The sequence below is a fragment of the Nelusetta ayraudi genome, unplaced genomic scaffold (genome assembly GCF_046127955.1).
Source record: "Nelusetta ayraudi isolate G7.1 ecotype Tasmania unplaced genomic scaffold, CSIRO-AGI_Nayr_v1 ptg000135l, whole genome shotgun sequence".
In the NCBI taxonomy this organism is placed as follows: domain Eukaryota; kingdom Metazoa; phylum Chordata; class Actinopteri; order Tetraodontiformes; family Monacanthidae; genus Nelusetta; species Nelusetta ayraudi.
Window position 1 is genome coordinate 8,511,238 of NW_027466185.1, and position 58,944 is coordinate 8,570,181.

Genomic DNA, 58,944 nt, shown 5'->3' on the forward strand with positions numbered 1-58,944 from the left:
TAGCGCACTGAGCTATCAGGAAGTCGGCTAGCCCTCTTCTGTCACACCTTATTAGGATTACAGGGGAGAAACACTCGAGGTTCAACCTACCAATAAACCAAATCTGCCAATCAGAGGCAGAATCTGTGATTCTGTGTCAAACAACTCTTCACATTTCATTGAGTTTGTTTCTGATGGACATGATGTGTTGCTAGAAACAAACTCTCGGAGAGCGCATCCGTATTCTTCAAGTTTAACTTTAAAGTATTGTTGTCTATGCCGTTTTGTCCAATTGAATCACATCTGCTACCTGTAATCTGTGTACTGAACATCAAACCTTTTTTCCCTCTGTCCTCGTGCATCGTTCTGAGTGGCGCTCCAGGGTCACTCAAAAGGATAGACTTGAGTGTGGCCAATGGTATTGGAAGTAACATTTATGATCACACTTGAAATTTCTTCTTCTTCTTCTTCTTCTTCTTTTTTTTTTTTTAAATTATGAAGCACACATATTTACATTTACATATAAATGTTCCTGAAATTCAGTAATGAAAGGAAATAAGAATGTGAAACGTTATAAGTGACTGGACGGGAGATGCCTTCCATAAAGGGCACTTTATTAGATTAATCAAACACAGCCTGTGGCCATTAGGCCGTTTGTCCTCATAGGGCCTCAGCCAAAAACACATTGCATCGTGGAGGAGAGAAAAAGCTACATGCTGAGGTGAGGCTTAATCTAAAAGTCCCAATTAAACATCTCTGGTGATCTCAGCGTGCACCCACTATGTATGAGGACAAAGGGAGGATTAGGTCAGTACTGAACCAATGAGGATGAGATGTGGAGTTTGGAACTCCCTGGTTTCTTTCTGAGAAGACAGGTGAAACGTACCCTGGTAGTTTCTATGTCAGACAGACAGCTGACCCAGATGTGATGTTTGGTTTTTAAATGGCTGAACAACAGAACATCTCTCCCTCATGCACCTGAGAGGAGGTTTAGTTTTGGACAAATATGCTCAGTGCTGTGTATTTTTGCTCTTTATGAGACTTGATTTTTTTTTCTTTCATATGAACTCCACCACATGGAAGACCATCTCTCGCTGCTAGTTTCGTACGTTGCCTGTGCTGGCAATTTGTATTCAGATCAGAGATTTTTGTTTCAATCTGCGTAGAGCCATTTTTCGCTGTTGTGCCTCATTCAACAAGCAATGCCCTTGGCTTGCGTTGTCTGAGTCACTGTCTCTTTTTTCCCCCTATGAAATTGTAATTTTAACTAACAAATTAAATTCACCCTGCCAAATGATGAGTCATCTCCATTTTTAGGTTGTAATTTAGGGAGGTGTGCTTATTGTATTACCAGCATTCTTTCAGGCTGGGTATTATCTCACACGGCCACAATCTCACCGTGACCCAGATCTGGTTCCCTAACAGTAGTGTGAACAGCACAGATGGAATCTCATCTTTTTGAATCTTTTGGGCAAATTTGGGCAACAACATGTTTCCCAGAACATGTTTCTCTACTTTTACTTTGGTCCAGGTTGGTTTTGTTTAACCAGCCGTTTGTCATCTTGAAATTTTAAATGAAATCTGTTTATAGAAATAGTTTATAGAGATAGAGAAAATAGAATCAAAAAGACTCCTTAAAAAACAGGTGCTCTTTGGTAGGAGTGTATGCTTAGAAGCAGACAGATATTAAGTTAAATCCTTGGTGATGTGCAGGATGGGAAACTGAAAAAAATCCAAGACGACCCTGTTTTGTGTAAAAAAAAAATAAATTAAAATGCCTTTATTTTGGCATGGCTACAACTGGTTGCACAGATAAAAAGACTAGACTAGGCATTTCGGCTAAATGGCCTTCATCAGGGTAAAAGTCAAAAGTCTGTTTATTAATGTTCTTGGTTCACCACTAGACGTCTTTATAACCTTGGGTCAACAATGACAAATCTAAAAGGACTTTTTTTTTCAAGATTAAAGAGCTGATAAAATTTTTAATTCTCCTGATTTCTTTTGCCAGTAGCTGTCGAAGTGATGTTGCTGATCGCAGGCCTCCATCGATACAGAGCTTAATGATCACTGTCTCTCTTGCCCTTGAGATGCTGGATGTCTACCAGCTCCTGGATACTAAATCTGACCTATGACCATTTCTATTAGCCCCTGGCTACTGCCTATGACCTCTGACCCTCCATTTAAAAACCAAATAAATGAATTCAAACAGGTATTACGTTCATACAGCAACCGACTCTGCTGCTCTTGCGTACATGCATTGTCCGAGTTTTCAATAACCTCCCTTTCCTGGATAAACAAGAAATGTCCCCCCTCTACAGCTACAGGTCAGATTAGCGGATGCTAAGGCAGAGGGGGCGGGACCGTTTGAGATCATCTCTCGCTGGAAACCAATGACAGCTCACCCTGCAGAAACCTCATCACCTGTCCTGTCTCCTTGTCCGTCCCTGCGGTTTATCCCTCTCAGTGAATGGTTTCCTGCTTCCTCACCAGGAACAGGCAGTGCTGCCACTGCTGAGGCTGCGACTGCTTTTCAGACACAAAAACTCCTGACGTTCGACTCCCGGCCCACTTTTTTTTTCCGCCGCCACCACGTTCACTCTGTCAGATGTGACGCACGTTTCGCCTTACCTGCTCTAAATCCCTAACGAGATTGCCCGTCCCCGGATATCCCATTAGACCCTGATTAACCGGGCTCAGCTCATTAGCTCTGTCAAACCAATTCACCCCGTCACCCCCCCATTGCAGCATCCATCTCCGGGCCCTGGTCGCTGGCAGAGAAAATTATTCTAACAAACCAAAATATTCAAACAAACGAACAAAATGAGCAAGCAAGCAAAGATCAACGTGCAAACTGGACAGAAATTGTGCATTGGAGAAGTTGTAGCAGTTTCAACAATCTTCTTTATTGAAGCTTGCTAACGGTGCATTTTAACTGAGTTTGACTACATTTATTTGCTTTGGCTGCACCCGAAACTCCAAGTTTTGCGCAACAGCCGCGGTTTCTCCTCAGACGCCCCAATCTGCTTTTTTTCCCTTTCATATTCTCACATTTCATCTCCACCTGTTCCCTTTCTCCTCCCCGCCGCGATCTTTGAGCTGCTCACCTGCGCTTGTCTTCTGACCTCATAACCTGATTTCTCCTCCCCCACCCAATAGGTTTACGTGTACCTCCTCGCTCTCTGCGCTCCCTCTGCCCAGTTCTCTCCCTCTCCTTCCTTCTCTATTTCCATCTTTGAGCTTTATCCCTTCATCCCTTATCTCCTTCATCCCCTCCAATCCTCATCTGTTCTTCACCGTGGACGACGGGAGGGAGAGAGAGAAAGAGAGGGAGTGAGTGGTGTGAGTTTTTCACAGAGTAAGCTGCTAGCAGTTTGCCGTGGAAGAGCACCAGAGGAGTCAGCTTCGCAGGCAGGTGGTGCACCCTGGGATTGTGTGGGATCTAAAAAGCCGCCCCAGTCTGTGGTTTCTGAAAACCAGGAGCTGCAGAAGAGGAGAAAAACCACCCAGCGTGTGGGGAAAAAAGGTGAGTTTATCACTTTTGTGCTTCTCCTCAGCTCCTTCTTTCCTCTGTTGGAAATTTGATGTGTTTAGGAAACAGGAAATAGACCTCAACAAACCTTTGAAAACTTAATGCATATTTTTTCTTCAACGTGCAACTAAGTGAATGCAAAACTTCTTCAGTTGATTGAGATTGTTTGCTTTTGCGATGCTACATTGCTTCAATTTGCTTGAACTTCCAAAACTTTTACAGCCTCTACATGTCTTTGAAACTCTTTTTTGGATCCATGAAATAATTGTTCATTGGACTGATGCAGAAGCAACTCCTTTGTAATGACTCCCTAAACCCTTTGAAGGTGATCTTTGGAGTCTCCTGCCAAAGAGGATTGATGCCTCAGGTCAGGCAACACGCAGCTTGTAGGCCTCTCAGCCGCCAGGTCTGCTGGCTCACACCTCAGCAAAGCGTTGCAAGTGTGGTTCCCTTGACTCTGCAATTCACATTTGAGGCCTTTTTACGACAAAAGTCCCCAACAGTTGACGCTTCAGTTCGTTACTCATAAGAGGGTGTGAAGGTGGGGCCGCTGCCGCAGCTGACGTTTGACCGTAGCTCCATCCACATCACCCCGTCCTTCCGTCTTCCGCCTCTCCTGAGGTAAAGAGCAGTCAGTAATCGGATGACAGGAGATTTGACTGGTAAAGCTTCCCTTAAGATCTCCTGGCCCGAGATTTAAAACCAGGCAGCAACACACACACACACACACACACATACGCGCACACACACAGACACTACCACTGCCCTGGTCCTACCCTGCTCCACCTCCCTCCTCCTTCCTTCCTCAGGTGGAAGGTGCCGCCTTAGCAGCTCAAAGGCCACGACCCAGGCCCTCACCTCTGCCGCCCTTTTCATTCATTACACTTATTTATGATTATGCAATCAAGTGAGGAAAACGTTTACATAATGGCAAGGAGACAAGTTACTAATATGAAAAAATCTTTCACTCATCACACTTGCAAACTAATGTACAATTGAGTATTTGTTTTTGATCAGGAAGGTAAAAGGTGCTCCTGCAGTCACTGCTGCAACTGAAAGGTGATGAGACTGTGACAAAACCTATTTCATATACTAAAAACCTTCCTAATTGGCTCAGACACTGTTGGCCATTGGTCATGCATTTAACCAGTTCAAATATCTGGACATCCTATTACACCCTCTTACAGAGCGTTAGACTCCAGCAGCTTCTGGGTCATTAAGACCAAGCAAAGGTCCCATAGTGTTTGGTCAAATGCCTTCAAGATTCACATCATGAAAATAAGACTTGAAAACTGCTTGTCTCTGCGTTTCATTTTTAATCTGCCATGGATGACGGGGGAAGACGTCAGATGAGAACAGAACGCATAACATGCATTTGACCGAAACAAAAAAAAATATATATATGTTCATGAGTTCCCTCATCTGAGTACTAGTGGACTATTTGAATATCGAAGTCCATACATGAAATATAGAAATATTTATGAAGGTTTTTGTTTCTCTTCGTCAGGCAATCTCAGCCAATATCAGATCTTCCTCATCCGGGCCTTTTCCACAGTCAGTCTGCAATCAGTCAGCCCCTCATTCCTTTTTTCTCACACACTTTGTACATTGCACCTGCACCGGCGTGAGAGCCGACGCTGCCACAACTTTCTCATAGGCAGGGATTAAACTTCAGGATATGGCCTAATCTTTGCCGCAGACTCGATGGTGTAACAGCAAGGTATCAGGGTCAGTGGATCCTTGTGCATCTCTTTGATGTGCAACAGGGTCAAGCTGCACCTGCAGAATACCTAATCCTGAATGGCCACCGACCGCATCATGAAAAAGACCAGCAACCAGACTCTGCGCTTTCCTTGCTAATAACTTTTTTGCTTTCGTCGTCTTGTGTTACAGTGAGTCTTTTTGTTTCCGCCAAGTAACATCCCCAAGAACCGCCATGGCATCTGAGAAGGCTGAGATGGATGCACTGAAAAAGGAGTGCGATGGCCTCCGCACACAGATTGAGGTGAGCTCCAGGCCTGTGCAGATGACAGCATTTGCATTTTCAGGAATGGCTTCATGCATCGCAGATATGTTGGTGGCTTAAAAGAAAACTTTAGTTCAGTGTTTAAGAAAAAAAAAAAGAAAAAACTCAATCAGATGCTGATAATGAACCTGTCTTGCTTACGTAACAATCCATAACAATAATATTAAAATTTTGGGTCAACTTACTGGTTCCTTTTTTCACCCCACCCCCATTGTTTCCTGAAACATGCAATTCCCTATGCGACCACTAGGCGGCCCGCAAGGGGGTCAACGACAGCTCCATGTCTTCAGCGGCAGGGGGCGTGGCCGCGGTGGGCCGCGTTCAGCTGAAGCTCAGGAAGACGCTCAAAGGTCACCTGGCTAAAATCTATGCCATGCACTGGAATATTGACTCCAGGTGAGCGGCGCAGAGGAGCCCCAATGTCACACACACACACACACACACACACACACACACACACTTTAACGCAGAAGATTCAAATGGCCAAAGAAAATTGTGTGAACATCTGCAGTTTGAGGAGTTAGGTTGGTGGGGGAGGGTAGAGTGGACAGAGGTCCTGGCTGACAGAATTCCTCTTCTGCTCCATTTAACTGTGGTGCTTACTGAGTATGCAGGTTTCATTTTTCATTACAGGAATGCTTTGAGGGAAAAAAGAATATCATTGAAAATGAAAGCCATCACATCATTTCAAAGTTGATGGAATAAAGCAATAGTTAATTTGTGTGACATTCTCAATGAGGGGTGAGGCGTTCCCACGCGAAACATAAACAAAAATCAATCAATTTCTTGGATTTTTGATGACTTTTAGTTTAGTTTGTACTACTGTACGTACTTTTCTGTGTTTGGAGGCATCCGCAGCTGTGTCATACTTAAAGATTGAACTCCCTGAGACTGAATTAATGATAATATCTCTGATCACAGTGCAACATTTCCCATGCATTTTCTTTTTTGTGCAATTTATTTGTCATAGGGACTCTACTAGAGTATATGTGTACATATAAAATGTACAACCTCTACACAATGTACGACTACAGTATTGTAGCTGTTTCTCTCAGCTGAAAAACATTTGATTGCAGTTTCAGATTATTGGGATAAGATCTTTTTTCCGCTCTCACAGGCAAATGGTCAGCGCATCACAGGATGGCAAGCTGCTGGTCTGGGACACCTTCTCAGGGAACAAGGTCAGCTCACATTCTGGCGGTGAAGTGACTTTATCACTTTTCTTTGTAATTTTTTTTCCCAATCAAGTCCTTGTAGTTTTTTCAATCCACATTTTCAGTCCTGACAGCGTTTGGCCGCGTAATAAATTCGACCTGTAGGAGCTTTAAATCCTGGAGTAATAAGATTAGTCTGGATTTCACTGGTGACGTAGTGATGGTTTCCTTTCAGGAATCAAATCATGACGCAAAGACAGGCAGATATTTGTTACGGCCTGGAAAAACAGTCAAATCCAGGCAGTAAGCACGGTGAATGTTCTGTCCTGCAGCTGGTTGCTGTGCCACTGAAGTCTGCCTGGGTGATGAGCGTCGCCTTCGCCCCCTCTGGTAACCTGGTGGCCAGCGGTGGTCTGGATAACATTTGCACAGTGTACAACATCAAGGCCGCCAGCCCCAAGACCCTCAGGGAGCTGGATGCACACACAGGTGAGAAGCTAATTTTCCTCGCGCAAAGATTTCAATTTAAAAAAAAAAGTGAAGATTCAAAAAATAATCATTAAGGGATGATAACGAATAAATGGATAACGGTCCCGTGCAGGTTACCTGTCCTGCTGCCGCTTCCTGAGTGACACTGAGATCCTGACAGCCTCTGGTGACACCACTTGGTGAGTCGATCTGGTTGCGCTAAAACAACAATGTGCATGTGTCAGGCTGAAAGAAACTTCCTGATTCATCAATAATTACATGTTTAATTTCACTTGAATATCCTTTAAGGATAATTGTGCCTGAGTTTTCCCAGTGACCTTATTGCCATCATGGTTTTTTAACGGTATTTGACAGGAAGATGGGTATTTTCTGATTAGCCTGGAAGTTAGCGCGGGCAGTTAGCACAACAGCGGCTCTCTTTTGAAAGCCTGGATCTACTTTTTGTTCTTCAACCACAAATTGAAAAACTTGAAACAATTTAAGAAAGACTTTGCATTAAGCACCTGCCAGCTCGCATTTCCACTTGCTGAGTCCCATTGAATCTCAACACTTGACTGCATTCCTCTCTCTCGTCGACTCAGCTGCCTGTGGGACCTGGAGACAGGCAAGCAGAAGATCATCTTCACCAACCACATTGGAGACTGCATGTCCCTGGCTCTGTCCCCCGACATGAACACCTTCATCTCCGGAGCCTGTGACTCTCTGGCCAAGCTGTGGGACGTGAGGGAAGGCGCCTGCAAGCAGACCTTCTCTGGACACACCAGTGACATCAATGCCATTGCTGTGAGAAGCAAATCAATCCCAACACATGACAATTTAGTGCCCAGCTTTTTGATGAGAGTCACGAAAAGAAAATATTCTGTTTCTTCTCCCTCCAACGGTGCAGTTCTTCCCTAGTGGAAACGCCATTATCACAGGCTCTGACGACTGCAGCTGCAAGATGTACGACCTGCGTGCCGACCAGGAGGTGATTAACTACCAGGACACCAGCCTGAACGCTGGCGTCACATCCCTGGCTGTCTCCAACTCGGGCCGCCTCATCTTTGCCGGCTATGATGACTTCAACTGCCACATCTGGGACTCGCTGAAGGGAGAGAAAGTCGGTGAGTGGGGGGCTGATGCGTCGGCTTCTAGAAGGTTGCACAGCAACATCTTATCTGCAGAAATTGAGTGTTGAGTGGTAATTCCCCTCTTCCTGTTACCTCTCCTGTGTCCTCTCATTTATTTTACTCTCTTCACTCACATCTGTCTCCTTCCATTCCATTTTCTCATTCACTGAAATATCCCTTTTCTCTTCTGTCTTTTCACCCTTTCTGACACCTCTAACCTTTAAATTTTCTTCTTCAATTGTTCACATCCCCCTTTTTATCCTATTTCTCTCATATCCATTTGCTTTTCCCATTCCTGTCCTTCTGTACTTTCACACCTTCATTTTTCTCATTTTGTGTGTTTGCTATTTACAATGCATCCTCTCCATACAGTCTTGTCCTTTTCTTCTAAATTCACCTTTTTCTCTCCTTCTTACCCTGTTTCTCATTGTGCGCGTCTTCCCGTTCTTTAACAATCTCCCTTCTTTTTCCCTCTCTTCTTTCCCCTCCTTCCCCAGGTGTGCTGTCTGGCCACGACAACAGGGTGAGCTGCACCGGCGTCCCTGATGATGGCATGGGTGTGTGCACAGGCTCCTGGGACAGCTTCCTCAAACTGTGGAACTAAAGCATCTCATATTGAAGGGGGGAGAACAAATATGAGGAGAGGAGGAGAAGGAGGATAGAAAGAGGAGGAGCCAGAGACAAGGATGGGAGCGTAGAAAACAGAGACGAGGATGCCAGTGAGGTTGGAGAGTGCGATAAGTGGGCTTCCCTCTTTCTCTCCCTCTCTTCTTACTCTTCGTTCACATATGCAAAAAGATTAAAAAAAAAAAAAAAAAAGGTTGCAAGTGAGACACGCTGTGTAAATGGAATCGGGTAAACAGTGCACAGTGCATCCTGCAGTTTGTACACAGGTATCTTATCGATGAAGAGTTAAACACTGGAGGGCAAAAAATGTAAAATAAAATAGCACGTTATTAAAAACAGAACACAGCGGGAAAACCTCTTACTGTCAATTAAACACATATAGATATGTGACTATTTTTAAGAAAAAAAATGTGAAAATAAGACTGTAGGTTTACAGATTTATTTTTATGTACGTCACCAGTAAGAGCCCTGCACTTATTTAGAAATACGGTTGTACATTCATATGTATTTTATAGGGAAAAAAAGGCTTTAGAATAAAGAATTAATGTACAGTGTTTTATTATTTCTTTTCATTTTATTTGTGTGTGGAGGTGGGGGGCTGCACTCTTCCGGTGTACATGTGTGTGTTTAAGCTTCCATCTTGAGTCCACTGCTACCCACCAGCAGCATCTTCCTCACCGCACTGTTGGAAAAGCAACCTGCTCAAACACTCTGTAAAGACATGTAAACTTTATTTTACTCCCTCACGATTCAGCTGCATTTTGTAGGACTTTTACACTTGTGCAGTTCCTCTGTAAAAAAGAATAACCAAAAAGAAATAAAAGACAAAATGTTTGTTGAAAATGTTTCTAATAAACATAGAATTCTGCATTAACATCACGTCAGTGTCTGCATAACATTGTGTGTGTGTGTGTGTGTGTGTGTGTGTGTGTGTGTGTGCTGGAAATCAGACACCTCTGGAAAACACATCAGTCTGAAAGTAAGTAAGAATAAAACTAAACATTTAATTTGTTTCTGCACCTTAACAGAAACAGCCTGGCTGAATGTATCAGCAAAATGTCCTGAAACAGGAGCTATAACATCAATCTGAGCTCAAGAAGCAAAGACCAGGGCCACGGATTATTAAGGTACTGACCTCAATCTCATAATTGAGACTGATTATCCCAGAGCTTTGAAAAAATAAAAATAAAGTCACACATGTGGTAAGTATCGTCTTTATTAGGTTTCTACACTGTGAAAGGCACACAATGTCATTGTCTTGCAAGTAGTATAAAAGCATGAAATAATTGCAAAGTTAATCAATAATGGAAAAAATATGGAGTTTATTTATTTATTTATTTCGAACATGACTTCAAAGAGAAATAAAAAGGATACAAAACCAAAACACACAAAATAAAATAAAAAATATAGATCAAACAGCAAGGTAAGAATAAAGAAGCACCAAATGTCCAACAAACACCAGTGAACAAAACAAGAGAATGATGTTGTTCATGTTCGAAAAGGGGTAGGAAGAAGTAGAAACTTATACCTACCCCTAGACTCAAATGAAAATACAAAATTATGACTAAATTAAGTGTATATAATAGAAAATAGTTAACAGAAAACAGAGTTCAACTCTCGCCGCTATCAATGCCTATACATACATATACCTGTATAATAATAATAATAATAATAATAATAATAATAATAATAATAATAATAATTAGTCAGTTTACAATATTATTATATTTACAGAATATGATATTTTTTATATTTTATCTTGTTTATCTGAGTTTGGACTGTCTTTAATATCCAAACCCAATCTATTCCATAGTTTGACACCCGTGATTGATATACGTAAGCTTATTTTGGTTGTACGGATAGTGCAGACTTTTAAGTTAAATTGACCCCTAAGCCTATAACCCCCATCTCTGTCTGAAAACATTTGTTGAATATTGTTAGGTAATGTTTTATTCCTTGCTTTATACATTACTTGTGCCGTTTTATATTCAACTAAATCGATAAATTTGAGCGTTTTCGATCGAATAAATCGCAAGTGTGCATTGTGAATAATTCTGATTGCTCTTTTTTGTAGAATGCACAGCGAATGTAGCGTGCTTTTATATGTATTTCCCCATATCTCTGAGCAATAGTTTAGGTATGGTAGTAATAGAGAATTATATAAAATAAGCATAGATTTATTATTCAAAAAGTAATTAACCTCTGAAAGAACTGCAATTGATTGAGATAATTTAGCGTCTACATGGTTAATATGGGATTTCCAATTAAGTTTATTGTCTATTATGACCCCCAGAAACTTTATTTCAACTCCTTCTGTACTTTGATATAATCTTTTTTATTGTAATTTCCAAATATCATAAACTTAGTTTTATTCAAATTAATCGATAACGTGTTGTTATCAAACCATTTTTTTATTTTATTTACTAATCTCTATTGTGGGGCGACACGGTGGCGCAGTGGTTAGCGCTGCCACCTCGCAGCAAGAAGGTTGTGGGTTCAATTCCGGGCCTGGGACCTTTCTGTGTGGAGTTTGCATGTTCTTCCTGTGTCTGCGTGGGTTCTCGCCGGGTTCTCCAGCTTCCTCCCACAGTCCAAAAACATGCATGTGAGGTCAATTGAATACTCTAAATTGTCCGTAGATGTGCATGTGAGTGTGAATGGTTGTTTGTCATTGTTTGTCTCTATGTGGCCCTGCGATGAACGGGCGACTTGTCCAGGGTGTACCCTGCCTTCGCCCTATGACAGCTGGGAGAGGCTCCAGCAGACCCCCGAGACCCTGAGCTCGGGAATAAGCAGGTATGGAAAATGAATGATGATGATGATGATGAATAATCTCTTTGTTATTATCGAAAAGAGTTGTTCTAGATTTTCTCCAGTGGCCCTAAAACTGATTCCTTGTGAGACACCACACACCATATTCAGATAATCAGACCTCTGACCGTACATCATAGTGAACTGCTGCCTTTTGACTAAATAACTCCTTACCCAATTCAGAGCTATCCCTCGTATTCCGTACTGTTCTAATTTGGTTATTAGTATGTTATGATTAATTGTATCAAATGCTTTCTTGAGGTCTATAAACCATACAAACATATAAAACTATTCAATGTGTGAGTGAAATTATTCAGAGTTGTAATAAAAACGCAGCTCTGACACTTTTGGACAAATAATAATTGATAATTGAGGGTTCCCCACCTCACCCCGGTTCATTATTTTGACCAGCAGGTGGTACCAAAGTGCCACGTACGCGCTTCGCATTTGACTAATCCAAAACGGCAGAAGAAGACGAGGCCTCCGCATTATTCCGTTGCCGTTTCCCTCTGATAATTCCGACACCACCTGACATCCAGCCTGTTCCCTCCAGCATCTGAATCCAAACTGCGGACCCCAGCAGCAGCAGCAGCAAGCTCTCCTCTCCGGGTACCAGCCACAAGTAGCTCCGCCATGGCGCTTCGTAGGTTCTTCGTAGGAGGAAACTGGAAGATGAACGGCAACAAGGAGAGTTTGGAGGAGCTCATCACCAACCTGAACACCGCCCAACTCAGCGAGCAGACCGGTGATCGCACGCACACACACACATACTCTCTCTCTCATACACACACAAACCTGTTCTGCCAGGGATGAGGGCGTGTTGGCAAAGCCAACAACATGATCGATAAAGAGTCGGAGATCGTGCTGATCAGATGACGCGATGACATTGAAGGTCATGTGATTGGATGAGTTGCGTAATAGCGCCTGACGTTTCGGTCTAAATGCCAAAAATAACGGAGTGATTTGGCTTTGATACAAGTAAGCAGCCTTATTCTGAAATGTACTTTTTATAGTCTCAATCACTTTCACACATTTTCACATTTCTGCCTTTTTTGTTGTTTTGTCGTTTGTTTATTTGTTTGTTTGTTTGTTTTGGGTGCGTTCAAGAGCTCGCCGTAGTGCTTAGATTGCTGATGGCCGACAGATGCAGCTATCTGTAGGCCGATACCATAAATACCGACATCCTGCCTCTTTGGTTGGACTCTATGTATCCTAAATTAAACGTTTATTTTACATAATAAACCATGCAAGACGTAAAATGTCTCATTTGCTAAGTAACGCTCATTTTGGCGGTATAAGATGAAATTCAGCCGTGTCAATTAGTTGCTAAATGCTATTAGCTTTTATTGTAAAATAATAATAATTAAAAAAAAAAAAGCCTGTCAGATGGTGAACACTCATTTGCATGAGATGTTTTTGACCACCCCTCAGAATATGCATTGTATTTGTGTCTATGCAGCTTACTCATAACGTCAGTAGCTTCTATTGCTGACATTTCTCATTTCATGTATTGTAACATGCTTCTTATGCATTGTACAACATGCCAAATGCAGAGTGAAGAATAAAATGTTTTTGATAGAAAGTATGAATGTGAATGAATGCGTTGCTGCCCTGTTTCCAGAGGTGGTGTGCGCTCCCCCCTCCATCTACTTGGACTTTGCCCGCTCCAGTCTCGATCCAAAGATCGGCGTCGCAGCTCAGAACTGCTTCAAGGTTGCCAAGGGAGCGTTTACAGGAGAAATCAGGTGCGGTCCACACAGTAGACCGACACTGATGGGATAACAGCAGGTGATGGGTGGTCAGGTGACCTTGACACGCCTGTGATTCCTCATCTCTCCCCCTCTAGTCCTGCTATGATAAAGGACTGCGGACTCGACTGGGTGATCTTGGGTCACTCTGAGCGCCGCCATGTCTTTGGGGAAAGCGACGAGCTGATAGGACAGAAGGTGGTAGCGTTTTCTGACTATATTTTCTTTCTAGTCGATCTGTGTGTTTTTTGCGTGTGCATGTAAAAGATATTGTTTTAGAACAAAACAAGCAGCTGTTTGCACTCCTTTGGTAGGTGCCATGTATTTTTATTTAGTTATTTTTTTTGTTATGCAGAAACAAATTCATATGGTATCCTGAGTAACCTTATTCCAAATCACACCCTAATCATGTTGCTGTTTTTTATCATTCCGTCAGATTATAAAAAAAAATAGAAATGCAACCTCAGATTGGAAATACTGAGAAAATGATTAAACTAGACTTGCAGGCTGCAATTTCTTGCAAGCACTGTTAGCTTGTCGGACCCGACTCCGGATAATGCGGCAGAAGGTGGATGGATGGATGGATGGATGGTGTAGAAAAACAAGAGTGGAATATATATATGTTATCAAAAAGGTTTTAAGAGTTCTTATAAATAAATAAGTTATTTTTCTTCATCTCCTTTTTGATCATGTGTATTTCAGCCTCCCAGTCTGATTGCACTCGATAATAAACTATTGTCATTGGCTTCTGATTGTGACTAAATATAACACACTTGGCTTTGGCACATGAATGCCCAATCCAAAGGCCTCGTTGTTGTGATACTCGCACATTAAGTGTGTCTTATGAAGCCTCTTGTGAACTCTTGGTTTTCCGGTCTGGTGTCTCAGGTGGCTCACTGTCTGGAGAGCGACCTGGGCGTCATCGCCTGCATCGGGGAGAAGCTGGAGGAACGGGAGGCCGGCACCACAGAGGAAGTGGTTTATAATCAGACGCAGGTTATTGCAGGTGATCAGAGGGGGGTCTTTTGATCTTGATTACTTTTAGTTGTCTTGTCAGATTCCTGTTTCTGCCCAAGGTTTGGAGCTGTGGGCTATTAATGCTACCTGGATGTAATTTCTGTGAAATCATCACTTTATGTAGCCCATTTATCTACTTTAAGAAGGCTGCAGACTTATTTAAAATGTAAATAGGTCAGTGGTCCCTGATGGAGGGTGAATTTCTCTCGAAGCAGCTGTTGAGTTTCTATTAATGCGCAACGGTTTTTCCTCTTAAAACAAGTTCAGTGGTGATGTGCAGTTTCTCGAAATCTTGTTCACCTTTGCTGTTCTGTACGTCATCTTTCTTGAATGTTTAAAATAGTTTAGAAACTTTCAGTTTTTTTGAGAAATCCTTGTCGTGGTGCCTTAGATAACGTGAAGGATTGGAGTAAAGTGGTGCTGGCGTACGAACCGGTGTGGGCGATCGGCACCGGGAAGACGGCCTCACCTGAGCAGGTACCACTGGCTCCATCCACCGGGCCTCTTCCTGAACACTGAATGAATCAATGTTAGTTATGCAGTTCTATATCACACTTGCAGAGGTTTATTGAGACTCATTCCAGTATGTTGATTTACCAGTGTCGGAGATTCCCACGATAGTCAGAAATGAGATTAAGATACAAGATAGCCTCAGTCTCCCTGGTCCAGGAGCATTTTATGCCTTTTATGCAGGTACTGTGATGTTGAATGTGCGTGTCTGTGATCGTGTCCAGGCTCAGGAGGTCCATGAAAAACTGAGGGCGTGGCTCCGAGCGAACATTTCTGACGATGTGGCTGATTCTGTGCGCATTATCTATGGAGGTCAGTGCTGCTCTTGTTTGTCAAGTGTTTTTTTGACCTATTTCACAACTGAAAAATTTGATTTGAGATCTAAATTATACACGCATTTTAAAATGTCATTTGCATCGCGAGTATTTTATTGTTGCATTTCTGTGTATGATTCCTTTCTGGTCCATCTGCTAGTGTAGTCAGTGACCGATACTGCAGGTGACCAAAACTTCGACTTTACATTTCAGAATATTTCTTACTCTCTTAGAATAAACATATTTTCATTTATTTCATCACTTTGGAAGAGATTAATTGTCTTCCATTCCACAATTTGTTGTAGCCGGAGCTGCGGAACGCTGATCTCGCTGTTGCATATTTCGGTTCCGAAAATTAAGCATAATCCAACATGTGTTTCTCTCCCTCCGTATGGCAGGTTCAGTAACAGCTGCCAACTGCAGAGAACTGGCATCTCAGAGCGACGTGGACGGGTTCCTGGTGGGCGGAGCTTCTCTCAAACCAGAATTTGTCGACATCATCAATGCACGCGATTAGCAAAAAACAAGAAGCGGCTCTGTCAGAGACGCTGGGTCTCACTCTACCCTGTCGTCCATCACTGTGTCTGCACACTGGGTCTCTTGATCCAGTTCTTATTCACTAAGAGATGTTGTATGTAAGACAGATCAGTAAAACTGGTCTTTAGTTTCTTAATTTCAGAACTAAAATGAATATAAAGTATCTTTTTCATATATATTTACTTATTATGAAAGAGAAAATGTATTTCCCACAGAAACCAGTCACTCTGTTTTTTGTCTTTGCACTAGTATTGGTGTATTAATGATTCCCTTCACATTAAAAGCTACAGCCAGACTGTTCGTGAATGCACGCTCACACTTGGGCATCAGGGTCTTTCTCCTTTAAGAGGTTGTTGCCGATAAACACAAGAGCTTTATGTCTGTCTTGCTGCACTCTGCTGCTGTGTGTTTAACACATTCCTCAACAACACGAAACTGAGCAAGTGGGAAAAAAATAAATACGTTGAAAGTGTTTATCTGAAATGTGTCTTATCTGTCAAATTAGCCAGTTGTTGTTATCTACGATATGTTTCCTGCATGTGTGTGTGTGCTTCACATGGTGATTAAGACGGTGGTGATTGCCAGGAATAATAATTGCTGCTGTTCTTCTGCATTACAACCAAGAAGTGTTGCCTGTTACATTATGCTGCAATGAAGCATTTTGGAAACATAAAAGACAAGGCTGAGATGGATTTGGATCACAGATCAGGGCAGATTCTCTGCGTTTTAGGAGAAAAATCATAGTTTAGTATTTATTGGTCACATGACCTCTAATGTTTTTACAGAAACATTGTGTTTTTAAAGCAATAAGCACTCCTAAATGCAACCCTTTCGAGATAAACCCAGTCTCTGCAGCCCTGGAGAGCCAGGTCAGACTGGTAATTTAGAAAAATGGCTATTACAAACATCAACTCTGTCTGTGCTTTCACATTTCATAAACAAAATAGCCTTCAGCGAGATGTTGGTGTCAAAAATAAATCAATCAGTCGCCCACACATTTCCAATGTGTGACCCACACATAAGTGAAAATCAATGAAGCAAAGTTGCAGCAGAGACAAACAAAGACAAAAAGAAACCTTTGAACTCTGATTTAAATTGTAAATTAACATATTTTATTTCACATTATTTTCAGTGACAAGCATTCTGTCCTGTTTTGGTTTTTTTGTATTCTCGTTCATCTTCTCAACACAGCTGTCACAGACATTCAGGAGGGACAGAGGGACTCTAGCAGGGTGGTTGTTTGTTTTTTTTTCTTCCTCTCCTTATTTTTATTAGAACTTCAAGCATAGAGAACAAATAATCATAATCACATCCAGGAGGAAAAGATTAAAACCAATAAAGAGACACGACAGGAAGAAAAATAAGACGAGAAGAGGACAGAAGTGGGCAGAGTGCAGGTACTTCAGTGTCCAGGTGAGTGTGTGAGTGTTTATGTAACTTTTTTTCCTGAAATAATTTCAGGTTGTTTCGTCCTCTTTTGGTGCACAGTTTTTTAATTATTATCATTATTATTATTAATAATATTATTGTTATTTAAATCTCTTTCAGTTGCGCGCTTCTGTCTAAGTGACTATCATATTACTATTTATCTCTTTGTTTTAACAAAGAACTATAATCCTCATTTTTGCAGGTCTGTCCCTTAACTGTACACAAACTATTCCTTTAAAACTACAGTAACAGTGCATGTCTGGCTTATAAATTCTGTATTTTTTTCCCCTGCATGTGCATTAGCGCGTGTTGCATTTGTGTTTGTGTGTGTGCATACAGCATCGACTCACCATTACATCAGTGCATAAATCATTTTGTTCATCGCTTTTTTTCCCTGTTCCTTTGCTCATTATGTTTTTTTCTTATTTCAGAAATCTGTGTGATATTGTCATTTTTACATGGCTCTATTGAAGTTTGTTGCATCTGTCAGTTTGTATGTGTTTGTGTGTGCGCGCGCGTGCGTGTCTATGTGCGGTCATTCATCCGTCAGGTTCACAACAGGGCGCTGGGATTCCTGAAGTTATGGCCTGCGAAGCGAGCCAGGTCGCCCAACTCCTCCTCAATCCTGCAGTTGAGGAAACAGATGAAGCGTTGAAAGGTCATACATTCATTCAGTCATTCATTCTTTTTTTTTTTTTTTTTACTTTTTTCATGAAGACAACACATTTTGGAGACCGTTTCCCATAGCAATTCACCAGTACTGTGTAATCATTTGGGTTGATTGCCTTGATAAGTCAGCTAAACCTTAGAATTATTTTGAAACTCAAATTTCCAGTGTTTCCAGTGTGTGGAAACAAAACAACAACAATATGTTGCCGTATTAACGATGAGTGTGTGGTCCAGTAAAATAATTCTGTCCCGGACCAACACATAGATGCTCAGTCAACCAAAAGTAACGGTAATATATATTTAAAAAAATAAATAAATAAATAAATCTGAATGGCCCTCTTTGGTGACTGGTAAAATGAACTAAACTATAACCTCCGTTACAAGTTAATTGGTTTTCAATAAGCGGAATATCCCCTAAAATGCTTCTGAAAATGTCTTACTTGTGTTTCGCACGTTATGAAGGGAAACGTTCACGTCAAATCAACATATCTCTGCTTGACCCACTGCGGCATAACCCACTTCCAACCCCTGCGATGTGCGTGTGCACACGCTTCGCCGCACTTATTAGCGTCCCTGGCTGGTTAATGCCCCTGTAAATCTCTGCACCGTCCACCTCTCCTGCGTCTCCTCGCCGCCGCAATGGGATTACAGCTCTGAGCCGATCCCTCCTGCCCTCCCTCTCTCGTCCTTCCTCCTCGTCCTCCTCCCCCTCCTCACCGTAGTACACGCATGCTCCTCCCTCTCCCGGTTCCTCGGCACCCACCCTCCCCCCTCCTGTTGCTGCTGACTGGCTCGAAAGCGTGGGGTGACACCGGCGCTGCCGTCACCTGCCACGTCAATTAGCCCCTGTGGTGCTGAGCGCCGAGGGAGAGCAGAGCAGCCATCCGCCGGAGGAGCTCTGTCGCAAGGCTGCATGGTTTTGAGCCCAAACGAGGCGCAAGCTGAGGATACTGAACTGAGCGGCGAAGTAAACGGGTGGTAATTTAGTTTTAAATGAATACAAAATTCATGCTGCCAAATTTCAGTCAACTGCACAAGTGAGTCAGCTAGTTGCACACACACATCCACAAAGTTTTTATTTTTATTTTTAATGCAGAATTCCAAGCAGTCAATCATAGACAAATGGCTTGCTTCTGAAGAGGACATGTACCTACACGCGCTAATATATTCCATTTAACGAGACATATTTCCGAATAGGCAAAAACAGCCAAAATAAAGTTGTGTAAATGATTCTGTCTGCTGCTTACTGACCTCATCAGCTGGTTGTACTTGGCCAGTCTCTCAGATCTGCAGGGGGCGCCAGTCTTGATCTACAATACAGTTGGAATTAAAAACCATTGAGTGAGCATATATATATATATATATTTTTTTTTTAAAAAAACATTTTTTACAAGTGCGCATGTGTACCTGTCCAGTGCAGAGTCCCACCACCAGGTCGGCGATGAAGGTGTCCTCAGTCTCTCCTGAACGATGGCTGACCATCACGCCCCAGCCATTAGCCTGAGCCAGTTTGCACCTGACAGACAAAACAAATGCATAGGTGTTTTTTTGTTTTTTTGAGACAATCACCACTTTTAAAGCCGTCTCTGTTGCACATCCTCGGCCCTGGCGTCTCAAGGTAGGTGCTGCTGGCGGTTATATCGTCTTAGCTTTGAAGAGCTTTTGTAACTTTGTTGTGATTTTAACTCATTCGTGTAAAACAAATACTGACAAGAATGCCAATGACATTTTCCTTGACTTTTCAAGGGACAATAAAGCGCCCGTCTCCCGCTTGACAAAAATTCTAATTTCCCATAAATTCTAACAGTCTAATGATGCAGGCGGCCTTTTCATATGACAGGTGCAATAAACGTATTTATTACCCATTTTTATCTCCCCTACCTCTCTCTATAATCCAGCTCCACCGCTGTGATTGATGGCTCCTTGAGCCTGAGTGACGTTTGAAGCCTGGGAAGAATGACGCACGCTGCTGTTCTCCTCCAGCGCATCGAGGAGCCAGAGATCTGCGCCGAGATTCTAGCCGGCTGCATCAATTTGTTTGATCACACGCATCCTCTTTCTCTCTCTCTCTCTCTCTCCCTCTCTGCGTGTCGCCGCTCGCCCGCGGAGCAAGGTCAACATGGCTGACGGGTGGTGAGTGATGTGGCCGCGTTCGCTGTCTGTGCTTCCACCCCCGCGTGGGCCACCGACAGCACGACAGCTGGGTCTCTCTTAATTTCCCTGCAGGCCTCTTTGTCATCGGAGCCACGACGGACGACCTTTGGCCAGTTTGAGTTCACTGCACTGAGCCGACTGCATGCTTGACTGGTATGTAATATTGGAATTGTTCACAGGTTGATGAATTTCCTGGTTTCTGCTTTAATCACCAACAAGATTTCTCTTGGGTATCTTTTTTTGAAAGGTAATTGGTGGACCACTCAGGTTTTACAACTGCTAGTTTAGCCAAGTGTAACTTATAATTGGAAGACTGACTGTAGCTGATTTTCCATTAACCCTAGAATTGTGCAAAACCTAAATATCGCAATAAAAACTGTACTAATGCTAATGGAAACACCTAAACTTCGAAAAACCTCTCAAATATGGCTAAAAGGTTTTGACGCCCTCATGAGGTGGTTTTTCAGACGTATCCATATAGGGGTATATCGCAAGAGTGTCACGGAAAGACTTTTTTCGCATCACCGGATGTGATGTATGGGGTCATGTGACCAGTTCACTTCAAGTGAAAATGGCGCATTATGTTTGGATGGAGAAGGAGACGGAATATTTTTTTCAAGCAACCAAAGAGAAACATTTAACAACCATTCTTGACAGCAAACAAATGTAAACAAACAAAAGCAAACGTAATTCTCTTAAAATCTTGTCCCTTGAGATTTTATGAGAATTACGGCTTATGCGCTTCAACACCAATGGAAACACCAACCAATCGCAATTGTACTCCGTCAAAATTTTAGAAATATCGCTTTTATCTTGGGAAAAACTGAAATTGTAAACACAGCTACTGATGCATCTCCAATTGTGGCACGCAGCAATGTGCTGCAGTGTCTTTTGACTCCTGGTTAAACAGAGTTGGGACAAAAGCGAAGACATTGAAGGAAATGAAGGAAAACATTTTCCATTGGAGCTCAGCAAGACGGATCAACCAGGTTGCAGAATTGAAACTTTCGCCATTGAGAAGCAGTGGAAGGCTACCTCTACCCTTCCCGTAGCTTTGTTCCTTTAAATTCTGATTCTTTGAACTGACACTATAGATGGAATGACGGGGCCTCACCCTTGTATGGCTTCAGTGACGGAACCGATCTGGTTGACTTTGAGCAGCAGGCAGTTGCAGGCTCGCTCCTCGGCCGCTTTCTCTATCCTCTTTGGGTTGGTCACGGTCAGGTCGTCCCCCACGACCTGAATCCCCACCCGGGCCGTCAAACGGGACCAAGCCTCCCAGTCGTCCTGGTCAAACGGATCCTCGATGGACACCACTGGCGAGTAAAAGACGGGCGAAGATTTAGTCACCGAGCTTTCACCTCTTTGAATGCGTCAGTAACAACACTGTCCGCAGTTTACCTGGGTAGTTGTTGACAAAGTCCTGGTAGATGTCGGCCAACTCCTCTGCTGAGATGTGTCTTGACGAGTCCGGTGGGGATTTGAAGTCCAGGTCGTACTTCCCCTCACGGTAGAACTCCGAAGCAGCCACATCCATCCCCACCACCACCTTCTCTGTGAAGCCGGCCTTGTCAATGGCCGTCTGCAGGAGCTCCAGAGCTGGGCAGAAGAATTTTGTTTTTCTTTATGTAAGAAGACACAAGAGGATTCGCTGACTCAAGGACCTATAAACATTTCCATGATAAGTCCCTTATTATACCAAACTTAGGGTGCGTTCAGACTGCCAGCCAGAATCAGATTTTTAGCCCATCCAGATTGAAACCAGATGGCTCTTTTGTAGTCTGAACAGTCACAAATCACATTAAAATCAGATTTTTGCAAACGGATTGAAACCACCTTCGGGAGGTATTTTCAAATGGTATTTGGACAGATGCGTCTCAGTGTGAACAGCTCCAAACACAGCGATGGGTTTTGACTGTCTGGCGTCACTCTGCATGACGCAAGAGCCAATGCGCCAGACCAGAGAGCGCCGTTCCAGGTGCGGAGCTGTAACCTAATGGAGCAGACAGAACAAGTAGAAAACAGCAGTCCCTGGACAGAGGAGGAAACTCATTGGCGCCTCAGTCTGTGGGGAGAGAGCTCCATTCAAGCCGAGCTCCAGGACATGCATCACAACAAGTGCCGCTGTTGCAATTATATGACATCACACGCTACACGATACTATGGACGACGCCTCCACTTGGACGTCGTTGCTACAGCAACCTGTCAGATGGGTCAATGATGTGGCCCAGTCTGAACACACAGCCAGCCATCCCATTTGGACACTTGCTAAAAACAGTGTGGGCAGTCAGCCCTAAAAATCTGATTTGAGAAGGAACCTGATTTTAATCAGATTCGCCCGCAGTCTGAACGCAGCCAAAGTTTCCCAATGGTTCTCAAGTAATGTGCCTTGGACCCGTCAATGAACTGAACAGAAGTGAGAAGGGCATCCATTACATCCGTGCTCTCACAGTTCTGGATCAGCTCTTTGTGACATCACACTTCTGGCTTGAGGAGTTTTCGTCGCTTTTAAGTTCTACTGGAGGTTTCTCGTTTGGATTTGATACCAAAATACTCTCCCTCACCCTCACTGTTCTCCAGGATGTTGGGAGCGAATCCGCCCTCGTCCCCGACGTTGGTGGCATCCTGGCCGTACTTCTCCTGGATCACGCCCTTCAGGGTGTGGTAAAGCTCCGCCCCTATCCTCAATGCCTCCCTGCAATCCAAAAATATAAGTATATAAGTATAATAATATAAGATGTCTGTCATCTCTCCGGATAAGGCGCTGGAAGGTGAATATTTACTTGAAGGACTCGGCTCCGACAGGTAAAACCATAAACTCCTGCATGGCCAGCTTGTTCCCAGCGTGGGAACCCCCGTTTATCACGTTGAAGGCCTGAGGATGCAAAATGAAAAAATCATTTGGGCATGTTTTCATGGTGTGATGTGGCGATGGTCGATGTGGTGCAGTTCGGGGGGGGTCTTACAGGAACAGGAAGCACCAGCTCTGTGTTTCCAGCCAGGTCAGCTATGTGGCGGTACAGAGGGATGTCTTTCTCTGCCGCACCAGCCTTGCAGATGGCGAGAGACACTCCCAGGATGGCGTTGGCTCCGAACTGAGCTGTTTGACGGGAAGTCAGGTTTTTGGGTGAAAATGTCAGTTTGTTATTAGAGTTTCACATTAAAATGTGGCCAAATTAGGCATCTAATTATTTTGTGAAGGGAACCTTAACGAGTTTAGATAACTCGTTAAGGCATTAACGAGTTATCGTTACTGGTTTTTATCATAACTCGTAGAGGCATTAGATAAAAACCAGCATTTATATCTTTGAATGTTTTTTGTACTCATTTGTATACATAACCCACCAGTACCATACACTGGTAATTGTATATTTTTACTCCACATTAATAGGACTTATATTAAGATATGATAACATGCAGGTCATACAGTACATGTATACAGACGGGTTTCAAAAACCTGATGTTTTTTCATGCTCCTCTGGCAAACAACTCTAACTCAAATAAGTTTATTGATCCACAACAAATAAAATGGTGATTTTAAGTGAATAATTCTTATTTGAGCCTGCTGTTGAGACGCTCTGATTCAGATTAAGTCCTAAAGTTCCTTTGATGGTTTGTCACACCAAATTAATACATTTCTTGCTCAGACACAGATTACAAAGAGTCTTTTCAAAAAGTCTGCAGCTTGATGTTTGGTCTGGTGTGTTCATTAATGTCTCCAAACAAAATTATTTTCTCTGCTGATACAGGAATGTGCATGACTTTAAAGATGTTTTGTTCTTTGTGTTAAATCAACAGCAACACTGCTTTTAATCTGCATTAATTAATTGGGCATTCTGCATTAGTCACTGGCAATTCATGTACTCTAGCTCTGCAGTAACATCTTTCAAAGTGTTTGTGACTCTGCAGTCTGATGTTCAGCTATCTCCATCTCTCTGACTTACATTTGTTTTCTGTGCCGTCCATCTCGATCATCATGTTGTCCAGCTGCTCCTGTTCCACCACGCTGATTCCCTGTCGAACACACAAGAACAGCAAGACAAACTTTAATACAACACACACACTGTGCAGAAATGTGTATATTTACACGTTTGAAAAAACCTTTTAAACAGCAATTTTCAACTTTTTATTTGCACTTGTATGCATTTTATGTAAGTATCAAGAGATTAACGGTTGCAAATCCACGGTTTCTCAAACCGTTGTAATATTTGGCATACACACTTTTTTGTTTGAATGAGAGGCGGGACAGATGAACATAACAGAACAGTCCTTCAAACAGGGACTCTTCATTTCAGTGACTTACAGAGGCTATGAGGGCAGGACCCAGAGTGTCATTGATGTGCCCAACTGCCTTCAAAACGCCTGATGGAGAGAATAAACAGGGATTTTGTTAAAGTTAGTTAACTTAACAACTGGGAAAGATGAGCAAACAAAACATTCATGCAATACATTTTGAGACTTAAAAACAAAAAGCTTTATCTTTATCTTCTGACACTGCTTCTTTACATTGGTCACTGTTCCATCTGCTGACAAGAAGTGGAGGGCACCGTGGCCATGCACTTGCAGTCAACCACTAGGGGGCAGCCATTATATTTCAATCTCGCTTTTTTTTTTTCATAAAATGATAAACATATTTGCATTTGTCACTTTGTGGCATAGGTTCAGGAGAAACTAAACGTTAATGTAATTGCCCAATCAACTCAGCGAGCAGGTTATAAATGGAAATGGGACAGGAACAAACCACCAGGGGCGAACGAGGAGTTCAGTTTTAGAGGTCTCCTGCTCCTTGTGGACTAAGATCTTGTCATTTGGCTCCAGCAAATTGGAAAGTGCTACTTTATGGAATGCACATAGTAAATACACTCACCTTTGCCCTTGTAGCGACTCTTGTCACCATCTCGGAGTTCCAGAGCTTCATAGATCCCCGTGGAGGCTCCACTGGGCACCGCAGCCCTGAACAAACCTGAAGGTCAGACACACACAAACACAGTGAGAATTTTGCAGTAACACTGTGTCATGTGTGCTTGAATTCTTATCAGGAGGGGTTACAAATATCATTCATTCATTCATCTTCTATACCCGCTTATTCCTATTCAGGGTCACGGGGGTCTGCTGGAGCCTATCCCAGCTGTCTTAGAGCGAAGGCAGGGTGACACCCTGGACAAGTCGCCAGTTCATCGCAGGGCCACATAGAAAAAGACAACCATTCACACTCACATGCACACCTACGGACAATTTAGAGTGTTCAATTGACCTCACATTCATGTTTTTGGAGTGTGGGAGGAAGCCGGAGAACCCGGAGAGAACCCACGCAGACACAGGGAGAACATGCAAACTCCACACAGAGGGTTACAAATATATATATATAATTGTATATACATTGTAGTGTAAACAATATTGTATGAACATTTTCCATCTTAAACTTTTTTGCATGCAGCAGCTTTGCTTAATGTTTTATCCATATTTGATGAGTTATATTTAGCAAACTTTTGATAAACTAGAGCAGGTAAAAGGAGTGAAGGACTGAGAAGTTTACTGACAGGCAAGAGTTATTTTTTAGAAAACAAGATTCTAAAGTGAGTTTGTATTTAAATGCTAGTGATAATAGAGATTGAAAGCCATGAGTCACAGCATTTTCATTGTGTTTTTTAGTTTTATTTACGATTATAAATAATGCATTTTTCTGTAACATTCATTTTTTTTAAATCTATTTTTACAATGTAATTTGATATGCTGCTGTCTTTGTGAGTGGATTAAAGATGAAGAATGGAGTTTAACGTCAAAGAGAATTTTAACAATCCAAGAAGCAGCTTTTCAATGCATTTATGTACATTCAAGCCCTGGCAAGAGCAAACAGTCTTGTGACGTCATCTTATTTTACTTTATTCTCAGATGAGTAAACTAGTCTCTGGTCACCTTTCTCTGTGCTGAGGTCCACCTCCACAGTGGGGTTTCCTCGGGAGTCTAAGATCTCCCTGGCTACAATGCTGACGATCGACATCCTGTGGGACACACCAAGAAATGAGGTTATGACTGCCCGCCTACACGGTTCCATGCCGTGAATGATTTAGAGGGTGAGAAAACTTTCACTGATATTGGGAATGAGTCGGGGTGGAGGGAACGCGGGGATGAAATCTATTTTTAAAGTGAAAACGCAGAGAACATCCTGTCAGGGGAGACAAGAACCCTCACATTAGTGCACACTCACTGTGAAAATCAAAGCCCGGCACTGAAGACACACACACACACACACACACACACACACACACACACACGCACAAACTGCAGTAACTTTGCCATTTCTGCAGACTGCAGTAAAATCCTACTTCACCATCCTGCCTGGAAGCTCCGGCTAGCTTTCCCCCCCTCGTTCTGTTAGTTCTACCTCACAGGGACCATTTTTCCTTTTCTGCCAATGAGTTTGTATCTGTTTTTAAAATATAAAACCTATTTGAGAAAAAAAGAAGTCTGTATTCTGTGCACTAGAAATTCACTTTAAAATGAAATGAGATTTGACACAACAAGCCAACTAAACATACTAGGCAGCTGGAAAGGGGGCATTGTGAGCAGTACATTTACCCTTTCTGTTAGCAGTCCAATTTTTTTCTCCTGATGTTGTTTACTGCCGCTGCCTCCTCTCTCCCTAGAGACACAGCTTGAGGGGGGGGGTGGAAGAGAGCTCCTACAGCACTAACCAGAAGGAAAAAAATGCTTCTCACGTGCCATCCGACGCTTTGAAAAACATCTCGACCACAACAGAGTGCATCCGTGTGGGTTAGAGCACAGTGGCTGTCTCTGTTAAAAGAGCAGCTCATCGGCTGTGGCTAATTTCGGAGCCTTTAAACAAACTTTGAGAGTATGTGGTCCAGTCAAATGGTTAAAGGGAATAACCGTTAATTTGTGACAAAGAGGGATCACGAGGTACCCCCTCATCGTAATTCCGCACAAATGAGACGGTTTCCAGAGACTTCGCTTGGCAGTCGACAAGTGCTGCTCGGTGAGGGAGGGAAAAAAGGAACCAGGAATTCACACAAAATGAAACAAAGTTGTGCTTCAAAGAACCGATCAGCACTTGAAAACTCTCCTAAGACTGAAGAGCCTCTTCAGCGTAATGATGAGCCAGAGTTGCAGCACAATGTGGCTATATGACACACTCAGAATATCTCTGGTGTCGTCACCTCTCCTCACATCAACATGACTACCCCCCATTGACCTAACAATGCTAGCACAACAACTTTCCTCATGAAATCTGGTGACATTGTCCCAGTCACACGCGCCTCCCAGCCGGCTGTGCGGAATGTTTAAATCCAGCTCATACGCTGCACTGACAACTAATTGGATTGCTGCTTCGGACTTCTGGATCAGCGCGGCGTTATTAGGATAGGAAGACACGGAGCTTCGGTCCTCGTTGTCGTTTTCGCTATCATCCATCTCCATGGGTGTTTCCCCTCATTGATATTCCAGGCACGCACAACTGCAACGATGTGTCAAAAACAGATGAGCCTTTTATCCCGTCCCCCGTCTCTGTGCCGTGCGAATGCTCAGTGAGGAGAGGAGTCTAGCTTGTTCTGTTACCTTTTGCAAACCAGGAGAGTAAAATTATTTCTTGTTATTACCTCCATACTTTGCATTCCTAAAGATGTGTTGCAGAATTATATTTTGTGCCATTTCAAGTCAAGAAGGAAAATTCAGTTTTTCCTTTTCTATTAGCCTGATGAAAATCAGTTATCCTTCCCTACTGGCAGTGTTCAAAAAGAAATGCTGAAGGGAAAATGTACATTTAATTAGTTTTATATAAGCACAAGACCTTCCAGTCATGGTGTTTAAAAAATGTTTAAATAACCACAGATCCTCTAGCTCACCTTTAAATAGAAGTTTATCTTCACTTTCACAGCAAGACATTTGGGCTGTAGTAGCACAAATGACCAAAATAAGCAAAATTACAAGCAGGAAACAAATGTTTCTTTTCGCAGTCGTCACAGTATCTTACCAGTTGTCATGCTACTGTCAGCATGATAGCAGACCTTAGTAGTCGACTTCATCTTAAAACTCGGCTTTAAAGACCTCGCACAGCCAAGGCTGATGAAAGTTTTCCACATTCACTTCATTCATCTTGAATGAAATTGGTGCAAGAAATGTATTTAAAATACTGTTCTGATAAAGTTTGCCTTCCGGTTCAAAACCTATGGTCAAGATTTCCAATAGCCACCTCGTGTCTTTGGGCCCAGAATTGTTACTGAGGCAGTGAACCTTGCTTTTAATTGGTCATTTTAAGTATCAGCCGAAACTAAAACTTTTGCCAGTTACTGTACAAATGTATCCAAATGGGATGGGCCAAAACGACAATAAACTGCGGCAAAAACATCATCCATCAACATGCGGAGAGAACCATGCACTGTCGTCGTTTACAAAAGAGAGATATGCCTACAGCTGGTGCCGCTCCCATCACTACACTGAACGCCAGTTAACCGCGACATCGACAAGGTGTTTCCTCAATATTTGCTGAACACGTTGATCACAGTACCACAAACACATCTTCCAATCTGTCGCCCCGTCAGTGATGTTATCCCCCCCATCTCCACCCATCTCTCTGCTCGCTCTCTGGCTGTTTGGCCGTGATGCTGCGTGTTACGTAACCTCGACAGGAGCAGCAGCAGGGGCGGCAGCAGCAGCAGCAGCAGCAGCAGCGAGGGAGGACACCAGTGAACGCACCACACCTACCAGAGACTGCAGTGCTCAGCAGAAAACACACCAACGCTGACACGAAAACAAACGAGCGGGCCCGGCCACACAGAGAGCCGCTGCAGGAATGCGAAGCCAGTTTCGTATCTGGTCTGGCCTTTTTTTTTTTTCTTTTTTTTTTTTACGCGCCGGCATCGGCTTACTCATCATGAGTGGTGCTCCCCAGAGCGCGAAAAATCTATGGTGATGTCACACTTTTACACTGCAAGTAGGGCGCGCTTGTGCCGAGAGAGGTGTAGGGGTGTGGTCGGTCGGTCGGTCGGTCGGTCGCACGGACGGAATTTGCATCCCAGCTGCTTCCTCTTTGACATCTGGGGGCTCAGGCAGAGACGTGTTGGAGAATTCAGCTCAGAGAGCTGCAGTGTTTGGGAGAGACGGCATCACACATCTGTGCGCATCTAATGGCAGGGAAACCCTTGATTTGCTCGACTTGCAGCCAGTGAAGTCGAAGGCACAAAGTCAACGCAGACCAGGGGGCGCAAAAGAGCAGCTGGTTCCTCCATTGCTCGAAAAAGCAGCCGTTCAGAATGTTTTATTAAATTCAACCTTTCCCATCTTTTTGATGGTCAACAGTCCTGGAACTACACTACCCATAAGCCTTAGCCAGTGTTCCTGGGAGAACAATCCAGCACCGCATCTAATTCAGGAGGCTTCATCGTGGCATCATGGCTGCTGACTCGATCCAAAATGGACGCACGGTGCAAAAGTCAAAGTTTTAGTCCGTTTGTGCCGAGAGAAGCAGCTTCCAATTAATGTTGTCTGTGAGCAGCACAGTGGCAAAGAGCTGAAACCATCGCCATTCAAACAGTTAAAGCTGTTTTATAGATCAGGATTTGCACCGAGCAATGGCTTTTTGCTTGCTATACTGCTGTAAGTGAAAAAGACTGGTCTGCCGTTGCCCAGTTCATCAGCTGGAAGAATTCCATGCGTGCTCACCGTTTAATATAAATACTGAGAAATGGAAGGGAAACAGGAAAACGGTAGACAAGAGAAAGCAGAAGAGTGATGGAGGAATAATGCAGACGTTGGATTAAAATACCCAGATATGTAAGAGAGAGAGAGAGAGAGGGAGAGAGAGATGTTGTAAAAACTGTGAGGAAGGAGAAAGAGAGATTGTGGTGTGTGTGTGTGTGTGTGTGTGTGTGTGTGTGTGTGTGTGTGTGTGTGTGTGTGTGTGTGTGTTTCAAGAGCACGATGAGCAAGAGAGGGAGAGAGGGGGGAGAAGAGGAAATGGAAAGAGAGATAAATAATTAAATGACCCTGTTTGGCTGAAGAAGAAAGAAAGATGGAAGGAGGTGGAGGAGGCTGAACAGAAGGCACGTATCTCTCTTTCCCTCTCTCTCTCTCTTTATCTCTCCCTCTCTCTCTCTCTCTCATACACACACACACACAGATACTCACAGTAAGTGGAGCAACTGCACACACACACCAGGCACACAAATATCTTATAGTCGCTTTATCACAATTACCCCAATAGCCTTCCAATTACACACACATTTTACATCCACCCACATGTCATATGTGGCGTCAGTGGCACACACACACACGTCTTTGCGTGAAATGCCAGCGCATCAACTCGTTGAATTTTCCTGCAGCTGAAACACATAACACACAAACATATAAACATACACACACACACACACGCCAAGACCATGACAGGTTAGAGCCATGCAGATACACACAATATTGTTCCTGCCAAAACATTCCCATATTTTTTTCTTCCTTCCCCTGAGCCCAACCCCTTCTCTCTCTCTCTCACACACACATACACACATACACACACACACACACACACACACACACACACACACACGCACACATCTAACAGAAACATAGCAACACTCATCGACAGAGTAACACCTAAAACGGACGCGTGCACACACACACATACACACACACACGCACACACAAACAGATGGATCTAAGGAATGTATATGGCCCTTTCTCCTCATATTCTCATACATACACGCGGGGACATGCAAAAGCCATTTTCAAAGGATGCTGAGGAGAAGCATCTCGAAAACACACACACACACACACACACACACACACACACACACACACACACAGAAATTTCCATTTCTCTCATGCACACACGCGCACACAGACACACAGACACACGCACACACACACACGGTTCCAGCATCAATCCACATCTTTCCTCTTAGAAAATTGGGTAGCATGCAACAAAATATCAACTGTAAAAAGAAAAAAAAAGATGGATATTCAAAATAAATGGGAAGAGAGGATTTCCTGCCTTTACCTGCCGCCTGTGTGTGTGTGTGCGTGCGCGCGCGCTCTGCCTTTCACGGCGACCGAGAAACACTGAGGAGGCTGCGAGAGGGAGGGAGGCAGGAATAGAGAGGAAAACAGGAGGGAAGGAGGGGGTGCGATGTGTGTGACTGAGGGGGGAGGGGAGATGACTCAGAAGGAGACGGAGAGAGAGAAAGAGAGAGAGAGAGAGGAGGGTTAATTAAAAAAGGAGGCGATGGACAGAGGGGTGGGATGAAGGGATAAGGATGGGGTGCAGAGGCTCGTCCGCCGACGGAGGTGGTAAAAATAGATGAAGTGAGCGTCGCCTCTCTCTCGCTATCTGCTGCTGCTGCTGCTGCTGCTGTGGCAGCAAATGGGGTGCAGTCGATGTATCTGCAGTTACATAATTCATCCCTCTCCAGCGCACCCAGACATGATGATGATACCCTGCGTGTGTATGCGAGACAGAGCATTTCACCGCTCGAGAGCTGGAAACAATGGTGCTGAAGACAACCCTTAGAAGGCACAAGAGTGTTTTATACTTGGCAACAATGGTCACTGCATTCTCATTTCTTTGCCCGCCAGTTCCATAATTATTGTGATACTCGACATGGCATCTCAACCCAGAGGTGAATCACAATGTTTGTAGTCTTCCTGTTTCACCCAAAGCTCAAACATTTAAAGTTCACTCAACAACAACAACACAGCGGCTTTCTTGGCTTAAACATGAACCTCTGTTTGCCATGAAATTGATTATCTCACTGGACAAACCTAAAGGTCCTAACGGATACCATTATCACATTTGGTTTGATCCAATTTATATATAATCTTTTGAAATAAAAATATATAAGCACTTTATGCTTGTATTTCATTTTTTATAATAACTTGGTGCTAAACAATTTTTAGTTGCAAGGCTCAAATTTGCTGGCTGCTCCTTTGAGTGCAGGGCAATGTGGGATAAATATTGACCGCCATTGAGTCCCATCATTGTCACATAGTACATGATCTAAGGCTAATCAATTAATGCTAAAATGAAAATGTTGCGATGATCACAAAGTAATGCTAAAGACAGCATTTAAGACACAATGTGCATTATTCAACATGATTAAACAGCAAGTAGGTTTAAAACTAGTGGGTGAAAAATGTTTGAGCGTTAGTGAATGACTCTGGTGCTTTTCTCTTTACACCCTATGTCGCTGATGATGCTAAGCTGCGTCCTTGCCGCTCTAAAAACAGACCGGTGAGGTGGTTAATGCTGACTGGAGGGTGACATTGATACACGTCGACAATGTGGCAGGGTGAACGCAGGGTGCGCGTGTCCGTGTGGGTACTTCAGTGTGCCACAAAATACCTCTGGATGGATTGGTCCAGGATTGTCGTGGTGTGCCAGTTTCCCACGTAAACCTTTGTGCACGTCCCGGTTGTCTATGCCTGTACGTCGGCCTGTGTGTACATGCATGCGAGCACGAGAGATAATCTATAATTAAATTCTTGAGTTTAATGGGATTATATGTGGGAGACAAGCGTCCCAACGTCCTTGACATCCATCCACCCAGTTAGTCACAGGTCAGGGCTGGATAGAGACACACATCAAGACACAGGGAGGGAGAGGAGTGAGGAGGGGGTGAGAAAGAAGAGGCAACATTATAGAGACGAAGAGGGAAAAGTAACTGTGAGGATGGATCAAAGGGATATGTGAAGTGCTTGTGAGGTAGGGAAAAAAGGGCGGAAATAGTCACGAGGAGTGTCTTGCATTATAATCATCTATTTATTTTTTTTTTATCGGCCGAAGGTCGACTGGCTGGCCTTTCCCTCCCTCTGCCAACGGCACACTACAGCCAGCCAAAACAAACATAAGAGCTGTGTCCCAGAAATACCTCCAATTGTGAGCAGCAAACATGTTGAAGAATGGTTTAAGCCAGTGGTTCGGCCAGTCCGATGTTAAATTAATCGCGTTTCATTCATTATCTGAGTGAACAATCGCCTTGAGAAAACTCTCAAGGCACTTCTCTCGGGCTGAAATATGTGCCACCAGAAACTGAATTTGAATCATTTATATTTGAATTTGAATAGGTAAATGCGAATAATTGAATTAAAAATTTGAATTTGAACCACATCATTTGAAATTGTATTGTTAAATTTGAATCATTGCATTGAAAAACTGTATTTGAATAGTAAAATTTGAAATTGAAATTCAATAAAAAATTGATTGTCACTGAAAATTCAACTGTCTATACATCTTCACATTCAGTTCTCACAATTCAAGTTCAGTTCTCAAAATTCAAATTCGCTTCTCAAAATTCAGTTTCAGTTTACTGTGACAGACATCCGGGTGCTTGAGGATGAAGGGGAAGAGCAATTGAGCTCAGATACACAGGACTCCTCTTCGGCCAATCAGCACTTACTTTTGTACACTTACGTTGATGGACTGGCGTTCCGGTTCAACTCGCTACGCTATGTTAACTGGCTACCTTTGTTTACTCGCATCTGTGGTCCAAGTGATCACGTTCCATGTTTTTGTTTTGTTTTTTGAACGTTTCTTTGTCTGTCTGTTCAGAACGGTGTTAACGAACAGAGTTGGAGGGAGTTGCAATGACTGTTTTTCATGTATGTGGCGATATTAGTAGGTGACAGATATGTGACTGAAAGGTACATATGGGCATGGCTCCCCTGCTGCCAAGCGGTGCGAAGCAGCCTCACCATATAGCAATGGGAAGACGTGCTTAAAAGTGAACTTCGGCAAGGGATTTGGGGTCTAAGAGTTACGTCTCTGTTCAGAAGGTAAAATGGACGATGTTAAGTTGTGAAATACCCCATAAAACAACATAACACAGGGTAGCAAGTTCATCGAGACGACTGCTGCCTGCAGTGACTAGTGACGTAGTCCTGGACTCTTCTTAATAATTGCTGCTGCGTTGCAGTTTGAACGTGGCAGTCGGTGGAATAGTGGCTAAAATGCTTGGTTTCTTAGTTTTCTTCATTGCGACGCGGGTTCAAGCCCACCTGTGTTTTTTTTTTGTTTTTTTTATATAAATACATAAATTATTGTTATCGTCCGTTTGTTCTTTGCTCTTCTTACGCGTGTGAAGTTTATTATTACTGTCGTTTGTTGATCGGCTTGCCATTAAATGGAACACACATATTGTTATTTATTATTATCATTTTTATTATCAGAACAAACGTAGGTACCAGGTACTGACGCTATCGGAATGAGCCTACCCAAGGTTCCAAGCACGGCTACGTTACGTGACATTTATGGTGATATATGCCTCGAAAACGGTGCGTGAAATACGCGACTTCGAAGAAATCATTTACACACAGGTAGTGGTGAGGGCAACAACCGAAATCACTTCCTGGTTCTAACATCTGCTGTAGCTAGGACAACGACAGATGCGAGTAAACAAAGGTAGCCAGTTAACATAGTAGCGAGTAGAACGTTCAAAAAACATTGAATGTGTTCACTTGGACCACAAGGAGAAATCGTTAATAATCGTTCATAGTAACGAATTGAACCAGAACGCCGGTCCATCAATGTAAGTGTACAAAAGTAAGTGCTGACTGGCCGAAGAGACGTAACTCTTAGGCAGCGCACCAACACCAAATCCCCGTAAAACACGTTGCGTGACTTGCCGAAGTTCCCTTTTAAGCACGTCTTCCCATTGCTATATGGTGAGGCTGCTTTGCACCGCTTGGCAGCAGGGGAGCCATGCCCATATGCACCTTTCAGTCACATATCTGTCACCTACTAATATCGCCACATACATGAAAAACAGTCATTGCAACTCCCTCCAACTCTGTTCGTTAACACCGTTCCGAACAGACAGACAAAGAAACGTTCAAAAAACAAAACAAAAACATGGAACGTGATCACTTGGACCACAGATGCGAGTAAACAAAGGTAGCCAGTTAACATAGTAGCGAGTTGAACCGGAACGGTACATCAACGTAAGTGTACAAAAGTAAGTGCTGATTGGCCGAAGAGGAGTCCTGTGTATCTGAGCTCAATTGCTCTTCCCCTTCATCCTCAAGCACCCGGATGTCTGTCACAGTAAACTGAAACTGAATTTTGAGAAGCGAATTTGAATTTTGAGAACTGAACTTGAATTGTGAGAACTGAATGTGAAGATGTCTAGACAGTTGAATTTTCAGTGACAATCAATTTTTTATTGAATTTCAATTTCAAATTTTACTATTCAAATACAGTTGTTCAATGCAATGATTCAAATTTAACAATACAATTTCAAATGATGTGGTTCAAATTCAAATTTTTAATTCAATTATTCGCATTTACCTATTCAAATTCAAATATAAATGATTCAAATTCAGTTTCTGGTGGCACATATTTCAGCCCATAAACTACTTCCACCTTACTTTCCATAGGGAAATGTCTAAATATTCGATCCTTTCAGCATGTGTTACAAACTAAAATGTTTTGACATTTTTGTTGATACCTTATAGTGTTAAACTTTACATCAGTGTCAAAGTGCACATCATTCACGTTACAGCCTAACTTAGTTTTTCCACATTCCACATTATACTGCAGTCCACTGCAGTGCATTCTGCTAATCATCATTTCATTGTAATGACAATAACATTTGGTCCTATAATTTGCATATCATAAAAAGTATAGAAGTATACAAAGTATACATTTACAGTATAGTGAACATCATGCATATGCCTATTAGACTTTTTGTGTATATTATTTAATTTTATTTTATTCTTGAAATCATATTATGTATCTCATATGTATTATTAGACTAATGTTTCATGCTATTCTTCTCTCTTCAGATGCGTTCTTGAGGTTTCTCAGTCCCAGCCCCTCACATCTTGGCCAATTTACAGCATCAAAAGCTCTTCCTGTTGCCTCCACCTCAACAGCTCAACATGTTCATGTTTTGTTTTTTTTTTTGTATTTATTTCTAATTCATTCAAAACATTTTTGATTGGACTATTGCTTTCTGTTAATAAAACAATGTTCAAGATAAAGTTATTCGGTTTCTTTTGAGTATGCACACCAGCAGTGTAATTCACTGCAATGCAAGGGGGGCGCCACCTAAAATCTTGCCTAGGGCCCCACATTGGTTAGGGCCGGGCCTGCTGTAAGGGAACACACCTGTTGTATGACTTAATTCAGGAAAATAATATTAAGGCTGTAGCCGAGAGTTCCGGGTTCGCTTATAATGTGTGGGTGTAAGGAAGCAACAGGGACAGGAGACGAGATCACAGGTGGAACAGCATCCTGTACGGGACAAAGTGAAGTGCGTCCCGTATCAGTTCATTACGGGACAGGTTTTTTAGTTGCCAAATTTGAGACGATCACGTATTTTACGGGAGGGTTGGCAACCCTATAAATCAAATGAGGTTTTGTCATTTTCCCTAAAAAACGGGACAAATTGTGTCCCGGGAGAGATTTTATTTTTCCCGGGACAGGTGGTGAAAAAAGAGAACAATTCTGGGAAAAACGGGACAGGTGGCAACCCGAACCACAAGCCACATTTCCTGCTTCCGCAGTGGAGGAAGGGGAGTTAACAGGAGTGTCAACACAGGGAGCACCTGAACGCAGCGCGGACTGACAAGGTACTGACTATGGAACCGCTCTTTGCCTGTTCGCAAATCTGCACCGCAAGTTACAGGTGCCACCGCGTTGTCAGTTCAATGCAACTTTTGAACTGCGTTGTACTGGACTTTAGAGTGTCTGTCTCTTTATCAGAGTATTACTTATTCAGAAGTATTAAAAAAAAAAAACAAGACAGAACCGCCAGCCAGCCAGCGTGCAGTAAGCGCACGATGCGCAAACTGCAATTTCACTCCAAATTGGCTATGATAATGTGGCAGCACTTAGTCAGTTTGATTAGGGTTCATGTTTAGATCCAAAATAACCCAGAGTGTTCTGGAGTTTGTTTATGACAGTAATTAAACCATAGCCTCAATAGGTAGCTGTGACCAGAGCACTGAGTGCCTGTGTGTAGTCGTCACAGTGCATACATGAAAGACTGTGAGTTATCAGATAAAGTCAAGAGCATCTGCTCGCAAGGTGCGTAATTGGAGCGTTGATGTTGTTGATCCTGGATGGTCTCCTGTTTCCCCTCTTCCTCCACCGTGTCTGTCCTTCCATTCCCTCCTCAGATGCAGACCATAAAGTGCGTGGTGGTGGGCGACAACAAAGTGGGGAAACCTGAACTGCTCTTCTCCTACACCACCAATAAGTCTTCCTCTGAATACGTCCCCACTGTGAGTTGAACCTTCATAACTTTTTATTTGCTCTCGAACCTCAGCGGCCTCAGCTCTCTGTAATGTAAGTTATTTTTCATCTCCCTCTGTCCCTCTTTTTTTTTTTTTTTTTAAATGTATCTTTATTTGAAACGGACAGTCAAATTGCACAGTACAGCAGAATCAAAGGTAATAGAGATAAAAGTCCTTCCATTTTTTGTTTAAGTCCTGGTATCCTGCACTCCTAGGAAAACGGCACACTTCCTCCTCCTTGAGCATGTACCAGTTAGATGTAATGGATACTCAGTTGTAGAGAACTTTGAACTATTGTCCCTTTTAATATCTTGTTATCCTCCACTACCAACTGTCTCTCTCCTCTGTCAGGTTTTTGACAACTATGCAGTAACGGTGGTGATCAGCGGGGAGCCGTACACTCTGGGACTGTTTGACACCGCAGGTAAAACACAAAAGTGTGCCACTCCACTTGTGGTGTCCTCAGTTTATAGTGTGTGTGTGCCCCACCTACAGGTCAGGAGGACTACGACAGGCTGCGACCACTCAGCTACCCTCAGACCGACGTCTTCCTGGTGTGCTTCTCCGTCGTGTCCCCCTCCTCGTTTGAGAACGTGAGGGAGAAGGTGAGCTCAGCCATTTAGTTGTTGGGGTGGTGCGAGCCTGGAGCTCAAAGTGGCACAGATTCTTAATGCCACTGCTCATCGTGAGTGTCATGAGTTTCTCATTTCAGTAGACGTCAGCCACGGCGATGTCGGCAACACCCTACTGGTGGTGCAAAATAAAGGAAACATCACATCCTAGATGTACTACCCCCAGTTTCTTTACAACTTTGATTTTATTTTTCTGTTTTCTGTGGTGACCCTGTCTGGCTGCAGTGGGTGCCTGAGATTTCTCACCACTGCCCACGGACGCCTTTCCTGCTGGTCGGGACTCAGATGGACCTGAGAGATGACAGCAACACTCTGGAGAAACTGGCCAAGAATAAACAGAGAGCCATGACGTGTGACAGCGGAGAGAAACTGGCTCGGGAGCTCAGGGCCGTCAAATACGTGGAGTGCTCAGCTCTCACACAGGTAGAGAAGCTATTTGAACCAAAGATGAGAGGAGTTCAAGGACAAAATTCTTTTGATGTGCTGAAGTTTTTTTTGTTTTTGTTTTTTTTAAATGTCTGAAGTAATGTTTGGCATGTTGTTTCTCTCACAGCATAACAAAATTTAATTTCTGGCAAAAAAAAACCTTCAATTTCAATTTATTTAGTTAAAAGGAAAAAGGACAGTCCATATTTATACATATGTCAGATTAAAGCCATTTAATTAGTGTTAGTGATCGCAACTCAAGAAAAAGGCACAGCAAAAACTATACAGCAGTACAGTAAACAGCTCTCCTCTCTGGATTCTCGGCACACACTCACTCTCGGCACACCGCACCACACCAGTGCTGTGTCTCAATTCAGGGTCTGCATCCTTAAAGTACGCATTTTGAAAGGAAGTTGCGTCATAGCACTGCGCGAAGGCTTGTCTCAATTCCCAAGGGTCCTTAGGACGCTCAAAATGCATACTCGGAATGCGCCCTCGTTTTAGCCGACTCCAAGGATGCACCGCTACTATCCTTCGCGTACTTATGTATCCCATGATGCTGCAAAGCATCATGAGATCTTGGGAAGGTTCATATAAATTTAAGTATTGAAATTTCACATAAAATATGCAATTTTAACATTGGGTTTTTATTTATTTGAATATCGAACAACATCGTTAGATGGCGAACCAATGGTTAGCTTGATGCTATAAAAACGTCACTTCCGGGGTTGGCCAGCAGGAGGGAACAGCGGTGACGCAACAAGGAAATACGCCGAAGGCTAGACCGGTCCGTGTGGTTACGGGGAGGCGGGGTTTGGTCCGTCCTTCTAGGCTGGGTCCTCGAAGAACGCTTCCTTCAGACGGAGGACACTCGGTTTGAAGGGTGCAGACCCTGAATTGAGACACAGCACAGACTTCCTCATCCTCTCACCTCTGTCCCGCCCCCTCTTCTCTCTCAGCCATTCACATGCCTAGCCCAACTTCTAAGGTGCATTCAGGTACATAACAAACTCTCCGAACATTAACATTTTCTCGAATTGCGTTTTGGCGTGGTTACGGCCGACAGTAACCAGGGTTGAACAATAAAGCAGCCTGTTAAAGAAACTGCCATCTTCCTTTCACCGTCCTGGCTAAACGCTACAATATCCTCGCTGTATAGCACAAAGCTGTAACCAGCGATGGCCTTGCACCTCGTTCTGGATGAATGCGGCAACCTCTTCCAAGCTTGTCTGGTTTTTTCGTCTGAACAGAAGCAAAGTTCGACACTTTTCAATGTCCTAACACTTATTACCACCACACTGTGTTTGTGTGCTAGAAGTGCAAGGATTTCCTTGTTACTAAACCCAATTCTGAAGTAAAGTCTCACAAGTTGTTCCACAGAAGACATGTTGTCAGCTGACGAAGGTGTGAGAGTGCCATTAATTGATTTATCGTTAATCTTGACATTTCGACTTTATTCACGAAATTTCGTCTTTTTTACTGTCGACTTTATTCACGAAATTTCGACATTATTCACGAAATTTCGGCTTTTTTCTCGAAATTTCGTGAAAAAGTCGAAAGGAAAACTTTTAAAGGAAAAATCTCCTTCCTGTAATGTTTTTTTCACATGTCCCTCCCCCACCTATTGAAAAGGCAGTTTCGGTTCCCCGCAGTTTTTACTGTCCAAAAACAATGTTACGCTATATTAAATGGAGACAGGTCAAGCACTAGGACCCAGCGGAAAACGGCCGTTCTAGCTGAGGCCTGTTTCCCTTGAGACCGCCCCCAAGCTCTTCGATTGGCTCTGCCGTTTCTTGTTAATAATGTGTGATTGGCTGTCCCCGCTGTCACTCCATCTGGTTAGAAACAGCGCGTGGACTACTTGCGCTCCGGTGGGAAAAAAAAAAAGAAAAAGAAAAAAGGAAGGCGTTGCTCGTCATCGCTAGAGTCCGATCTGCTACTGTAAGTTGTTGACATGTTGGCCGTTTGTTCTGCCTGTGTCACGTCAGGTAGAAGGATTTTAATATCAGAGGTTTCATTTACTTTTACATATACATTTGAATGTGTGTCTGTGTGTGCGTGTGTTTGTGTGTTAATTGGTAATTAGGCGCAACCAGGTGGCAGGATGTCCAAAAAAAGAAAAATGCACATAAGAGACTTCTTTAGAAGTCAAAATGTAAAGTTACTCAAAGGAACACATTACACTCCGGCCCTCTGGAACTCCTCATCCATCAGAAACTCAGACTCACTCACCTCTTTCAAAAACAAACTCAAAACCCACCTTTTCAAACTGGCCCACAACACCTGACCCCCACACAACTGACATCTCGGACACCTTTCACTTATAATTATTATTATTAGTCTACTAGTAGTAATAGTATTAATTTTATTTATTTTTTAAAATTATTTTATAACTTTATGATAAACGTATGTATTGCAATTTATATGTTTCAATTATGTAATTGTTTGATTCTTGTATACCAGTCTGCGGTAATCTATCCATTTATATGCCCGAGTGTAACTATAGTCAAAGTCATTCAGAATTTCTTCTTATTTTTATTTTTTTTTACTAAAAAAAAAAAAAGGTATATTTTATGTATATGAGGTCAATTGACCATACATACCAAGAAGAAGTGTTGGTGGTAATGGTGGCAATTGGAAAGAGAGATTGAAAGAGTTTGAGATTTAATGAAAAGTTTTTTTGTTTTGTTTTTTTGCACGTGAAATTTCTGTATGCCAACTTTGTATGTAAAAGCCTCTAGGCTGTGGTGGTACACATATTTTGAACTTCGTATTGCTTTGAGTTGGTATCAGCACCAGTTCCCATATTTTTTCAGCAATTTTGATATGGCTATGCGGATGTTTGGGTAGGAACCACACCCTGTTCTATTTAACACCAAATTATGCAGCACTGTGTAACAGAGCAGTCAACTTTTAAATTTGTTGTCTATTGCCATCGAGGTCTAAAATGGTTTGGCCATATACCCGAGAAGACCGAAAGGTATCGCCTCTCTATAAGCTATGTAGCTAAAATAGCCTCATTACCTGGAAAAGAAAATCCATATTTTGTACTTTATCTCCCTCTAGTGGTCAGCTATATTTGGATTTAGAAAAATATTATTTGTCTAATTACTACTATCATAGTAGTAATTAGACAAATAATATTTGTGTTTTTGTTTTTTGTTTAGGAGATAGTTGTACTATCTCCTTAACATAAAAAAAAACAACGTGTCTTCAACATTTGGGGTTACCGGGTTATGGGTCATAGTAATAGTTGTAATAAGAACAGTAACCAGCAAAGCTCAATATTCTGTTTTTTTAAAGAAGAGTCAATGTACATTAAAACGTCAAACTTGTAAGGGCACACACCTGTTGTACGACTTAATTCAGGGAAATAATAAATAGGCTAATTTTTGAAAGTTTTACATGACTGCATTGAACCCAAACACCTTTCTTTCTTTCTTTTTTTTTGTTTTAAACCGTGTCGATAAATGATTATTATTATTATTATTTATTTATTTATTTTAATGATAATTATCAGCGGTCTTTTGGGATTAATTATACAGCGGTTATGAGAAATGCATTTGCGGCTGAAACGCACCACAAGCCACATTTCCTGCTTCCGCAGTGGAGGAAGGGGAGTTAACGGGAGTGTCAACACAGGGAGCACCTGAACGCAGCGCGACATCAGCTGCGCTGCATCGGCTGAGGACTGACAAGGTAGTGGCTGTTTCAGACTCGTCTTATTTGTAGTTTTTTATTTTATTTTATGAATTTAAAACAGACAACCCATCCAGGGCAGGGCAACTTTGGAACCGTTCTTTGCCTATTGAAATAAAATCAAATAAATAGAAATGTTCTTGTTGGCCAGTTGACTGCTAACTGAGCCAACCGGCCGGGCAGCTGTCATAACAGAACTTTCCTCCTAGCCGCCCGGTGTTAGCATGGCTCGCAAATCTGCGCCGCAAGTTACAGGTGACACCGCGTTGTCAGTTCAGTACAACTTTTAAACTGTGTTGTTCTGGACTTTAAAGTGCCCGTTCACTTTATTCGCGTTTTACTCATTCAGAATTGTCATTTTGAGTGTGGGTTGGGATTTGGCTGAGGTCACGTTTGAAAGGAGGGGAACTCATCTGGGGTTGAACTCGGTGGCTTTTTAATTCCGTCACCGTGTTCAGTTCAGTGTTCTATTCAGATATTTAACCCTTAAACTGACGAGCACCCATTCTTGACGGATTTTTGTCTCACTTGGGCACAGTTTTACATGCGGAAGTGTTTGAAACAATAGATGCTATCACAGTGTTTATAGTTCAACAGGGCAGGTAAGCCTTCTGTTGACGAACTGTGTACTTCACGCAGTTGTGCAGGCTGGGGATGTTTACAACTCAAATAGTGATACTGTTTCTATTTTAACTTAGCTTGATGAGTGATGAGACTCTTCTTCCAGCAATATAAAGCTTTCAGACTTCAACAACTGGTATCAAATACATCGTTTTTACATGTAAAAATGAGTGTCAAAATTGGTTACCATTTTTTTTTTAACTGTAATATTGAGAAACTGACATGTTTATAAAAAAAAAAAAAAAAAAAAAAAAAGTTGTTATACTATATCTCTGATGTACTATGACCTTATTGTTACAGATTTTCACTAGAATTGAATGAAAACTATAGAATTTTTATATTCACTTTTAGGCCCGTGCAGGACAACTTGCTGCACATAAAACAATAGTTGGACAGATAATGAATGTATTGTTACTCACTTACATTTAATTCCCCACATCCATCAGCATGTGGAATATCTCTCTAACTGGTGTCATCATGCGGGGCAGATGACCAGTTAACTTGTTCCTGACTCATCAGAGTTCAGCTGAGCAAAAAGGCCCAAAACAAAAGACCACAGATGATGCCTGTTTGCCGTTGTCTCTCCCACCTCCTCGTAATGAAGCTCGAGCCCGAGTATGTGTGCTGCTCAGCGTCTGGGTGGTCACAAGACAGAACCACCAGCCAGCCAGCGTGCAGTAAGCACACAGATGCCTCAGTTTCTGTTTCGCATCATTAGATGTAATTACACTTAAATATTTAGCGCAGTTTTCCAATCTTAAAAGCTCAGTGTCTAACATGGTGTCAAATCAATCAAGATTTCATTTTCTATTTTCAGATTGTCATTATTATCATTATTTGTATTAACAAGTTAATTTGGGAAACAGCACAGAATGTTTAAAATTCCCATATTCATCAAATTCAATTAAGCAAAAATTTGTAATGTCAGTTGGTTTCTCTAGCCTGTCACCAAAATGCCAAGAAATAAATGAAATCCATCCCCTTTTTTTTTTTTTTTTTTTTTTTTTTCAAAAAGCCTGTGTTGAAACACTTGGATATGGCAATCAGCTTTATGAGTTTCCAAGGGACAAAGGTGACTGATATGTCTTCCAGAGCAGACTGCTCCGTGATCACCTTGTTTTGGTCTCCTTCCAAACATGTGGGAGCCAGATACAACATTGGTTTTAACCGTAAACCAAAAGCCGAGGAGGCGTTTCAGGCGTTTTCAGGCCAAAATACACTCCTTTCTCAAGATCTCAAGAGCTTTTGGACAGTTAATCATGCAAGTGAAACTTGAAAATGAGACTCACAGCTGCAATTTCACTCCAAATTGGCTATGATAATGTGGCAGCACTTTGTTTGATCAGGTTTCATGTTTAGATCCAAAATAACCCAGAGTGTTCTGGAGTTTGTTTATGACAGTAATTAAATCATAGCCTCAATAGGTAGGTGTGACCAGAGCACTGAGTGCCTGTGTGTAGTCGTCACAGTGCATACATGAAAGACTGAGGGCCAGTGTTGGGTGAGGCTAATTATTTTAGTTATCAGATAAAGTTATGAGCATCTGCTCGCAAGGTGCGTAATTGGAGCGTTGATGTTGTTAATCCTGGATGGTCTCCTGTTTCCCCTCTTCCTCCGCCGTGTCTGTCCTTCCATTCCCTCCTCAGATGCAGACCATAAAGTGCGTGGTGGTGGGCGACGGCGCCGTGGGGAAAACCTGCCTGCTCATCTCCTACACCACCAATAAGTTTCCCTCTGAATACGTCCCCACTGTGAGTTGAACCTTCATAACTCTCTTTATTTGTTGTCACCCCTCGAACCTCAGCAGCCTCACCCCTCCACCCTGATCAAGATAGCAGCTGGTAGTGAGTGGACTGGCTTAGCATTGAGACTTATCTGCAGATCTGCTTACAATTTCAGACATGAAAATAAGGTTCCAGTTTGGAACACAAAATCAGTCTGCGCATTGTTGACGGCGAAACTTTGAAGATATGCGGCATTTGTTGTTTGGTTGAGGATTAGAAACAGTCTCATAGCTGTGTTCGCGCTTTTGGACAAGCGCAGGTTTCTTCCGTTTCATTTCTAAAACATCTGAGCGCTGTGCACTTCCTGGTTCGATTTCACACTCTTCAGAAGTGTTGCCTCCGACTGAATCTGCAACTTGGCGTATTCCGGCAGGTGTTAGAAGATCTGGTCCAGGTTTCGCCTTTCAGACTGATCCTGTTCCAGCTGAATGACTGACTGGTGGACAGGCCGGTCTGCCCTGCTGGAAACATTTTGAAGCGTCCTGTTGATGTGCAGCTCATTCTTGTCAGCATGCTGGCATCACAACACTGCACATCTGACCATGCTGAATCAGCTCTATTGTCCTCCTCCGACCAACACCACCAGTTTATTGTTTGCAGAATAATGTGATTTTTTTAATGGAAAAAAATCTTTTTTGCAGTCATACGTGTCTGACAACCTTTTGCGTAATTTCAAAGCTAAGTATTTCATCGGCTTATTCCACTTTTAATAATATTTGTTTTTTAATTTCCCTTTCAAACATAGTTCATAGTTTCAAACATAATTTTGAGAAAGGAACTTCTTTTTCGAGCAGTTCTCCCCTGTTTTTTCCCAGAAGGGCTGCAGTGATGTGAAACTTTATACTGTGTGTCTCCGTCTCTGTGTGACAAAGAGGTTTTGGTTTCAGCAGGTTTTGTGAAAGACTCCAGAAAGTGGAGACTTTAATGTCTGGTCCTCACTTCCTCCCATGCATGTCTGAAAATAGTTACACTGCGACTGCAAAAGTAAATTGAAATAGTAATGGTGGTGGTTGTTTTTTGTTTTTTTATCCCATTAATTAATACGATGTATTTATGGTTCTAATGTATTTATATGTAATATGCTAGAGCCAGACTTTAATTGTGTTTTCATAATTTCATCTTCTGGTGAATATGAATGACAAACTATATTTTGCTTCTGCCTCCTTAATGAATGCATAAGTGTAAAAAATAAAATGTATGTGTAACGTGAGTTCATTTTTCATCTCCCTCTGTCCCTTTTTTTTGGGAAATTGTATCTTTATTTGGATTGGACAGGCAAATTGTACTGTACAGCTGATTTAAAGGTAACAGAGATAAAAAGCAATATTTGGTTTAAGTCCTGGTATCCTGCACTCCTAGGAAAACAGCACACTTCCTCCTCCTTGAGCATGTACCAGTTAGATGTAATGGATACTCAGTTGTAGAGAACTTTGAACTATTGTCCCTTTTAATATCTTGTTATCCTCCACTACCAACTGTCTCTCTCCTCTGTCAGGTTTTTGACAACTATGCAGTAACGGTGATGATCAGCGGGGAGCCGTACACTCTGGGACTGTTTGACACCGCAGGTAAAACACAAAAGTGTGCCACTCCACTTGTGGTGTCCTCAGTTTATAGTGTGTGTGTGCCCCACCTACAGGTCAGGAGGACTACGACAGGCTGCGACCACTCAGCTACCCTCAGACCGACGTCTTCCTGGTGTGCTTCTCCGTCGTGTCCCCCTCCTCGTTTGAGAACGTGAGGGAGAAGGTGAGCTCAGCCATTTAGTTGTTGGGGTGGTGCGAGCCTGGAGCTCAAAGTGGCACAGATTCTTAATGCCGCTGCTCATCGTGAGTGTCATGAGTTTCTCATTTCAGTAGACGTCAGCCACGGCGATGTTGGCAACACCTTCTGGTGGTGCAAAATAAAGGAAACATCACATCCTAGATGTACTAACCCCAGTTTCTTTACAACTTTGATTTTATTTTTCTGTTTTCTGTGGTGACCCTGTCTGGCTGCAGTGGGTGCCTGAGATTTCTCACCACTGCCCACGGACGCCTTTCCTGCTGGTGGGGACTCAGATGGACCTGAGAGATGACAGCAACACTCTGGAGAAACTGGCCAAGAATAAACAGAGAGCCATGACGTGTGACAGCGGAGAGAAACTGGCTCGGGAGCTCAGGGCCGTCAAATACGTGGAGTGCTCAGCTCTCACACAGGTAGAGAAGCTATTTGAACCAAAGATGAGAGGAGTTCAAGGACAAAATTCTTTTGATGTGCTGAAGTTTTTTTTTTTTTTTTTTTTTAATGTCTGAAGTAATGTTTGGCATGTTGTTTCTCTCACAGCATAACAACATTTATTTTTTGGCAAAAAACTTCAATTTCAATTTATTTAGTTAAAAGGAAAAAGGACAATACATATTTATACATATGTCAGATTAAAGCCATTGGCTAATTACTATCTATAGTCCCCTGGCAGGTTGATGTTTACTAATGTTTACTTTAATGAACAACACATCACATACAGATTAAAAAGAAAACAAAAAAAGCACAAAGTAGGATAAAGGAGGGAAAAAGAAAAGAAAACAAGTCATACACAATACAGGTACAGAAATCATACAAGACACACCCAACATAGTGTCTAGTTCATAAAATGACCAGTACCATCACTACATAACATGTAGACAAGCAGAGGACTCGATGAAGAATATCACTTGGTGCAGAAAGCTGCAGGACCAGCAGTTCTCTGGATGTTTAAGCCCTTTGCATGCAGAGATGGCACATCATCCGTCCAACACCATCCCTTCTGTTCCTCGTCCTTTCTGTCTCTCTCAGCGGGGCCTCAAGAACGTGTTTGATGAGGCCATCCTGGCCGCTCTGGTGCCTCCCAACATCAAATCCAAGAGGCACTGCTTCCTGCTATAGGCGCCACAACAGGAGGACGGGGAGGGTGAGGTCAGCAAATGTTTGAAGAGCGGTGCTGGAGGATCTCACCAGGCTTTATTCCTCCACACCCATTGATATAGCGTGACTAACACATGTGCAACACTGTGGAAGAAGCAGGTTTAACAATCAAGAAGCATGAAACGCATTAATGGCACTGTGATTCTCTTGGCAGCCACCACTCAGACTGCAGTGGCGGGCAGTGGGCACTCTGCAGTGGGAACAATCCCATTCCTGGAGAATTGGAATAAATCTGATTGAGATTTAAACGGACCTAAAAACATGATCAGCGTTCACAACAGCTAGCTGGCTTAAAGAAGAACACCAGCATGGATGAATTCATCCTGAATTTAAAAAGTGGTAGAATTAATGCAAACAGTGGAAATAACTTCAGAAATGATCTGTGTCCTCTTTGTTGAAAATGAGAAGAACTCTTTGAATCACCTCCAACCATCGCCAACTGCCTGACAGACTGTTTCTGATTTCTGCTCAGGGAGACCACTTAGCTTGCAACTCAGAAGTTGTCACTGGTACATAACCCCATGACTAAATAGACAAATCAGTGAATAGCTGCACGAGTGTATTCAGTGAAGTTGCTTTATTCACTGACCCCTGATGCCTACGAATGTTTTCTTGAGGAAAGGTTAATTTACAGGGATGCTTGAGTCACAATGTAAGAACTCTTCATGAATTAGTTTCTTTTGGATCTCCGAGGCTGAGGTGTTTCCTGAGCTGTGGTAATATTTTTGAAGTCAGCTTTTAAAAAAGGCTCAGTCTTTTGATTAGTAAGTAACACCTCAGTTACACAAACACACACACACACAAACAAATATTCCATAGATTTTACATAACTTTTAATTGGCAACTAATATATTAACTAATCTATTTAAATGCAACAGTTTTTTCTTTCAGATGGGTATTATCATCTTTGAATAAAATAATGCAGCAGTGTTTAGTAAAAGAGTCACAATTCACCTCTTCATTCTTGCAAAATTAACCAAATGTTCAGTAGGAACTCTTAAATACAGAATGACTGATTAGACTAGAACATATTAAAATGTTTTTAAACCTCTATAACACTGATTGCTTGGGACCAAAGTAAACCTTTATTTTTATTTTTTTTTACTTGAAGTTCCACTTCGTTTGTTTTTTTCATTAAAATTTTTGAATAACTGTGTTCTGATAACGCATGTAAAAAAAAAAAAGTATTATACATTTATTTTGGGTGTTTTTTCTTCCTTAGTATTCTTAACTTAGATATAGCAGTTTTTCTTCTTCTTTTTTTTTTAAATGTTTTTTTCATATGCTTGTATTCTAAGATGAAGGTTGGATGCCAAATCTTGAGATTGATCACTCTGATGATGTCACCTTTACAACCCTCAATCTACAGTAAGAGCTGTGATAATTACAGGTGCAGGGAGCTGCTCTGTAGTAATGGATTAATGTTTGAACTGGTGTGTCATGAAAAAATAAATCAACCAATGAATCAATCAATAAATATGACCTTCCTACCTTCTCAGAAAATGTACGTGCACTTGCTCACTCACTCACTCACTCACTCACTCACACACACACACACACACACACAGTCAACGTCATATTCAGTGTTCTTAGTGAAGCTTGTTTGACTTGGTAGAATACTCTAATCAAAATATCCACTGAGCTTTGTTTGAAAAATGTAGGTGAACTGAAGTAACCCGTGTAACGTGTATATTCCTATATGCAGTAGCGTGCAGTCCATGTTTAAATGTGTCAGTTTGCTCCCACCTTCAGGTGGTATTTGCCATCCTCCTCTCAGCGATAGCAAATCACGTCTGCTCACGTTCTCCGTTGCGCCGAAGGTCGATTTCACTAGCCTGCGGTGGACGCTAGGGGGCGGTGCTCCACAGGTTTTTTGGGGGAACCGTGGCCGTGACTACTGTATGTAAATGATCCGGGTGCGTTTTGATTGGCAGTCTAAAATGGAGCCTTCAGAACAACGTGGCATGGAGGCTGAGAGCCAGTTGATCCTTTGTCTGACGGACGCAGTAGCGTCCTGCCTTCCTCTCTTCTTCATTTCCACCTCACGCCTCTTCAGTGGAAACTTCAAGGGGGCTTGCTCCACATCTATTTCTGACAGTTAACTGCAGTGCTGATAGAAACAGCCATACCATAATGCTCAATTGTTTCTTTTTCTTTTAAATGCTCTCGCTGCTCACCTTTCAAGTCTTGCAGGTGCCAAAACCTGCACCTCAGGCGTTAGAATCCTGTTGTTGAGCAAACAGTTATTAGTAAACAGTGTTATAGTAAAATGATAATAAAATATCACTGTGAAAAGTAATAATGATAGTACAACAAAGGTACAGAATGGTTCAAGTACGGCAAAAACAAGTATGATTTATTGTATGTATTGCAAAGAAAAGCACAAGTAGTTGGTATTTTTTGCCTATTTCAGCACTTTTACAGTACAGAAAACCCAGCCGTGATCTGCCTGAACTACTCACACGTATTTTGGAATCTTTGACTTTCAGATGCCATTTTAGATTGCGCCTAAAATGCCCGATGACCTTTACAGGTGAACTTAAGTTGACCTTGTCAAAACATTTGAACGCACATGTTCAGCTGTTCAGTGTCTCAGCTCTGACTGCGTAACATGCTGGTCACTGACAAGGTGATTAAGTGCAAACATCACAAACACACGTGTCTGATCCATGGATAATGACCACCAAATGTTCTGGTTCAGGTTTGTTACTGAACAGTCGTCTTCATCACGCCGGTCCCATTTTGCCTCAGTGAGACCAAGACGACGCCTCATGAAGAGGTCACATGATAATTCATTGAGATTTTGAGGCATTTTTTGTTCTGGTCAACCCTTTTTGTTTCAGTTCTCTTTTTTTGATGAACTACTTGCTTCGACTTAAATGCCCTTTTTCATGGTATCACATCACTGTAGTATAAAAATGAGCATTTTTGATAAATTTCACTCTAAATTGGAATGTCCAAAACCTTTTTGAGTTCGCCAATAATATCGTCCTTTCAGGCAGGTAGAAAATGGGTCTAATCCAATCGCATCTACACCCTCTCAACACCTTAAATAGTTCTTCCTGGAATTATCCTCAGTAGTATCGACCTTAGCATCGTGACCGGTTTGGCTTCGGCCTTTACAGCAGGCAGCAGTTGCAGGAACATTTTGAGGCTGTGTGCCATGAGAGGATACTGAAGGAGGCATAGTACGACTCTCACATGCAAAATGTTGCAAATACAGAAGGGTTTTAGCGCAACTGTTGCCCCTATATCAAGGGTGGGCAAACATTTTGACTGGTGGGGCCACAATGGGTTCTATATTTGACAGAGGGGGCTGGAGCAGGAGCACATGGATGGAGTGTTTTGGTGACCCACCTCATAGGAGAAAAACAATATATCATGGGATGTTTGGCAGACATGTGCTTTATTGTCAATTAAAAATGAACAAAAGCGTCACAACAAAGTATGTGTATTCGAAGCCCCACAGTATTTCGCTCTTTATTGAAATGACTCTTTAAACACTGAAAAAATGATGAAATACAGCTATTTTATTACTCTTAATATAATTTCTCCAAGTCCGGCGGGCTGGATTAAAAAGCCTAACAGGCTGCACATGGCCTGAGGGCCGTAGTTTGCCCATGCCGACCCTATACACTAACCTGGCAACCTAGTGCATGTTTGTTTGGGCAATGTAATCTGTCCTGGGCCTTTTTTTTTCTTTACACTTGCATACATTGACGCCAGAAGCCTAATTTTTGAAAACACTCTCAAATCAGGAATTTACAGCAATCCGTCAGATCGAAAACGGAAGCGTACACGGTGAATTTTAACTTGTGCCCTCATCCAATCAGATTTCTTCATCCCCTTTTTGCTGCTTCCCCTCTACCTGCCTGTTTTCTCGTGGCAAACTTTGACCGACACCAATCACTCTGGGTCACCGGTGGGAACTGAGCGGTTCCGGATCGGTCCCAGGTTGGCTCTTCTGCGACGTGATGAGTCAGAGCTCAGATATTAACCGGCGGCCATCTTGTCTCGCTGCTGCTGATTCAGCCTCTGACACTTTGACTCGGGCCCAACACGCCCTCGCTCTTTGCCGCTCACTGGTTTGGCTGGTGAATATTATTGGATGTCCATCTGACCTCATTATAAGTGTGTTGCCACTGGCAACCAGCTCGGTGGAGAAGGAGGGGGAGGGGGTGGGGGAGGAGGAGGCGAGGGGGAGGGGGGAAGGGGGGGCCCAGTTGCATCATGGGATAGAAACCTGACCTCTCTCTCTCTTTTTTTTCTCCCTTTCCTTTTCTTCCTCGTCTCTCGCAGAAGCCACGCGTGTGCTGCCGTGCGCAGGCACGTGCGCATGCAGCCGTGCGCAGTTTGCAAAATCAAGGGTACACAAGAGAGGGAGAAAATAGACGGAGTGATGAGAAAATTCTGACAAGAGCACAACTTGTGTCTTCAGCCAGGACGTGTCGGTGTCCGCTCGGGCTTCAAGTCACTGCGCCTTTGAAGCTGAATGCAGTTGAATGTGTTTTTGTAAACAAGCAGAATGAGTGTAAACCTGATGATTAGTGAGGCCTGTGCTATTACTCCATTAGGTACCTTAGTAAGCGCAGCGTCTAACGCATGGAAGGCTTTCATTCATGAAATAAGAAATGCAGTCACACCAAAAGGCCCCACAGCTGTCAAATTTTGAATGTTCGCACAAAAAATTGGGTTTTGTGTTTGAATTTGGCTCAGGATGTTTTTGCACGTGTATTTTGTGTGTCTTCAGCTCATGTTAAATCCTCTCGTGTGCGCTTCACACTCCTTGTCGGCACTCATGTCGCGGTCAGTTGCGTGTGTTGGTGTTGTGAGCTGACATTCTGAATGTTCCGAATCCCGTTTGTGTGTCAGGTATTCTTTGCGCTGCTCGCTTTTGTTGCGCACAATATCCTCCGCTTGTGTTAACGTCACCGACGCACTTCAGCCATTCTGGGTTTGTGTGTCTCCGCGCCGCCTCGGTGTTTGTCTGCGTTGCCTTGCATTCATTCACGCTGGCTTTTTACATGTTTCACATGCGGAGACGTGCGCGCGTCTTGTGTGTGCTTTGCTCGGTTTCAGTGTTCTTGTTCATGTGTGTCATTGTTTAAAGGGACTGCGGTGTATAGGTGTGTGTGTGTGTGTGTGTGTGTGTGTGTGTGTGTGTGTGTGTGTGTGTGTGTATGTGTATGTGTGTGTGTGCGTGTGCATACCTGCCTGTAATTTTTTCTGTGTCTTTGTACGTCCACAAGTGCGTGTATGTTGGTTTGCGGAATATGTGACTGTATTCTTATGCGCTCATCGTGTGTGCGTGTGTGTCTGAGCGTGCTCGCGTATACAGTGAGACGCACTCGCCGTGCCTTCATCTCTGACATAACTGGTTGCCATGCATACTGTGCGACTGACTATTATGGGGTGTTCTTTGTTTTGTCACAATGTGCCCTGGTATGGGAGAGAGGGGGGAGGGGAACTGGGTGTGTGCGTCGGCGTGCACGCGCTCGTGCTCAAAGGGGTGGTGGGGGTGTGCGTGTGTGTGTGTGTTTTGGAGGGGGGTGCAGAAAGAAAAAGAGAAGGGTGTATGCGTGTTTGCATATGTGCGTGTATGTGTGTGTGTGTCTGTGTGTCTGTGTGTGTGTGCGTGTGAGCGCGAGAGGAGGACTGAGTGGGGGTTGGGCGTGCGCGTCTGCGCGGAACGTGTGAGCCTGTGTGTGTGCGTGCATGAGAGAGCCAGCGAGTGCACGCATGTTTTTTTGAGAAGGTAAGATAAAATGGCGGCTGACGGGTCTGTGTGCGTGCATGTGTGTGTGTGTGTGAGAGAGAGAGTGTGCGCGAAGGCCTCAGATGTGGGATCCCAAGTTCCTGCGTCTTTTCTATTTGTTTTTTTTCTCAAGGTGCTCAGTATTCACGTGTGTAAAGACAAACATTGCAGTTTGAGTTAATGGCCACAGCAAAAAAAATCCACTTCCTGTCACTTGAGGTGTGTGAAGGTGAAACAGGGAGTGAAGTGTTTCACCAGAACAGTTCCACACCTTTTTTTTTTTTTTCTGAAAGGCGCAGCCAAATGAAACCTCTCCCCAACAGGAACAGGAGATGCATGATCCAAAATTTTGAGCCTGAGGCCCAGATGAGGCAGCTATCCAGTGCCGTCACGGGCAGCAGGTAAGCACTTGGAACAAATCAACAGAGAGCAACGTCTGTGTACTCGAGGACTCATGTGCATGGGCAAGTTTTTGCATCTGGTCCAAGGTGGGGTTTTTTGTTTTGTTTTTTTCCACATGATGGCACGACTGAATGGCCAAATGTGTGAAAGATCGGTTGATAAAGGACCCTCCTTCTGACTGTGGCCTCGGAAAATAATGACATCACGGCCCACTTTGAACATGTGGGTTATATTTTCATCTTTGTTTAGAGTGTTGCGCGGGCAGGTGCACAATGTCTGCATGAGTTCCTGTTGTGTGACAACGTTCTCAGCTGCTAGTCTTAAAAGAAAAAGGGAAGACCTTTGACATTTTTTTACGCCCCCGTATAAAACCTGGTCAGGATCACAGACCTGGATGGTTTCATTATTTGAGAAGAAGGGTTTCCCAACACTTCCCATGCCAACTGCTTTGATATGGATGATATGGATGTCGGATAGTGAGACCGTGTCATTCGATGCAGAAAAAAATGGCTCAAGTGACTGCAACCAAAAATCGGGCACATAATTTTGATGCAGCTCGCCTGTGCGTTTGCCGAAAATAAAGTGAACTGAACAAACAGGCGTCATTATAACTTCTCTTAGACCTATTTTCCAATGCTTTCTAATCGCTGTCTCAAATCAGCGAAAACTATCATGGAAACTAAGAAACCTCATTGCCCGACACTCACCAAATGTCAGCTTTTTCTGTTTGATCTCGCTAACTCCCCCGTCACAAATAAAAAGCCACAACCTGTCTGCAGTGAGGAATCGCTCGCTCGCTGTCGCTGACGTCGGTGACTGAGGTGCTGTGTGAAACGTCAGACATGGGAAACTTACAGTAGTCGTCTTGCACTGTGGAAGTATTCGTCCAGACGAGACCCAGTTGTTTTAAAGGGGAGGTCTGAGTGGCAATGATTTTGTGTTTTTGTCAGTATTTTGTGAGCGTTACTCTACCTGCGTCCCACGTTTACCTGTGTGCTCTGCCAGGCTCAAATGTATTATCATAGTCTGTGAACATCCTTTTTTTCTGAACATCTCAGCAGAAGTCTGCAGAAGCAGAAGAGACGTTGCAAGAATTTGGAATTGCTTGGAGCAGTAGAAGGACTGAAGACTTATGACTAATACTAGAAGAATATTGACTGTCTTGCTGCATTGGCTCCAGAAAGCCTTCATGGGTTGTTGCCTTGGACTCAAGGGTGCTGATTAGCTCATTATCAAAGCCTTCGTTCGGCCACCATCCAACACCATAATTCCCATATCCACTTCATATTTCATCTTATATTGGACCAAGACACTGATCGTGGTACAAGAGAGTTTGACCGTCCTGGGTTCTCTTGTCTTCTATATCAGAAGCTGCTCTGTGACTCAGTGGTTTTTTAAGGAACTCACCACCAGCTCTTTGCTTCTGCTGATACTGAGCTCCGGGTGATTGGCATCATGTGATCATGCGTTCTGTCAGCCTTCAGTATTTGCACCGGACATCAGGATTCTCACCTGAAAATAGCTGCTTAAACAAACAAATTCCTTTAAAATCTTGAAGTTTTTTCAGGTTTTTATTTTTCATTGGCTGTCCCTTGCACAATCACTTATCCAAATGTTTCTTTCTTTCTTTTTTGGACCTTCCATATGTTTGGACAGGGTCAGAAACAAGAGGCAACAAAGCAGTCCCAGGTGGCAGCAGGAACACCAGTGCGGGAAAGTTGTTGCTAACCGGGGAGAAGTGTCGTTGGCCTCTGTGACATCACAAAGAGCTGACTCAAATGAAATATTCTACTTTGGCAAAAGGATTTCATTCTTTTCTGGAGAGTCTCTGAACTCAAGCAATGTATTAATTTGTGAACATATATTTCTATGTGAAGTTGTTCACTGAGACGGGGAGCAGGCCGTGTTGCAGAGGAGTCCATGTAGTGTGGCTGCTGTGAGGGACTTAAATACTACCTTGCTGAGCTCTTATTAAAGGAATGTGGAGCAACAACCTGAAGTGGTTCTGGTGTCTGGTGTGATTTTTGCAATAACCGAGCTCTGCAAAGAAGAAAAAAGAAACACGACAGGATGAACTTCCCCTGTGGTTCGGAGAGAATGAACTCATCTTGCGTCCTGCGTGCATTGCGTGTGTGTGTAAGTGAAAGGAACCCCGGACTGACGGAGTGCGATAAAGACGTCAGAGATAGGAAGGTCGGTTATTTTGAGCCCCCTCTAAGTGGCTGCTGTTTTTGAGCGGCATACTGTACTCAGCACTTCAGGAACCTATAAGACAGGAAATGATGGCGGCGGAGGTGGAGGCGGGAAGAAAAGGGTAGAGGCGGACTTTGAAAAAAAAGAGGAGGAGGAGGAGGAGGAGGAGGGAGGGCGAATTAACAGTGCGATTATTATGGTGTGGTAAGCAGTGGGCGAAGACACTGGAGGGAGGGGGGGAGGGGAGAGGGGGGATTATTATGGGATGTCTGTGTTTGTCAGGCTGGGTGGGGGAGGGGTGAGGTAAGAAGAGAGACGGCTTGGTATTATGGTCTGGCCTAGGCCTGTTTTTGTGTTGAGCCACTCCTTCTGCCTCCTCCCTCCCCCCACATGCACACTGGCGTGCGTGTGCATGTGAGTGTGTGTGCGCGAGCGCGCAAGCAGGCGAGTGCCCCGGCTCGACGTGCAGAGACTGTGATATAGGATATAGTATCTATCTCCAGGTGCAGAGTGAGTCACTAGCGACGAGGCAGGAGACCTGGGAGACGTGACTGCGTGAAGAGACGACGGCCAGCGGGGGGAATTCATTTCATCCAAAGCAACTTCTCTGGCAAAGTGCCTGGGCACAATACACTCCCTGTCCTGCCCAAATGTAAATGACTGAGGCACTGACAGAGCCGTGGGTACGCCTGCGCACAGCGGCCCGCCGCCTTCACTGTAGATTCGGAGCTTCCTTTGAGGCGATTTAAAGGTTTTTTTTTTTTTTAGGTTTTCTTTTTTCTTTCTCTTTTTTTTTTTTTTTTAAAACACTTGGGTGTGGAAGATCAATCAGTATCAAAACTGCGAAGAGAAAGAGGGAAACATTTGTAGTGACATAGGTAGGAAATGGAATGTGGCTTCCAGCCCAGTTGGCTGATTCTCTCACCCTCAGTCAAATTGTGACACAAGAGAAACTGGGGTTCCGAACACTGACCATCTTCACAAGTCACTGAGTTGATCAACATCATGCTGATATGCTACGAAGGCATAGCCAAATAAATGGGAGCTCCACAACACAGAAATAATGAGCTAGGTAACAAAGACAACAAAGGTTATTAATGCTGTCTGTCATCCAATACACTACTTGTTATTTACCCAGAAAAAGAATTGGTCTTCATACACTACGAGCAATACTAAATGTTCCAACGTTCTCTTTCATTTCCAGGCCTGGCCAAAACCGTCCTCTGTATGGAGAGTTTAAGGTGCTTCCACCAAGTTACCTGAAGGAGCAAAAGGCTCCATTCAAGAACTCCTTTCTTACAACTGCCACTGGCCTCTTGAGTAAAGCACTTCATTCTTTTAGTTGTCATATGAAGTGTGTTGTTGTACTAATTACCTGTGACATTGTATGTGTCTTGATGGTTGTGTGCGACAGCGCTCACTGTAAAACAAATGGCCCCTAAGGGATAATAAAGTTTTACTTGACTTCGACCTTGAGGGGGCCAAAAGACAGCAAAAGATTTACTGTGTTGTTCAAAAGTGTGTTGGAAAAATGCTGCACGCTTGCCACTCTAAGTGTCTGTCTGCTCTCAAAACCACATGACATTTCTAGCAGCCACAGAAATATCATGTGCTCTTGGGAACACCACAGGTTTTTAAAATTGCTTGCTCTAGTATTTGGATATTGATGATTTGAAAATGAACTGGCCCCATCGCCATAGACACCCAGTCAAGTACTTTGAATGCCTGGAGTTGAATGGGTGTCTATTGGGCAGTATATTTTTCAACCACCATTATCTGAGTACTAAAGGAAGCAATTTGAAAACTGTCCAAAGTAGACACGAACATTGTTAGAAGGTATGAATGATTGAAATAACTCCTCAAAGGAAGGCGTCATGCTTGTGTTTAATTAAACAGACAAGACTTGTTCCTTACAGCTGTAAGTTGAAAGTCTGGATAGGAACCTTCATTAACGAGTGAACAATTTTGAGCATACTCCCTATTTATTAAGCCATCCAATCTACCAGGGAACAGTGACCAGGGCAAACAATGCCCCTTCCTGTTTGGGTTTTCTAATGATTGGTGCTTTTCCATTGGGCCATAAAACCCAACCTTGTTGTCCTGGTGGCAGGATGAATCACGTAAACAAAGTTGGGCTTTCAGGAAATCAAACAAATGCACATTAACTCTGCACTTTTATATTTCCAAACCGAACTGGCCATATTGTGCCACCACATATCAACAGTACACGTTTTGTGTAGTTGTGTTTTTATATGTTGCTTCGGCATCACAGCTGGCGCAAGACAAAATGCGAGAAGTAGGATTTGTAAATCAAAGATTAACGTTAACCTTGTTTTGCAATATGCTTTCTGACCATTAGATGCAGGCAAAGTGCATACACTGTGTCGTTAAATACCTGCCATCATCTTATCCTTGTTGTTAAAGGGACTGTATAGGTAAGATGGAAAAGTCGCACCTGCACATTAGATGTGTACCACATTGCCTTCATGTTCTAATCTAATTCTTTTTTCAACTGTGTTTTTGGGGTTATTTGATGAAAGCAAATGTCCGACGCTCATTTTTGATTTCTTTTTTGGTGGCTGGTGAACGTGAGCGTGTGTGGGCGGCGGCAGCGGCGGCGGCGGGGTCAGCAGTCAAGAATGGGAATATGGACTGCGCTTTGACTTTCACGATAATCCCACCCTGACTACCACTCCTTTTCTGCTCATTTCCATGACGACCCACTGCACAGAAGCAACATATTATGGTCTGGCCCCCACCTCCTCCCTCTACCTTCTTTTCTCTTTTTTGCCTCAGAAATGATATTATTATTATGTGTGGCGGGGGTGGGAGGGGCGTAAAAAAAAAACGTGCACGAGGTTTCTATGACAACTGCCCCTGGTATCTTTCTGATTGGTGATTATGGGATGTTACACCCCACCCCACCCCCACCCCAGCCCTTCTTTTCTTAAACCCTCCAACCCCCACCCACCACCCCCACCCTCCTTTTCCAAACGCACACATGAGCGCTGTGTCCGCAGACGAGGAAGTGTGGGGGAGGGGGGAGAAGATGCAAACGGAGGGAGAGAGACAGACGGGGAGAGAGAAAAAAAAAATGGAGGAGAGTTTTGAAGTCGCTCTTTGTCTCGCGGGATGAAGTGAAGCAAGGCG

At 43.0% G+C, this 58,944-nt stretch overlaps 5 protein-coding genes across 5 annotated transcripts; 4 read left to right on the plus strand and 1 right to left on the minus strand.

The window, feature by feature from the left end:
* The first annotated feature begins 3,300 nt into the window (after window positions 1-3,300).
* Window positions 3,301-9,786, plus strand: gnb3b (guanine nucleotide binding protein (G protein), beta polypeptide 3b). The gene is made up of 9 exons (XM_076011775.1): window positions 3,301-3,502; window positions 5,402-5,513; window positions 5,785-5,930; window positions 6,652-6,715; window positions 7,021-7,177; window positions 7,290-7,356; window positions 7,759-7,960; window positions 8,064-8,280; window positions 8,784-9,786. Exons 2-9 carry the CDS (start codon window positions 5,445-5,447, stop codon window positions 8,888-8,890), a joined length of 1,029 nt encoding a protein of 342 aa, XP_075867890.1. The 5' UTR covers window positions 3,301-3,502; window positions 5,402-5,444; the 3' UTR covers window positions 8,891-9,786.
* A 2,410-nt stretch (window positions 9,787-12,196) lies between these two features.
* tpi1a (triosephosphate isomerase 1a) lies at window positions 12,197-16,322 on the plus strand. Its single transcript, XM_076051638.1, has 7 exons — window positions 12,197-12,469; window positions 13,346-13,469; window positions 13,571-13,670; window positions 14,361-14,478; window positions 14,881-14,966; window positions 15,224-15,311; window positions 15,712-16,322. Exons 1-7 carry the CDS (start codon window positions 12,358-12,360, stop codon window positions 15,828-15,830), a joined length of 747 nt encoding a protein of 248 aa, XP_075907753.1. The 5' UTR covers window positions 12,197-12,357; the 3' UTR covers window positions 15,831-16,322.
* A 617-nt stretch (window positions 16,323-16,939) lies between these two features.
* eno2 (enolase 2) lies at window positions 16,940-31,265 on the minus strand. The gene is made up of 13 exons (XM_076051637.1): window positions 31,107-31,265; window positions 26,018-26,103; window positions 24,969-25,064; window positions 24,405-24,463; window positions 24,046-24,115; window positions 23,068-23,201; window positions 22,885-22,976; window positions 22,666-22,796; window positions 21,503-21,700; window positions 21,216-21,417; window positions 19,355-19,463; window positions 19,199-19,257; window positions 16,940-17,903 (listed from the first exon to the last, which is right to left on the minus strand). Exons 2-13 carry the CDS (start codon window positions 26,100-26,102, stop codon window positions 17,831-17,833), a joined length of 1,308 nt encoding a protein of 435 aa, XP_075907752.1. The 5' UTR covers window position 26,103; window positions 31,107-31,265; the 3' UTR covers window positions 16,940-17,830.
* Window positions 31,266-37,222: 5,957 nt separating this feature from the next.
* LOC142877285 (cell division control protein 42 homolog) lies at window positions 37,223-38,539 on the plus strand. Its single transcript, XM_076011760.1, has 5 exons — window positions 37,223-37,327; window positions 37,691-37,763; window positions 37,835-37,944; window positions 38,197-38,451; window positions 38,525-38,539. Exons 1-5 carry the CDS (start codon window positions 37,223-37,225, stop codon window positions 38,537-38,539), a joined length of 558 nt encoding a protein of 185 aa, XP_075867875.1.
* A 3,412-nt stretch (window positions 38,540-41,951) lies between these two features.
* Window positions 41,952-49,115, plus strand: LOC142877079 (cell division control protein 42 homolog). Its single transcript, XM_076011438.1, has 6 exons — window positions 41,952-42,096; window positions 44,364-44,468; window positions 45,997-46,069; window positions 46,141-46,250; window positions 46,502-46,699; window positions 47,316-49,115. Exons 2-6 carry the CDS (start codon window positions 44,364-44,366, stop codon window positions 47,403-47,405), a joined length of 576 nt encoding a protein of 191 aa, XP_075867553.1. The 5' UTR covers window positions 41,952-42,096; the 3' UTR covers window positions 47,406-49,115.
* Window positions 49,116-58,944: the final 9,829 nt, after the last annotated feature.

What these genes read in the sequence shown, in the direction of transcription:
- gnb3b (XM_076011775.1), top strand. Translation starts at nt 5,445, where the DNA reads ATGGCATCTGAGAAGGCTGAGATGGATGCACTGAAAAAGGAGTGCGAT. An exon ending in GGAGCTGGATGCACACACAG is followed by an intron (nt 7,178 to 7,289) that starts GTGAGAAGCTAA and finishes GGTCCCGTGCAG; the next exon opens with GTTACCTGTCCTGCTGCCGC. An exon ending in GTGACATCAATGCCATTGCT is followed by an intron (nt 7,961 to 8,063) that starts GTGAGAAGCAAA and finishes CCAACGGTGCAG; the next exon opens with TTCTTCCCTAGTGGAAACGC.
- tpi1a (XM_076051638.1), top strand. Translation starts at nt 12,358, where the DNA reads ATGGCGCTTCGTAGGTTCTTCGTAGGAGGAAACTGGAAGATGAACGGC. An exon ending in CCAACTCAGCGAGCAGACCG is followed by an intron (nt 12,470 to 13,345) that starts GTGATCGCACGC and finishes CCCTGTTTCCAG; the next exon opens with AGGTGGTGTGCGCTCCCCCC. An exon ending in ACGAGCTGATAGGACAGAAG is followed by an intron (nt 13,671 to 14,360) that starts GTGGTAGCGTTT and finishes CTGGTGTCTCAG; the next exon opens with GTGGCTCACTGTCTGGAGAG.
- eno2 (XM_076051637.1), bottom strand. Translation starts at nt 26,102, where the DNA reads ATGTCGATCGTCAGCATTGTAGCCAGGGAGATCTTAGACTCCCGAGGA. An exon ending in GGACCTCAGCACAGAGAAAG is followed by an intron (nt 25,065 to 26,017) that starts GTGACCAGAGAC and finishes TCTGACCTTCAG; the next exon opens with GTTTGTTCAGGGCTGCGGTG. An exon ending in GGACGGCACAGAAAACAAAT is followed by an intron (nt 23,202 to 24,045) that starts GTAAGTCAGAGA and finishes CCCGTCAAACAG; the next exon opens with CTCAGTTCGGAGCCAACGCC.
- LOC142877285 (XM_076011760.1), top strand. Translation starts at nt 37,223, where the DNA reads ATGCAGACCATAAAGTGCGTGGTGGTGGGCGACAACAAAGTGGGGAAA. An exon ending in CCTCTGAATACGTCCCCACT is followed by an intron (nt 37,328 to 37,690) that starts GTGAGTTGAACC and finishes CTCCTCTGTCAG; the next exon opens with GTTTTTGACAACTATGCAGT. An exon ending in TTGAGAACGTGAGGGAGAAG is followed by an intron (nt 37,945 to 38,196) that starts GTGAGCTCAGCC and finishes GTCTGGCTGCAG; the next exon opens with TGGGTGCCTGAGATTTCTCA.
- LOC142877079 (XM_076011438.1), top strand. Translation starts at nt 44,364, where the DNA reads ATGCAGACCATAAAGTGCGTGGTGGTGGGCGACGGCGCCGTGGGGAAA. An exon ending in CCTCTGAATACGTCCCCACT is followed by an intron (nt 44,469 to 45,996) that starts GTGAGTTGAACC and finishes CTCCTCTGTCAG; the next exon opens with GTTTTTGACAACTATGCAGT. An exon ending in TTGAGAACGTGAGGGAGAAG is followed by an intron (nt 46,251 to 46,501) that starts GTGAGCTCAGCC and finishes GTCTGGCTGCAG; the next exon opens with TGGGTGCCTGAGATTTCTCA.